Source organism: Lactuca saligna, chromosome 1 (genome assembly GCF_052625555.1).
Source record: "Lactuca saligna cultivar CGN05327 chromosome 1, ASM5262555v1, whole genome shotgun sequence".
Taxonomy (NCBI): domain Eukaryota; kingdom Viridiplantae; phylum Streptophyta; class Magnoliopsida; order Asterales; family Asteraceae; genus Lactuca; species Lactuca saligna.
In genome coordinates, this window is record NC_136417.1 from 68,493,647 (window position 1) to 68,565,735 (window position 72,089).

General features: G+C 35.8%; 3 protein-coding genes and 1 non-coding gene across 5 annotated transcripts; all 4 read right to left on the reverse strand.

Annotated features, from left to right (window-relative positions):
- Positions 1-13,691: 13,691 nt before the first annotated feature.
- On the reverse strand, positions 13,692-17,134 carry LOC145039285 (Transducin/WD40 repeat-like superfamily protein). The gene is made up of 3 exons (XM_078987357.1): positions 15,282-17,134; positions 14,514-15,130; positions 13,692-14,428 (listed from the first exon to the last, which is right to left on the reverse strand). The coding sequence occupies exons 1-3, from the start codon at positions 16,959-16,961 to the stop codon at positions 13,873-13,875; spliced, it is 2,853 nt and encodes a 950-aa protein (XP_078843483.1). The 5' UTR covers positions 16,962-17,134; the 3' UTR covers positions 13,692-13,872.
- Positions 17,135-31,129: 13,995 nt separating this feature from the next.
- On the reverse strand, positions 31,130-31,236 carry LOC145027921 (small nucleolar RNA R71). Its single transcript, XR_013675683.1, has one exon. It is a non-coding gene; the product is annotated as a small nucleolar RNA R71 (small nucleolar RNA).
- A 13,663-nt stretch (positions 31,237-44,899) lies between these two features.
- Positions 44,900-46,319, reverse strand: LOC144999215 (uncharacterized). 2 transcript variants are annotated; one of them, XM_078958697.1, is made up of 4 exons: positions 46,030-46,319; positions 45,849-45,955; positions 45,673-45,721; positions 44,900-45,324 (listed from the first exon to the last, which is right to left on the reverse strand). In XM_078958697.1, the coding sequence occupies exons 1-4, from the start codon at positions 46,073-46,075 to the stop codon at positions 45,050-45,052; spliced, it is 477 nt and encodes a 158-aa protein (XP_078814823.1). In that variant the 5' UTR covers positions 46,076-46,319; the 3' UTR covers positions 44,900-45,049. The 2 variants fall into 2 exon arrangements, with proteins under 2 accessions (XP_078814823.1, XP_078814822.1); XM_078958696.1 differs by having other exon boundaries at positions 44,900-45,330.
- Positions 46,320-60,951: 14,632 nt separating this feature from the next.
- Positions 60,952-61,443, reverse strand: LOC145007964 (uncharacterized). Its single transcript, XM_078966577.1, has one exon. It carries the CDS (start codon positions 61,441-61,443, stop codon positions 60,952-60,954), a length of 492 nt encoding a protein of 163 aa, XP_078822703.1.
- Between the last annotated feature and the right edge of the window lie 10,646 nt (positions 61,444-72,089).

Sequence of the window (72,089 nt, forward strand, 5' to 3'; positions counted from 1 at the left end):
AGAACTGCTCCCAAGTAACAGCATCTCTCTGCTCATGAGTGTAAGCACCAGTCACCAATCCTTTGCCCCCAACCTGAGAAGGTTCAGGGTGCACTTGACCTTCTAGTCAGTAAGGCAAGAACAAGTGAAGAAAAAACCCTCCATATCAAATAGCCACTTTATCGCTACAATTGGTTCCCTGACCCCATCAAACTCTGGGGGCTTCGTATTATCGAAGTCCTGGTAGTAGAAAGCCATCTCCCCTCAAATCCCCACAGCAGCAGCCTCAGTAAGACCAGCATAGTGATTAGTGTTGCAAAACTCGGCCTACTTGGCCGAGTACTCGGAAACGGCCCTCCACCGAGGCGAGTTATGTGAACTCAGCAAAAAAACTTAGATTAAGTCAAACTTGGTCAAAAATCGATCAACCTCGGTCAAAATCTCTCTAACTCGGGCCTACTCATTCAACAAAGTCAAACTCTGCCTACTCGGTCAAACTTAGTCAAAGGGTCAAAATTGTCATAAAAATAGAAAAAAGTAAAGAATTTCAAGATTAATATGTATAATACAATTAATGATTTATTATTTAACACACATGTATCTAATTTTGTTATATATTTCAATCAAATTATGATTTTAACTTATGATTTTGACATATATAATTTTCCTAAAAATATTTCTACATGAATTACCGAATCCGAGTACTCCCCGAGTACTCGCTACTCGGCAGTCGGTCGAGCAGGCACCGAGTAGCGAGTTCTACAACCTTGTTAGTGATCGTGAAAAAAATCAATCATGGCGGTCTTGATAGACCTAAAAAAACTCCAGAATCAGCAGTAGCCATCTCAGCGGTAATCATCTCACGTATCTGATCATCCGTCAATCCTGGCCTATCCTAGCCACTAGCTCCAGCTCTGGAACCAGATCCTCTTGTAAGAGCCATACTTAAAATAAACCAGACTAACTCGGAATTTCCACAAGTCATACCATCATAACCATTCCAAATAGAAGAAACCCTCGGGGTTTGTGACTTCCTTGCTACGCGTATGGGTCATGTGCTTTCGGTAGTATAGGCCCATACTGCCTTCCACACCTATCCATATTTGTCTCAAAGGATCATCACAAACTACCCAAATAAATACAACAATTAGGATATGCATACATCCTATCCTCACTCTCTCGAAAGTGGCTAAACATTCTTCATCTGATTGGCTGCTCACACATATACTCATCCATGAAACTTATACCAACCCTGCATCACTCACGTATGCTAATCATACATAACATTGGATCATGTAGACAATCTAATACTTGATTCTACCCAAATCTGTAACGCCCGTAGATCCGGGCTAGTCAATTTAGAGACGATAGGCGTCAAAAATGAATTTTTGATGAAATATTAATTATAATGAATAATATTAACTAGGTTATAGTATATGTTACAAGGTTTCCGTACATATAAAGAACGCCGAAATCCGCATTATAACGAAGAAGTTATGACCTGTCGAAGTTTCGCGACAGAACCGGCACGACACAGCGCGACGTAAATAGTGAATTTACATTAGAGCAATATTTAGCCTTAGCGATCTAAACGGAAGTCGTAGATTTCGTTAAACCGTGAGCGTGCATAAAAAGAACGTCCAAATCTGACTTCGTATGAGGAAGTTATGATTTTTCTAAGTTTCAGTTTAGCAGTATGCAGCCCGAATACTCGATTTGAGATCGAGCGGTTTTTAGCCGAAACAATCTAAACGAGAATCGAAGATCTCATTAATAGTAGTGAAACGATAAAAAGATAGGCGAAAACGGACGTCGGATGAAGAAGTTATGAATTTATAACGGAGTTTTCCTGTCCCGACCTACTAAAAATAAATAATAAAAATAAATTTAAAATTAGCCAACGAAGTCTAAACAAAAGTTGTAGAGCGTAGTCTCACCTACGCGGGGATATAAAGAACGTCGAAAATGGAGTTCGTATGAGGAAGATATGAATTTTTTATATTTATTAAATATTTTCGATATTTAATTTACATATAAAATAACCGATATTATCCATGGGGGGAGTCAGCGAGCTGATCCACATTACGCCCAGCGTAATGCATTTTACGCCCAGTGTAAATCGGGTTTCAGCCCCCTATAAAAGGATGTCGATGGCAGCCGATTCTTTTGCTCATTTCTTCCCTTTCTCTCGCGTTTTTGCATCGTTTTTCGTGCAAGAAATATCCCAAAGCCCCGGTATCATTCCCGAGACCCGAAGTAAGTCCCGAAGCACCGAAGATCCTGAGAAGTGCGATTCCCAAGCCGAAGCTTTGCCCACGAGAAGCCAATATTTTGTGAAGATCTTCCAGATCTACCGAAGAATACTACTTCTACAAGTCGTAGTGCTGTCCGATCATCTTCTAATCAAGGGAGTGTGTGGTCACTTTCTTCTAACACATAAATATTAAGTATTCGCTATGAAATACGTGCTACGTGTAAAATATTTTGTTGTTTATTTGAGATGATTGTGGAATGGATGAATTATATAAGTTTTAATGAGTTAAACTATATACGTAATTTGAATCTAAAAATATGTTGGGTAGAACATGAGTAGATGAGGTTGTTGGTAGGTGATAAAAAGTGGGTTGGACCAGGAGATAAAAGGATAAAGAGATAAACTTGTTTTAGATCTGGATGTGTGGATCAGGTCAGGAGGTTAGTTTTAGATCTGAGAGTATGGGTTAGTTTTAGATCCAGGAATATGGATTAGGTAAGGAGGTAAATTTTAGATCCGGGAGTACGGATTATGTATTTTTGAATTATGTGTTCATACGATAAGGTATCATGCGTATAGTCCCTTTTAGGAACGTGATTTTTATACGTGTATTGATTAAAGTATGAAATATACATATGTATGTAAAGTATTTGTTATTGTCCGAAATACGAGTTAGATATATTTGATGATATACAACGTGCAAATCAGTTATGCTTCAATATGTGTTAAGACGTGAATATATGATATTATTATCTAAAACTTTGTGTTAAGTATACACTAGTTAGCATTGCCTAAACGGAGTTAATATCGAAAATTGATTATAAGCATTGTAGGCTTGCCTAGTGATGGGTTAAGGCTTAAATAGGGATGTTTAGTTCAATTAAGTTTGGACATTGGGTAGCCTCTTATTAAGAGTACGTGTGTTGTGAGATTAATGATCGGTGGAGTACATCCTATGTACAGAAGTACATTTTATGTACGAAGTCTTTTTCAAAGCTTTGTGTCTTGGGTGCTGCTTGTACCAGGGTACTATTATGTTCTCAGGTACGATTCTTTCGCATACTAGAGTACTATAATGTGCCAGAAGTACTATCATGTACAAAGTCTTTTTGACAATTTTGTGTGTCGGTTACGGGAGCGTACGGGAGTACTCTAGTAGTATTTCCCCATACTTTTATTTTGAGAGAGCTTTGGAGTCAGCGTTTCTTTTATGAGGTGATTAACCGAGCTTCATATGTCAGCGTTTTCTTTCACGAAGTAATTAAGGGAACTTCGTAGACTGCCTAATAAAGTGTGTCGGTAATAGACCACTAATAGGTATGTCTGGTGTTATATTGCTGGATAGGGTGCGTCTGGGGGTGAAATACCTCATGTATTCAAGCCACTGCTAGGCAAAGTTCGATGCTGGGATAGGTAGAGTCTGGGGAGAATATCTCATGATAGTCGGACCACACCAAGGCATTGTTATCTAGATAACTACCCCTGACTTAAAATGTCTTGTGGTTCTTTCTTTTACGAAAGAAGGTTCGTGGTGAAACTTATTCCATTCCCCTCATTTGATGTCTTTATTGATCCTTGTTTGCTTCCAGGGAATTTCCGAAGCAACTTCGTCAGTTTGTGGTTCATATCGATTCCTTAGGCTAGATCTCGTGAGATCATTGTATAGGGTCAGTATGTGGGGATCGACGGATGGGATATATTGTTTTAGAAATATAATTTATATGTGTTTATAACATTAGTGGTTTCGCAGGATCGAGATATACTTTATTATCACGTTGTTTGAACTAAGAGCTTTCATACTCTGTGTTCCTTAGGTGATTAGGTTCACCAGAGATATTCGAACTAAGTGTTCATTAGATATTTGAACTTAGTGTTCATCAGGGATAATTGAACTAAGTGGTCATTAAGTGTTTGTGAACTAGGTCTTCATTGGGTAATATTGGAACTAAGTGTTCATTAGGTGTTCTTGAACTAGGTGTTCATTAATTATTGTGAATTGCGGGTTTACCAGAGGTAATCTAAGAACCTTGGCAGCACTAGACTTTGTGCCAGTTCCTTAGGGCAATCCTTAGGAATGAATGGGAGAAGGGTAATAGGTTCTTAGGATAATTATTTAAGAAATAAATGGAGATAATGGGGGTGGGTATTTGAATTGATTGTTTGATAATTAAATATAATAATTATATTATTGTGGGTTGAAAACCCTATATGCTCGCCAGGCTCCCAAGCCTGACCCACTCTGTTTTCTTTGCATTACAGGTAATAACACAAGAGTATAAGTTGGTGGACTTGACGAGAGATTTTGGATTATAGGTCAGTATTTATGAATAACTGTTGTAAGGTCTATTTCTGTTTATGCTTTTGGTCTGTATTGATAAGAAATGCTTTAAAAGATTAGTCTGATTTTTAAAAGCAAGCATAAACAAATCGGTCTTTTTTTTGCCGTGAAATTAGGGATGTCACAAAATCCCACAACCATACAAGGAACAGGAAATAAGGATAAACCAAATATTCTCATGCTATAAAATCTAGTTATGTACAACTATGATGCATACACTAAGCAATTATAGTACTGATGTCAATTTCATACAAGAAGTAACCCTAGGCCATCAGACAGTTCTATCATGCAGTTCCTAAAGATCCCTAGCTTATAAATAGCATATTGTTCTATCATAACATCTTATCAAATAACAGTGGGGTAACTTGCAGTATACTTTCTTGCTCCGGCTGATCGTACACATCGCATCCTTCCTTATCTACTTTTGAAAACCATTTTTAAAACTTTTTATAGTTCCCTAGTTTCTTGATTCCATGAATGCCCATCCAATTCTCTCAAACCAAGGCTCTGATACCAACTTGTAACATCCCAAAAATCATAGAAATTTAAAATTTTCAAAAACAACCCATTTTAACCATAAAGTGTTTACAAAACCATTATTTCAAAAGTATAATCCTAATCAAAGTTTTCCCAAGATCCAATATCATAAAATCGGGAAGATGTGCATGATCACGCCTTCACTTTCCTACAATCAACTGAAGTACCTGACACAATAAACTGAAATTGTAAGCCAAAGCTTAGTAAGTTCCCCTAAAGTACCACCACACAACATAAAATAAATAACATTGCATGTTGGGTCCATTCAGTCATCAGACTAGAATACCCCTAGCCCAATCAGTCATCGGACTGGAATGCCAATATACAACGGGTCCACTCAGTCATCAAACTGGAATACCCTTGGATCCACTCAGTCATCGGACTGGAATACCCATGTTATATTGGCTCACGCACAAAGCAGTAAAGCCTCAACCCCAAAACCATAACGTATCGACATATACATAACAGATAAACACATAGCCACTCAACACTCACGCAGGCAGATCTACATATCACTATAACATATCATCATCCTTTATACTAGGATACAAAATCCAGTGGGTCGGCATTGGTGTCCTCGACCCACAAGTACAATGAGGAAAACTCATTGATCATTCTAAAAAAGATCTCTGAACAAGACATGGCTCTGAATGTCAGCTCAACCCGTCACCTATTCATAAAATAATGAACAATCTCAAATATCACTCAAAATACCCAAAATACCCTTAGGCCATGCTTGGTTAAACCCTGGTCAAAGTCAAAATTAATCCATACTTGAAAGTCCCACAATCCACTAGTCACGTCGTGACCTAATGAGTCCAAAAAAGTCGAGGAACCCCATCCTCACGCCGCGATACTCCTTGTGCTCACATCATGAGAACGCTCTGATCAGAAGTTCTTAATGAAACTCTTAGTCTCTTTTTGGGCAAGCAACCAAATCCCCCATAGTGTCTTATTTACTCTAGAACATCATAAAAATCATGGCTTTTTTGACATGCATGTCTAATACATGTCCTAGACACTAACTAGGGCACAAAAGAAGGAAATGACACCAAATCATGCAAGAGTCGTAAAACTCAATCATATTCCAGATCTAGCAACAATACTACTCAAGGGACACATGAGATCCACAAAGTTGGCAACTTTATGGATTCCAACCACTACATCATCTTGTATATGAAATATTAAGCATAAAAACCATGGCTTTTTTGACATGCATGTCTAATACATGTCCTAGACACTAACTAGGGCACAAAAGAAGGAAATGACACCAAATCATGCAAGAGTCGTAAAACTCAATCATATTCCAGATCTAGCAACAATACTACTCAAGGGACACATGAGATCCACAAAGTTGGCAACTTTATGGATTCCAACCACTACATCATCTTGTATATGAAATATTAAGCATAAAAACCTAGATCTAAGCTGTGACAACCGTCAAAATTTGAGACAGTTCTAGATTTGAATAAACTTAGTTGCACATATAGGCATGACACATACTAGACATTGTAACTAGATGCTAAGTTATAACCTACTAGAAACTTGGAAACAAGTAGAATCGAAGGATAGTGTACTTAGATTTCAACATTGATATGTGAATTCTACAACTACTTAACTGTAGTGACTATCCATATACGGATCATTCTTCGACTCGAACACCTTTACATGAATCATGTAGACACTTCATGCACGTTACCTAGAAGTAGAAATTAGGTCCAAGTCTCATAGGAACTTAAGTCAAAGTTGAAAATAGGGCTAGTATATTTGATTCTTCAATTTCACTTGAATCACAAAACTGCTACATAGAATGCCAATAATCCGACAAAAATGAATTACAAACATTATTTCTAACTTGAATAAGAGTTAGGAAACACAAAAATAGTTTGAAGTCTCAAAGATTCAATTTATTTTGATATTCAAAGCTAAGTAAAATCCGAAAAACCCTAAATACCTAATTTTATAAACTTTAACCACAAAAATTATATGAAAATAATTATGAACCTTAAAATCTCAATTTAAAATAATTAAGATCAAGGAAATATAATCAAGGAAAATAAAAATTTAAGTCATTAACATTTACCCTTAATTTATAAGTCAAAAATCAAGGTTTTATGAATAAAAACTAGATTAAGGTGTATATTTTATAAAAATTGATATTTACATAAATATTTGAATTTTATAAAATTGGAAGAGAGAGGGAGCCCCTCTCACCTTCAAAAATTTGGCCACCCTCTCTCCTCCTTCAAAATTTGTCTTCCCAAAACATTTAATCACTTTTACATAAACATACACTCTTCACTTTTCTTTCACTCTTTCTCTCTCACACTCCACCACTCCATTTCTCCCTTCCTCTCTCTCTCTCTCTCTCTCTCAAACCCACGAAATTTTCTAGAAAATAAGTCCAAGAACACACTTTAAAGTCGAAATCTTCATCATCTTGTGGTGTTCTTGAAGGTAAAATCGATTTCTACTTCACTATCCCTTTAAGTTTTACTATTTTCTTATATTTTCTCCTTCTTCTACTCCATTCTAATTAAAGATCATGAACACATAAACATACACACACACCCCTACGGTTTTGATGATAATGGTGTTAGGACTTCACCGAAAAAACATCATGCATGGCAAGATGGTGAAGTCTTATGACCTAAACCTAAGTCAAAATCAAGGAAATGCATTTTTCTACAAGTTTTGGTGGAAAATCACCACATACACGTTAAGTTTTCTTCAAAAACAACTTTTTAACACTTCTAACACCATGCATGGTCCTTAAACCTACATGCATGTGATGATCTTCAAGCCTAGGTGTTAGATGTTCAATGATCATTGCTAAAAGCTTTCAAATGTGCTCATCAAGGATTTTATTTACATAAAAATAACCAGAACTCATTTTCTTCCCAAATCCAATTTTTCCCAGAATCCAACCACCAAAATGAGAGGTTCTAGAAATTTTCAGAAAATAATTCATTTTTCTTGAATTATGATAATTATTACAAGAAAATATATCAATAAGTCATATAAAATACTTTCTGATGTCCATAAATCAAGGATAAATTTGTGGATAATACATCAAGTTATTAAAGGCTCTTATTAAGCTTAATCGATTTTTGTTACCGTTTGGTATGACTTTTAAATTTTATATTGTTTAGTATCAATAAATCATAAAACCACTATAGAGAATTTGAAAAGCCAATATATGATTTTTCTCAGCTTCTATGCCATGTGGACTATTCATAAAAATATTTTGAGGATATTTCATAATGTATTTATATTTTTTCCATGATTTTTGGGTATATATGGGACTAAAATCGGGAAAAATATTTTTACTCACCCAAAATTAATGAAAATTTACCAGAACATCTTATATTATATTAGGATACTATATAAAAAGTTGGATGATATTTCTCATCTGTATGCTATTTTGTTCTATTTTCCTAAAATTAAATACACATAAATTATGAAAATCAGACTCCTATATATGAAAATTACCTTTGGCATTTTTCTCAGATTATATATGTTTAATAAAAGTGAAACAACAGGTTTAGAAAAATTTTACATATTGTTTTCTAATTATCTTTATTTTTGTTAAAATAAACACTCAAAATCGTAAAATCGAGTTACACTATTTGAAAATCAATTTTAGTATTTTTTTTTTTTTCATCTTATGTACACTGTATATTAGTTTTACAAAAAGTTTGTAATTTTCATTTACTGATTAATAATTATTAACGAATTGATGCTTATTTAAGTGAATAAAACAAAGAAAAATATTTAAACTATCTGGAAACCAACTTTTATATTTTTCTCAGCTTTTATATGCCTAATAACACTAGTAAAAAAAGTTTGGGTAATTTTGAAACTATTTTCTATTTATCTCTATTTGGATATAACAAATACACATAAATCAGAAAAAGCATGTTAAACTATTTTAAAATCCATTTTTATATTTTTCGTAGATTATATATGTTGCATATCAATGTTTGGGGAATTTTCGTAACTGATTGCCATTTTTCATGAATTTGTATCGATTTAGCTAATTAAATATAGGAAAAATGTCTATACATATCTAAAATGCATGCAACATTTTCTGGAAATGTTTTAATGCAATTGGAACATAAATAAAAAGTTGTGTGATTTTTAGTTACTATTTTATATTTAGTTAGAGTTCCTTGATGTAAAACACAATTAAATTTTAAAAAAAAAAAGTTTTATTATTCAAAAGTAGCATTTAATAATTTTTCTAGTTTAGGGATGGTGTGAAACCGTCACTCAAAAAGTCTAAGAATTTTTCATGATCATTTACTATTTTTCCATGATTTTATGATTATTCAAGAAATTAAAATGGTGAAAAATAGTTAGACAAATAAAAAATGCAAGAAAACTTATCTTAAGATCTTTGACTTCAGTTAAACTGAAATGGAATGTTTGGGAAATTTTGGTACCAAATTGACTTATTTTTTAAATATTTAATCATTGGAACACCTCCTAAAATGTTAAATTTTAACATTTCAATAATGTGAAATTCCACTTGAATTTGTTATATAACAAATTGATTTATAGAAATCTTAATTTCACAGAAAAATACTTGTAACTTATCAATATCATAATTTTAACACAATATTGGCTTAATTATATTGTAATAGTAAGTATACTAGTATTAGATTTCGATTAGAAACTCATAGTGTGTAACATTGTGTTGGAAAGGATAACGGTACAAGTGGAACGTAGTTCAAGGTATCATTTGCATCATCTCAATGCATTGTGAGTATTCACGCCTCCCCTATTTTCGGTTTTATGTTTTTGGGTGGAAAAGCATGTCCGGGAAAAAAAATATTTTTTGTTCGTTGTATTTAAATTGATTTGTATCAAACTTGATTGGTATATTTTTATGCAACTTGAAACATGAGGCCTTTTCATCTTAAGTCTCTTCCACTTTACTCTAACCATTAACTCTTTGAGCTAATGGTCATTATGGATAACGTTATTAGGAATTGACAACTCCTCGCTCGCGTGATTGTTTGACTGCATGATATCATATTCATCTATGGAACGATAAGCATAGATCTTGATAGGGCATCAGTCATAGGCTTGGTTGTGAACTTATAGTTTGGTCATATGCATACAAACTAGCTTACTTATTATAGCAACGAACTTTTATTATTGGAAACTTATTTACTTGTCTTATCAATGAGTTTGTTTGCTCCTTGTATCAACGAACTTGTTTGCTCATTATAGCAATGAAACTTGTTTACTTGGTTTAGCAACGAACTTTATTTCCCATTAGAATATGAATGTTGCATCTCACTTAGGCAATGTACTTTATTTCTCATTATGACAACGAACTTTGTTTATGTAAACTTATTTACTCATTTTAGCAATGTACTTTTATTTATGGAAACTTCTATCAAAACTTTTATTATGATTCATGAAACCAATATTCTTTTTAACCTGTGAACTCACCAACTATTTTTATAGTTGATTCTCGTTTTACATTCTTTTTCTGGAATCACCTAGTAAGAGGCACGTAGAGACACAACACTTGTAGAAGCATTTGCGCGTGTTGTTCTATTTTAATACGTTGTAATTACTTTTTAAAGTTGTTCAAACTTATTGTAATTTGTAAAGTTATTAATACTATGGTGGGTGTTGTCTTTTAACTTTTGTTATCAGACCCTTTGTACTGTCACACCCCGTGTTTCTACTTTAGTGGGGTGTGACATAATCTTATGGACATATAAAGCAATGAACTTGATACTCATAAAAGATCCCGAAGGTATGTAAATGCTTGATGGTGAGACTTGAATGCAGAAATGATGGACTAGATGCTCTTCCTCTTCTTCTCATTGGCTAAAATCACCATAAATGAGCTTCAAGATCAAATATGGATGTTAGGGTTTCAAAGTGGAGTGCAAGGAGGTGATGAAGGTTGAGGCTAGGCTAACCCTAGCCCTCACTTACTTTAAATATGGAAAGAAAATCCCCAAAATTAGGGTTTCCTCACAGGCAGGCCTCACGTGTGAGCCATTATATTCTTACGTCGTGAGACCAAAGGTGATACGTATTCACGTTAATCTTCTCACGACGTGACATATACACCTCACTTCATGAGTAGGGTTAAATCCTTTGAAATTTTAAACTTGACAATTGATCACCTAAACTGAATGTTACATACCCCCCCCCCCTTCCCCCTGATCCCAAACTTTCCCAACCTTTACCAATGATTCATAATGACTTTAAAACATCTTAATAATAATAATAATTTCTTTTTAAAGTCATATATTACCTACTTCTTAATGATTAAGTCATTTGGATATCATAAAAGTCAAAGGATGGGTTATGTAGACATCTAACAACTTCATTACTCAATAAGCTCTTAATAGCCTCTAAGTTCATTACCAAACTTTTCATTCCCTTAATAAAATTTATTAAACTTTTAGTAAACTCTTAATAACCTCTTAAATCTCTTATTAAACCTTGGAGTGCCCAATTACATTGGGTTCATGTATTGGAATTGATGATTCTTGAGTTTATGTCTCATTTAGCTATTTTATTAAAACTCTTTAATCTAATTAATATATTTTAGAGTAGCTTCAACAGTAAAGAAACACACAAATACTAAATCTTCATTAAAGTTACAATGATGGTGTGGCAGTGGCATGGTGGTTATAATGGTGGTGGAGCTAGTGTGGTGGTGGTGATTAATGATGATGGTGGTGATTGGTGATGTTGATAGTTATGGTGTTGATAGTGATTGGCGGTGGTGGAGTTGATGGTGGCAGGTGGGCGGGGTATTGGTGGGCAAGTAGTGGTGGAAGCAATGGTAGATGGATTTTTCATCTTTTTAAAATGTTTAACAACCCTCCGTTAGGATTGTTAGAAGGAAGGACCTCTGGTGTTATCTAAACCCTTAATAAGGACCATTGGTGTTACTTTACCAAAAGTTGGACCAAAGTGTTATTTGATATAAACCACAAATACCAAGGGTGTAATTTACTCTATATTTTATCAAATTATACAACTTGGATTATAATCATTTAAAATATTAAACTATTTTTTAACCATAAAATATGTTATTTTATATTTTTTAGCCAACTAATTTTTAACCATTATTTTTATCAGCTAGTTTATCAGTAATCAAATATTTCATAGCTATCAACTAGCTTTTTCAATTAGTATGTGAAACATAATGTTATATATTTACAGAAAAAAAAAACATGTAAAAAATGTTATTTCATGTTTACATAATTAAACATTTTTACAAAAAAAAAACAAAAAAAAAAAAAAAAAAAAAAAAAAAAAAAAAAAAAAATCAATTCATCATTGTTTTATGTCTTAAAAGATGTATAATAATTGGTAATATGGATGGCAAAAAGCCCCATATCCAATGGGAAACCCGAAACCCACACCTGTTTTGACTGGGTAATCCTCAGGTTGACCGGGGATGGGGACGGGATGGGGAATACCCGAATAAAAAAAGTGGGGATGGGGATCGAGATACCTTAATCCTCGACCCTGGACCTACCCCCGACATATATTAATATATAAAAATAATACATAACATATATTTATAGTATAGTTTATAATACATAAAATTTGATCTAAGTAACCTAACTTGTTAGTAATTACTTGGTTGAAATTATACTTTTTGCTTTTTCTTTTATCTAATTTAAACTCATATATATATATATATATATATATATATATATATATATATATATATATATATATATATATATATATATATATATATTCTCTTTGGTTGATCTATTTTACCTTAAATATCAATCTGATATTTTTTTTCTACTTAATTTTTCATATATGCATTTAAATTTGGTAGAAAATTTATTTATATTTTTTATGAAATTTATGGGCACTTATATATTTTATAAAATCTTTAAACTTATGCTGGTAAAATTGAAATATATAGTTTTTTCTTATGTAAAAGTTTGTATGTTAAAAGAGATAAAGAAATCTCCGTTTCCCCGTTGGGGGTGGGGATGGGGGTTTATTTATATTCCCCGATGGACATGGGGATGGGGATTGAATGAGGATTCGGGGATGGGGAGGGAGATTGGGGTCCCCTGTCTTCCCCACCCCATTGTCATCTGTAATTGGTAGTGAGTAAAATCTGATTTAGTTAAAACCTTATTAAATCAAACTCAACTTCTTTCGTATCCAATAAAAAAAATACCAAAGGCTATAAGACTAAATAAAACCCTTCTAAATGTAGTATTAAACGACCTAAATCTAAAAAAAAATATCAAAGACTATAAGACTAAATGAAACCCTACTAATTGTAGTATTAAACGACCTAAATCTAAATGAGTTAGATCTATCCTCTTACCAAACTTAATAAAATACATATCAAACAATCCATGTTTATAATAGAAAACCCAAGGGATTGAATTCACATGCCATTGATCTTCTAATGTAACTTAAGTTCCTCTTTCAAACGTAGCATTAAGACATATTTTGAAAGAGTTGAACACAACTATTCTTTGGGATGATACAACTAAAGCAATTCATTTACATAAATAATCATGGAGTTCTACTTATATCCAACATTTGGGAAAGACATGCTTAAGAAGATCAACATAACATAACAAAGATCCATAGTATTAATAACATCGAACAAGCGAACTCGATGATACATACTTATAAATTAAAAACATACCATAATTTCCCACATTACAACAAAAAAAATCATAAAAACACATATAACACAAACTCAAAAACCATAAATCATATTCATAAATCATATCTAAGCCAAATACCTCCAAAACGCAGGCCTATCTCTAGATATAACCAAAGCACGTGACCCCAAATAATCAAACGAAGGACAATATAAATTATCCGGCCCAACACTCTCTCTCACCTTCACACCACCACCATAATCACCGCCGCCACCACTCATTAATGGCCGCATTCCATCCTCTTTCAAAGCATCAAATACAAACAACCCTAAACCAGAAACAGCCATGGTGAGACTGGAGTCACCCCAGACTTGTGTTATGGCTTTGTGATGGTGGTGGGCGGTGGAATTGGATTCCGGGAGGTGGTAGGTGGTGAAGAGTTTCTGTTTGCGTATAGAAAAGTGTTGGATTTGGGCGGTGGATGGTGGTTTTCTGGCGGTTGGTGGTGTGGCGGTGGATCCACCGAGGTAGATCGAGTCTCCGCGAGAGAAGATGGAGTGGACGGTGGTTGTGGGTTTTGGAATTTTGATTCCGATTCCAGAAGGGTTGCGAAAGTCTAGGACGTTGATGGAATCGGAAGTGCAGAATACTCCGTCGTTTCCTTCTGCTTCCGATGAACTTACTCTGTATTTCAAAACAATCGTTAGATTTGTGAATTGCAAATTTGCAATGGAGTAATGATGGAATTGGATTTCAGATAAAACATTACCTTTGGCGAACACCTCCACCAAGTTCTGCATCGGTATTATTCACATGAAGTCCCAAAATCTTCTTCCCGTTCAAATTCACAGATACCAAAGGTTCAGCTGTAAGCGACGCCACATCCCACAACCCAACACCACCGACCTCCGCCACCACCACTTTCCCCCTGTTCCGCCATTGCAAAGGACTCGAATTCTCCATTCCAACAACCAAACTCCCCAATTCCCACTTCATAACATCTTCTCCATCACGAATATCAAAAACCCTAACACCTCTCTGATTACTAGCGGTTGAAATCATGAGCGGGCCACACGGCTTATACCACCACTGTCGATTCTCCGGGGGTAAATTGGTCATTTCATGTCGTCGGTTTAGGACGTTGTTGGGTAATGGAGCGAGTGCTGTTCTTGTGGTGGTGGTGGTGTTTCCGTCTTCGAGGTGGAGGGATTTGACTTCTTTGGTGTAGAAATCCCATGAACAGAAACCGGATTCAGGGCTGTTTCCGGCGGATGCAGCCACCACGTATCTCCCGGAACAACCGTCTGCACCTGGTGCGCGAAGTATCCAACAATCTCTCCATAAATTCGGTGAAACTTCAGCTGGTGCCTTGTACACGGATTTTTCCTGAATAACACAAATAATATAAACCAAATCAAGCCAAATATCAAAGAAATCATATGAATTTCACAGCTTTTATAACACTTATCTAACAAATTTGAACCTAATCGAATCAATAACGTGTAGATTAATTCAAAAAGAAAGAGAAGATTAGTACCTCAGAATTGGCAACATCATAGAAGGTGCAAGAACCATCATCATGAGCAAGAAGAACAGATTCTCCTTCAGACACAAACCATCCACCTGTACAAGTCTTGTGCCCAATTTCATTTAACTCATTGTTGAAACTATCATCAACATCATCTTCATATATCATGAGCCCCTTGTTTTCTTGATCATCAGATTCTTCAAATGTTTCATCAGCTGTAAGCATGGACTCAACATTACCCTTTCCACTGTAAAAAGATTCACGTGATTTTTGATTTACAGAGCTGTCTGTTTCTTGAACTTCACATATCTCCAAATTACCCCTAATTGTGACTTTAGATTCACTATTACTTAAAGAATCTGATAACTCGTGTTTAGTTTCACTAATAGCTAAAGCAACCTCGGATTTTAGGGTTTCATGGTTTTTTGTTGTCCTGTCTCTAAGTAACTTATGGTGAGGAAAGAATCTTGCTTCTAGTTCATCAGGATTCAATCCCTTGGATGAACTTTTTGCATCAGTTAACTCCTTGATTGGACTAGTTTTTGTCACAATAACTTGTAGATTATTATCATCACCTTTTTTCTCTGTTTCAACATTAACAACATCACCCATTGCCTTTTCGATACCTGCAACTGTTTCTTGAATGTCAGAAAGCATCACTTTTGATGCATCAGGGTTGTTTAAATCCAGCATTTCCTTTGTTCTTTTGATATCTGAAGCTATCCTCTTCACCTTTTCTTCCAAAAATGCGAGCTTTCCATGGAGTTTACTTGGGTACTTGGCATTTGATCGAGCAGTTAGAGTGTCTTCACTTGTTCCCTTCTCTTTTGAAGCATCTGAAGTACTACCTCTGCTTGATAACTTCCCACCAGAGTCTCTGAAACTTGAACGAACACTGATCTCCTCGTTTTCAGTTGAATTGCTGGACTTTAAACCTACACTGGATTTTGATTTGAACTTCTCAAATAGTTTAACGCTTTCAGAGACTTTCACAAACGAATCTGAGCTAGATTGGGTGTTTGAAATCTCTGGATGTGATGTATTGTTGTCTCTTTGTTTACCACTTTTGGGGGAAACCGCAAAAACCCTAGCATATTGGGGTTTCACTGTAGGTTTCGGGTTTGATTCTTTGCAAATTTCACTGCTTTTCTCCAAACTCGCTATAGAAACTTTTGAAGCCGGAACTCCATTAGCAGAAGTAGATTTAGAATTAGTCTTTTTCGAAGAACCTTTGTTTTGTAGACCAACCCTATCCGAAACCCTAGCAGACCTATCAACGCTAACACTTCTCTCATTTCGATCCACTGAAACCCTAGAAACCCTAGTTTTACGCACATCATTTGTAACCCTAACAAATTCAGATGGACTTTGGCTCCTACCTCTTGGTCGCACAGACGAACTTGTCGACCACCTGGCACGCTGTTCCACGCTATCCTTATCGGCACGAACAATCGGCGGAACAAGCGGTTTCTGGGGCTTCGCTGTAGTCCGGATCCTGGAAGTGGGTCTGCCACTGTTGGCGTTTTCCTTGCCGGTGGTCATATTTACTGAATCTCCACCCCGACAGATGATTCTTTCCGATAACGGAGTTGTGCTTCTGGATGTTTTTGATGGTGGGACAGTGGTGACCTTAGCTCCACCGCCGCCGCCGCTGCTTTCTTTCACCCGGCGCACCGCAGACGATGACATCGAAGATTGAAATCAATTAATCGCAAGTTTTGTTAAGAATTTGAGTGGTTGAGGTATTGACTATTGATAGATCTTGGATTTTGGTTTTGATTAAGGTTTGAGGTTAGGCGGGAAATGAAATTTTTGGGTTTGGGGTTTTGAATTTTTTGAATCAGTCCATTAGCCCATACATATCATTTCCACCAAGACACACAGTTTCGTGTACGTGTGATAATTTTTAATATTTAAATCTTATACATTTCATATTTTATTACACAAAAATCTAGGGTGTTCGGATTAGCATTTTACTCATTTTACAAGATAATTTGATTATCTCGATTTGATATAAAATATAACTAGATTATAATATAAATTAAATAAACATCATATTAATCATATTAATAGATTGGTATTGTTTTAGGTGAAATTTTAATAAAAAAATGTTAGTCAGATTTATTTTGAGTTTTTGATCCTAACTTATTAAATTAAAATATTTATATTAGAGCAATTTGGTGTTTTAATACAATAGTTTTTAACATAAATGATCCACGTGATATTTGTTTTATCATAACTTGATGCGACACATTGATTAAAACATGTTGTGTTTGTGTAGTAGTTTTATGAATTTACTTTGTTCAGTATACAAACCCTCATGTAGGCTCATATGGCATTTTTCATATTAGTCATGTAAAACCAAAATCAACAATAAATTGTTATATGTATCAGCAACGTTAAATTCTGTAAAGAAGTTTGATAAACATTATATATACTATTAATTGTTAAAAACTTGGTGAACAGGAACCTTTGACAATTTGCATTTGTGCCACACTTTTTCCTTCATTTACAACTTTTGCCACACCGCTTAGGAACCTTTGACAATTTATATTTGTGCCACACTTTTTCCTTCTTTTACGACTTTATCCTCTTATCACTTCCTCCCCGCTGCCTTTGACTTCGCCTCTTTCTTCTTATCTCAATTTCCTCCCAGTTTCATTCGGAAAGGCTTCCATGTCTCTTGTGATTTTCGGCGCTACCCTCTTCTACTTCATCTGCTTCGAATCAACCCACCGCCCTTATCTTACTTCTACATCTTCTCTACCTCCGATCGGTGGCTTCCAAGGACGTTGCGAGATAGGTTGAAGCCTCCTCTCCCTTTTTTGCGACATCCAAAGATCGAGTGATAGAGGGGCGAAAAACAGACAACAATGAAACACCACGACCAGTTCACCGTTGAGGTTCTCTCCCCTCTGTTTCTCTATATCAAAAGACAAATCCTTGACGTAGGAGGTGTCGTCGTCATTGGTTTGGAAAATAATAATAAAAAATGAGAAGGGAAGGTATGAGATTTGTCTCCCCTCCCCTCACCTCCCCCTATCATTTTTCTGTTTCGATATAGGTATGGATTTTTTTTTATTCTACAACCTCTTTCGTGTTTAATCAACCCGTAGAATCCAATCGACCCAGGAGGTGGTGAGGTCGGCGGCAATGGTGCTTCTACCAGTCATGTCGTCGTCATCACATGAAGCACTTCGATTAGGGTTTAATTCCCCCCAATTTCACCTCACTTTATCTGTATTTTATCTTTGCTTAATTTCGCTTTTTAGTAAATTACTTTTTCCAATTCAGAAAAGTCAACATACGATGGGCATTATGCGAAATTAAGAAGATTTGAGGGGTTACAGAAGGTAAAAGGTTGATGCTTCAACATGTCTCGATTTCCATCCCCCGTTTTCATTACACTTTGATTTTAGAATAGTTTTGATAAGGTTTGTTCATTGACTTAGTTATCAAACAATTTATTAGTAGAATATGTTTTTGGTTTCTTAATTTTTGGTTGGCAGTTCACAAAATAGTCATGTATTCTACTAATTTTGCTAGCAATAACATCAGTTAAAATTTTGTATTCTGGTTTTAAAACTGACAGAGTAGTTGCTTAAGTTGGTTAATGTGTTGTTATGTTGTTTGTAGCAGAGCTAAATGGCTAATAGGGACTATAAGACGTCCTTTTTACAATAATAAATGACTTTGACATTGCAGTAGCTTTATAATTGCAATAATGAAGGTTATTTTCAAGTAAAACTTTATTCATTGGCCTCTTATGATTAAAATTGAGATATTGAAAACCCATATTGACATATTGTAATGACAACATTCATATAATGAGTGAGGTCTAATGCAAACTTTTGTTATGAATTTAAACAAATAATGTTCTTTCCTCTCTATCGTAATCAATAATCAATTGGAATATCTTTGTGCATAACAAGATGAAGGTTTAGAGAGAGTGCATGATATATGTAATAGTGCTTCCAATCAGATGATCGAACTTATCAACCGACGACCAGATCTGTAAGTAGTTTTATTAGTTTTATTTGACTTTACAGTGTCGGTAGCATCAGTCGTAATCATCGTGACCACAACTCATCGGCAAGGTCACTAATTCATCACCTTCTTGTGATTTTTTTTTTTTTCTTTCAGTTGAGGTCGAATCATGTTTCTTATAGGATATAAAGTTTCATAGTCATTATTTCACTTTGTTTTATGACTCTCTAACATTCAGGCTCTGGAGGCTTTTGCGTCTTGGCTTTGGCTATTTTTTTCTTTTTTATAGGATACTTGTGACTGTGCTTGCTACACATCTATTAGTGTCAACAGCTCTCTCTAGCCTAACTTGTGATGTGCTTGCAGAACATACACCACCTCGTTCCACTTTTTGGTGTTTTGCTATGATTGTTATGATGTTTGATACATTATTTTGTATGACTTGTATCGATGATGTTTTGGTAATACTGGTTTTATTAAATTAAAAATGAAATTTTCGGGACTTATTTTTGGGACCTTGCAAGCAGCCTGAAAGTTTGTCTTTGATTTAGATTTATATCCAGGTGGATAACCATGAAGTTTGTAAAACTTATTAATGGTGTGTCCCTGTAATTTGCAATGACAATAGAAAGTCCTTTCTCTATTTCCATTTTTGTTGTTATTAGTAAATTTACGATGTTGATTTTGATTAGCCTTGGCAAGAAAAGCAACAATTTGTTGAGAATCATTAGAAATAGATTTCTGTTTTTCTTCTTAAGTAAGCAATAAGAAAACACGACTAACATAAGGTAAAAGGTCCATTAGAAGAATTTGACCTCTGATTTGAGAAAATGACTCATTTAATCCCATCAAAAAGTTCATTATGTGCTCGGTTTGAAAGTACTTCTTTATTTCCTGAACTCCATTGCAAGTGCATTTGTTGCAGGTGCGATGAGGACGAAAATTAATGAGTTCTTCAGATAATGACTTTAATTTTGTGAAATAAACTCCAACAGAGTCTTGATTCTAAGATAGATTGAAAAGTTCTCTCCGAATTTGAAAGAAGTGTAGCCATAGCTTTGTTGAAATCGATCTTGCAAATCCTTATAAATGTCAATATCAGTCATTGTGAACATCATACTAATAGATATCTCCTTTGAAACAGAATTCAATATCCATAATGGTATTTTGGGAGTTCTCACGAGGTGCAGTTTCTGGGGCACCTTGTCAACCAGAATGGTATTCTGGTCGATCCGACCAAGGTTGAGGCTGTGATGCAGTGGGAGGTTCCGAGGTCTACATCTGAGATTCAGAGTTTTTTATGTTTGGCGGGTTATTATCAGAGATTCATCCAGGATTTCTCCAATATAGTTGTTCCTTTGACCCAACTGACAAAGAAGACAATTACATTTTGTTGGGGGCCTAAGCAGCAGACAACTTTTGAGACTTTGAGGTAGCGGTTGTGTGAGGCATCGATTATGACCTTGTCAGAGGGTGTTGATGATTTAGTGGTTTATTGTGATGCATCGATCACAGGTTTGGGGGTGGTGTTGATTAAGAGGGATCGCGTAATCGTCTATGCTTCAAGGCAGTTGAAGCCTCATGAGGCGAATTATCCGACACATGATTTGGAGTTGGGGCCCATGATTTTTGCCCTCAAGAATTGGTGGCATTACTTGTATGAGGTACATTGTACTTTTTACACGAATCACAATAGTCTGAGATACTTGATGGATCATTTAAATTTGAATATGAGGCATCATCGATGGTTGGATGTGGTGAAGGATTATGATTACGAGATCCTTTATCACCCGGGGAAGGCCAATGTAGTGGCCGATGGTCTCAGTTACAAGGCGGTCATGGCTTCGATCAGAGATATATGTTTGAGGATGACCATGACTGCTCCATTGTTTGAGCAGATTCGTGAGGCTCGGACTGGGACTATGAAGGAAGAGCATCGGAAGAGCGTATGTATTGTGGTTCGGGTGGCTTCCTTCGATTATGATAGTCGTGGATTGTTGAATTTACACCGACGATTTTGGGTTCCGTATTGGGGAGGTGTATGCTAGATTCTGATGGAGGAGGCCCACAATTCTAGGTTCTTCATTCATCCCGGGGGGGGGGGGGGGATGAAGATGTATAGGGATCTTCATCCTGATTATTGGTAGCCCTACATGAAGCGGGATGTGACATGGTACGTGGAGCGGGGCTTGACTTGCAGGAAAGTCAAGGCTGAGCATCAGCGTCCTCATACAAAGATGCAACTGTTGGAGATTCCCGTATGGAAATGGGAGGATATCACTATGGATTCTATCATGAAGCTACCCAGGATTGCGCACAGAGTGGATTTGATCTGAGTCACCATGGATCGTTTGACCAGGAGTGTGCATTTCATTCCGATTCAGGAGAGTATTTCCACAGCGAAGTTGGCTGAGATTTATATCCAGAAGATTGTGGCACATCATGGGGTGTCGGTATCAATGGTTTCTGATAGAGATGCCCGGTTTACTTCTAGGTTTTGGAAGAGGTTCCATGATGATTTGGGAACTCGAATCCATTTTAGTGAAACTTTTCATCTGTAGAACGATGGTCAGTGTAAGCGAACTATTCAGACTCTCGGGGATATGTTGCGGGCGTGTGTTCTGGATTTCGGTGGGAATTGGGATACGTATTTTCCATTAGCGGAATTTCGTATAACAAAAGTTATCACGTGAGTATCAATCGACCTCTTTTCGAGATGCTCTCTAGGAGGAAGTGCATGACCCCGATTTGTTGGGACGAGGTCGGTTAGCGGGTTATAAGGAGTATTAAGGCGGTACTCAAGACTACCGAGTTGATTAAGTAGGTTTAGAGCAAGATCTTGACAGCTTAGAGCCGACAGAAGATTTATGCCGACAGTCGCCGATTAGACTTAGAGTTCCAGGTGGAAGATATGGTCCTCCTGAAGGTGTCATCCGGTTCAGGAAGCGAGGAAAGCTAGGCCCCAGGTATATTGGTCCCTTTAGGGTTTTGACTCGGGTGGGCCAGGTTGCATATCGCTTAGATCTTCCAGCTGAGCTCAGTCAGATTCATAGCACGTTCCATGTCTCTCAGCTGCGGAAATGCTTAGTGGATGATTCCGCAGTTGTACCTTTGAAGGATATTCAACTGTATGATTGCCTGATTATATTGAGAGACCGGTGGCGATTCTATATCGGAAGAAGTAAACCTTGAGGAATAAGGTTATCGAGTTGGTGGAGGTGCAATGGCAGCACCGCAACGGTTCAGAGTGGCCTTGGGAGCTCAAGGATGAGATGAGGAAGCATTATCCAGAGTTATTCGGGGCATCTAACTTCAAGGACGAAGTCTAATTCAAATGGGGGAGAATTGTAACACTTGAATCCTGGTATATTTCTTTTTTTCCCTTGTTATTAAAAGATTTGCATTTTTGGTCCTTGGGCACTATGTGGGGCGTACCACTTGGTATGCTTAGCGTATAAGTTGTAAAATGAGTATGCGGGGCGTACCACTTGTTATGCTTAGCGTACTAATGCGAGGTTGGGTCGGGACTCTGGACATGTACACGGGGGGTACGTAAGAGATATTGAAACCCTAATTTAGGGTGTTGTACCCTATATAAAGGCCTTAAGTCCTCGTGGTTGGCCTCTTTACCAGCCTCCATTGCCATATAAACTCTAAAATCAACCGTAAACCCTCTTTGGGGTGTTCTTGAGCTATTAAGAAGACTTTGATGCCATTTTTGCTTTTGTGAAGGAAGTAGAGAAGCTTGAAGTTACTTTGCTTGGTGAGAAGGCGTTGGATCCAGAATCATTTTGCATCTTGGCTTGTATATGTTTAAGATCTTTTCATAGTTGTTTTTGTTTGCTTTTGGTCCTTTTTTGGGTTGATGGAAGAGTTAAGTCGTTTTAAGGGCTTGTTCTTTTAGATCTGAGTTTGTATTGAACTCCTTAAGCATAAAGGTGTAAGCTTTATGGGATTTTTGGTTACATGCATGTAATAAGTCACTTATTAAGTCCCTTTTAAGCCTAAGAGTTCCATTTAGCCATGCATGAACGTAAAGTTAGCAACTTTACATGATATTCCAGCTCAAGGAAGTCAACTCTATGTTTTGGGGCTATGTCTTAAAGGATTAAGGACTAAAATCAAATTTTGGCTTAATGGGTGAGTACCTTGGGCATACAAGCAGGTACGATTAGCATACAAGCCCTCAAGTGATTACGTTACACGTACGTATTGGTTACACCCACGTACTTAGTCTGGTGGACTTCAAATGATTGGGCTTTGGTTTTGGGCTATTCTTTGGGCTTGGTGGCTCAGGGCCTTGTTGGGCCACCTGGATGTAAGAGTTTGTAGTAGGAAAAAAAATAGTGAGCCTTAGGGTAAGTCTCATGTAGGGATTTGGGCCCAATTTGGAAAATTGGTCCATATGTGGGCCTTAGATGGTTAATTGGTTTTTGGGATTTTTAGATCGAAAGTTTGGGCCTTAGTCTTGGACCAAATTAGGTAAGGGGTAAAATGGTATTTTTACCCTATGTATGGATTGAAGGATATAGATTTGACTCCAATTGTTAAATGGGTGTTATTTGATATTGGTAGCTCGGGGATTTTTCGGACCAACAACCAGGGATTATCAATGCGATTCAGAAGTGCGAGGTGAGTTCCCTCACCATGTTTAGCGGGTTGAAGGCACCAATGCCTACTCATAATCTGTTATGTTAGAATAGTCATTGTCTGTGTGACACCAGTATGTGTATGTGTTTGTATGCTTACTGGGCAGGGCCCGATGATTATTCTGTATGCTATTACTTGTTATGTAGTATGAATTATATGTGGGTAGGGCCCGTTATGCGAGTTAGGGCGGGGCCCGTTATACTCATTGGATGGGGGCCATTATGCAAGTTAGGGTGGGGCCCGTTATGCTAATTAGTATGGGGCCCTTTATACTCTTTATGTGAGGCCCGTTATTATTTATATGTTTGGTATGCGGTATCTTGGTGAACTCACTAAGCTTTGTGCTTATGGTTTTAAGTTTATGTTTAAGGTACTTCCAGTTCCAAGGGGAAGGGCTCGAGATGATTACAGAGCATACACTACCTTGTTCCACTTTTTGGTGTTTTGCTCTTATTGTTATGATGCTTGATACATTATTTTGTTTGGCTTGTATCAATGATGTGAAATAAAATCCAATAGAGTCGTATTTGAATAAATATTATTACTCGTCAGAAATGGCAAGAAATATTATTTCCCTTCATAGTTTGTACACGCAAGGATTCACATTTTCATTTGATAATAAAATCGGTGCTATTGATGCTTTTTATAATGATGTGTTTTATTTTAAAGCATTACCTTGTGATGGTGTATATAAAATTTTGTCGATTGTAGACAACTTAGGAAATAATGTATTTCATATTGATTCTTCGATTACCTTGGATAAAGCATCCTTGTGGCATTGTTGTCTTGGACATGTCAACAAGAAGCGCATAGGCCAACTCCAAAAGGCTGGAGTTTTGGAATCCTTTGACCTAAAATCATATGATAGTTGCGAGTCTTGTTTTCTTGGAAAAATGATAAAGTCACCCTTCACTGGTACTTGTGAAAGGGGTGAAGGTTTGTTGGACCTCATACACACAGATGTGTGTGGACCCTTTAAAACTGCCACAAGGGATGCTAATCGCTATTATGTGACTTTTACTGATGATTATTGTAGATATGGATATCTACTTAGTCAAACATAAGTCAGAAACCTTTGAAAAGTTCAAAGAGTTTAAGCAGGAAGTGGAGAATCAACTGGGCATGAACATCAAGATGCTCTGATCCGATCGGGGAGGAGAGTATCTTAGTATTGAGTTCCTTGACTATCTTAAGGAATGTTGGATTGTCTCACAATTGACACCTCCTAGGACACCACAGCTGAATGGTGTAGCTGAAAGGCACAATCGAACCTTGTTAGACATGGTTCGTTCCATGATGAGTCGAGCTTCGTTACCAATCTCATTCTGGGGGTATGACTTAGAGACTTCCACCTATATCCTTAATCTAGTCCCTACCAAAAAGGTTACCAAAATACCTCACGAGATGTGGATTGGGAAAGTTTCAAATCTAGACCACATCAAGATTTAGGGTTGCGAGGCTTTCTTGAGGTGTGAGCCTCACGACAAGCTCGAACCTCAAAGTGAAAGGTGTATTTTCATTGGCTACCCACATAAATCCTTTGGTTACCTCTTCTAAAGACCCAGTGAGAATGTGCTCTTTGTGGCAAGGATAGGAGTATTTCGTGAGAGAGAATTTATAAGCCAAGGAGACAGTGGGAGGCAAATTGACCTTGAAGAACTTCAAGAGTTAAGCGGTGAAGGAACCTCAAATACTAGCGACCAACCTGAGGAGGAAACTCCTGTTGAGCCGATAGATGAGTCCGTACCTCCGAGGCATTCCATTAGAGTTAAGAACACACCTGATTTTTATTATGGTTATCACATCACTACTGAAGGTGATAAATTTATCAGTGACAGTACACTGATAGATTTGGATGAACCTAATAATTACAGGGAAGCCATGAGAAGTCCCGAGTCTGCTAAATGGCAGGAGGCTATGGACAGTGAGATTCAGTCCATGTATGGCAATCAAGTTTGGGAATTGGTTGACAATGTACCAGGTCGTAAGACAGTTGGGTGCAAATGGATCTTCAAGAAGAAGACCAACATGGATGGGAAGGTGCACACTTACAAAGCGCGACTGGTGGCGAAGGGCTTTACTCAAACTATGGGAGTTGACTATGATGATACCTTCTCACCAGTAGCAAAGATCAAGTCTATTAGAGTTGTGCTAGCCGTAGCTGCATTTCATGATTATGAAATATGGCACATGGATGTTAAAACCGCTTTCCTTAATGGAAATTTGGCCGAGGTTGTTTACATGAATCAGCAGAGGGTTTTATCGATGCAAAGTACCCTAATAGAGTGTGTAAGCTTGAGAAATCCATATATGGATTGAAATAAGCATCTCGCATATGGAATCTTTGCTTCGATGAGAAAGTCAAAAAGTTTGGTTTTTCGAGGAGCGAGGATGAGTCCGGTGAATATGTTAGGGCTAGTGGGAATATAGTTATTTTTTTGGTACTGTATGTGGATGACATACTACTCATAGGAAATGACATCCCTGTTTTGCACGAGGTTAAGTCCTGTCTTGGGAAGTGTTTCGCTATGAAGGACCTTGGAGAAGCTGCCTATATCCTATGGATAAGGATATTGAAAGACAGGAGTAGAAGACTAATTGGACTTAGTCAGAGTACCTACTTGGATAAAGTGTTGAAGAAGTTTAACTTGGAGAATTCCAAGAAAGGGGAGTTACCGATCTAGCACAATGCCAGACTGAGTAAAACTCAGAGTCCGAGTACAGAGGCTGAGATAGCTGAGATGATTCGATTACCATATGCTTCCGCTGTTGGCTCGATCATGTATGCTATGACTTGTATTCGCTATGATGTGGCCTTTGCTTTGAGCATGGTCAGAAGATATCAGGGAAACCCTGGCAAGGCTCATTGGACTGCGGTAATTTCTGCTCTTAGTCAGACTGGGTCTTTACCCTGAATAGAGGAGCAATTACTTGGAAAAGTTCCAAGCAGGAGACAATAGCTTGTGAATCAGAGTACATAACAGCAAGTGAAGCGGCAAAGGAGGCAATATGGCTGAAGAACTTCATTGGAGACCTTGGAGTTGTACCAGCTATACAGAAGCCTATGGAGATTTTCTGTGACAGAAATAGTGTGGTTGCCTTAGCCAAGGAACCAAGAGATCATGGTAGATCTAGACACATTGACAGAAAATATCACTTCATAAGACACAAGAAAGAAGAATGACTCCTCGTGGCAAAGAGGGTATCGTCAGAAGAGAACCCTGCAGATCCCCTCATGAAGGGACTGACTAGGGTTAGGCATTTGCAACATGCGGGGAGCATCGGGCTGAGAGACAATATTAGTTTGAATAATTAGATAGCTATTTTGAAACTTGTAAATGTAATTGACATTTGATGATTAAATAAAAGTTGTTGTTTATTTATAAGTGAGGTGTTACTATCTTATGTTAATCATTTACTATTGTTTCAATTTTGCATGTTTTGACTTCCAGAATAATTATTTTATTCAAAACTCTCCACAGTCGGTCATACGTTGAAAGTAGGTATTGAATGAAGACTGTCATGAATTTGGCTTGTAAGATTTGTCTAAGGTGCATTAGACATTACAACAGTTGCTGCAACATTCATGAGTGCTCATAAGGTCTGAGTATTGGATTAAACCCAAGCTCACTTGTATCACTCCATGGAATTTATCTCGAGTGATCGTGAGACGGTAATATTATATATATCTTCAAATCTAGAGATGTGAGTTGTTGACTGTGAGTTGGTTATCCATTGATTGTACGAAAATGCATCAGTAACTTGATGTCATAAAACGTGCTTTTGTGCATAACTCAACAAGTAGTTAGTACAAGCATATGAGTCTAAGTTTATCTGTTCCTTCTAGCAATAGAAGCGATATCTAGGCCCCTCGATGATTTGGTTTTGACTTATGTGTCGGGCCCAATCAGAACCTAATTGATGTGTTCAATTTAGTTCTATGTCAAACAAATCAGAGATCGAGAAACAACTGTTGGACAATAAGTACGACATTGTTCCATGTATTTGTCCGACTGATATCTTGAGATCAGATGATTATATGATCACTTATCTAAAATGGTGTTTCATAGTTCAACAGAGTTTTAAAGAGCTACGATTGCTGGTTGGTTCCTGAAGTTATACTTGCAACTATAGTTATCAGACTTAGACTGTTGGATAAGGTGTCTAAGTCTGTAACAATATTTGGTATGAACTTGACCCAACCCGACATGGTCCATTTGGGTTGCACTTCACCTAACAATTTGTATGGATATACCTTTGAGAGTAAGATGTTTATGATCTATTAATATATTATAAGTTATAATATATTAATATGAAATCATATTATTTAATTAGTGTTGATCAAGAACCGATTTTGGAATTAATTTATTGATCAAAAGATGGAATCTTACATATATATGGATTGGGCTAAGATTTATTTAGGATGGGTTAAGAGTATATGGAATTCCATGGATAGTCCATGGAGCTTTTAACCCATGGATCCTAGGTAAATGAAGAGTCATGGGTATTAGGGTTTAACCCTAATCCTCCATACTATATAAAGAGGTCCTTAGTTCTAGAATTGGCACTAGTGTGTGTGAGAAACAAGAGTGGACCGATTTTAGTGGGCATCATATTCTCTCAAGTATTTCCAAATTGTTTTGGGTGATTTGTGACACCACTTGAGGCATCCACACTATTGGTGCTAGGCTCTAAAACTCCAAGCAATCAACTACAAAAGAAAGTTATGTTATTCTACTTAAAGTTTTGTATTACAAGTACCCCATAACGTGCTATCTAGGTTGTAAACCTTGGAAAACAAATTTGCATGTATTTTAGAGAAAAAATAGATCCAAGGTTCCTAAGGTTGCATGTTGATATGTGCATGTTTAGCCCTATATTTAGTATAAATTTTTATCATTTATTAGCTAATTAATTGCATACTATGGACAAAAGGTACTTAATTATGTTTGTATATTTTCAGTCCTAAAGAAGTGCTCGAAAGCAAAAGGAACCAGGAGTAGCTATCGGGAAACTTTGGAATGAACAAAAGAAGAAACGATCAAAAAACACAAAGGACTCGGCGAGTAGGGACGTCTACTCGACGAGTTCCCACGAAGATTCGCGAAGCAAAAGAGTCCTTGACTTGCCGTACACGGGAATTTAATAAGGGACTCGACGAGTCAAGTTGAATCTATAAAAGAAACCCTTCAGATCGATAGACAAGACTTCTAAGAACCCTAGGAAGAGGAGCTGCAATTCAAAGCAAAAAAGGCATCTGGAAGAATGAAGATTCAATCCAATTCAAGTTTTGAAGGATAACTAAGGCATACTTTGATTTCTCTTAGCTAGATTTAGTACTTAAACCATGTTTATGTTATTGAATTTCGTTTTTGAGTTTTCTACTGCTTTAATCATGAGCTAAACTTGCTAGCTTCTGTTTGGGTAAGACAATTTTGAGACTATGGTTTGATTAATGGTAAGATTAAATTTTAATTGGTGATTTTGTTGAATTAAGCTTGTTAAAGATCCTTATGCATTAACCATAACTATTTTATGTTAATAGGAAGACAATTAGGCAGCATGAACATCTCTTAATTGTTTACCTCATGTGATTTATGTGAACACTTTATTATGTACCTAGGATTAGTGAATATGAAACTAGGATTAATTATATAATGGGTAAGTTAATGTGTGAGCTTGTTTGATAAACCAACAACAAGAAGCTAATTGAATTGACAAATTGATTAACCATTACAAGTCTTATTTAACCCAAATAAATAACCTAGAGAATTAATTAATTAAGACAATTGTCCACTACTTGAATTAGTTTATTTTCTAAGGATTAGCATAGCAAATGTGAATCTAATCACCTGAATCGGTAGCCAATAAAAGTTTAATCCATTGCACTATTACCATTAAATCAACCATAGGATCAAGTGAGTCAAACCTGCACAGAAGTCCCTTTAGATATTGAATTTAGTTGGTCTTTACTTGCTTAGTTGTTAGTTAGTTATTTAGTTTAATTGTTAGTAAGTTTCTAGTCTTGTAAAACTAGAGAAAACCCCTCTTTTATTATTTGCTATTTTGTTTTTACATAATTTTAGTAATTAGTTTAATTGTTGTTCCCTAAGTTCGATACCCTGCTTACTAGATCTACACCACCAATTGATAGGTCCACTGTCTTTTGTGTGATTAATTTATAATTTAGAAGTAGGAATAAAACTAGTTGGTTAAACACATATCAAGTTTTTGGCGCCGTTGTTGGGGAACGATTCTAAATTGAAATTGATTAGTATTGTTATTGATACTTTGTGTGAGATTTCTCTTGCACAAAGTTACTGCTTTTAGTAGATTTAGGATTAGAATTTAATTTCAGTCTTTAGCTTTTAGGAAGTTTGTTTAAAAATTTTTGTTGTTTTTGTATTGAACTATCCGAGTCCCATCGGCAAGACTTGATGAGTCCATCGCTGAACAACTATTTCGTTGTAGTTCTTTTATTTTTATTCCTTTTATGCGTTTTTCTTGTTTTGTTCGCAGGCATTACATGACCATAAGATCCGACACACCCCTGGTTCCTCCATTTGAAGACTTAGAATCCGGTTTAAGGAAAAACAAAGACAAGGATGTTGAAAGCTCTAATACACCGACGAATTCACCCTTCAAGAGCTTGAAAACGGTTTTTGGGAAGAAAAAGAACAAGAAGTCAGGAGAGACCAGCAGTCAAAAGAGCAAAGAAAGCAAGTTAGAGAATATTGAAGACAATCCAAAAGAGGCCGAATTCGATTACGTCTCCGAATCCGAAACCGAAGAAGAGAGCGAATTTGAAGGTGAACTAGCTAACCCCATGGATAACATCGATGAAGTTCCCATGGGGGAATGGAAGAAGAGAATACATGACGATACCAGCCGGGGACTTGTGCAATCCACAATTCCTGCAACTGCCACCTTTGAGCTTAAAGGTCTCATACTTGCTCAACTAAAGGAGATTCCCTTCTACGAAAAGATCACGAAGATGCCTATAAACACTTGGATGAGGTCAATGATGTAGCTGATTATTTTAATGTTCCAAATGTGCCTCGCGAGACCCAGCTGCTTCGTATGATTCTAGTTACATTCAAAGGTGTTGCAAAGGATTGGCTCAAATCATTACCTACAGGATCTATCACTACATGGTCTAAAATGAAGGAAGAGTTCATTGATCAATTCCCCCCCCCCCCCCCACCCCCTCAAAGATAGCCAAATTGAAGAAACCCATTGCCAATTTTGAACAACAAGCTGGGGAATCCTTATACGAGGCATAGGAGAGATACAAGGGCTTACTAAGGAATTGCCCACATCACGATCTTAATAGCCAACAAGAAGTATCTATTTTTTATGATGGGGTAAATTTGACTACAAGGCAGCTTCTTGACTCGCAAGGACCGCTCACAAAGAAGCCACCCCTGGTGATCAAGGAATTATTTGAGGAATTCTCTAAACACTCTAGAGAATATCATAACCCACAAAATGAAGTAAGTAGGGGGTGGTGAACATTGTTAACGATAGCATGGATAGGAGTGTTGGAATGCTCAAAACCTAACAATATTTACTTTATTGATTAAAATTACCCCTTATTGTTTTTTGTAGTATGTAAAAGAGTATATAAACATTAAAACGTCTTCTGTTAGTATATAATGCAATTAATATCAATCATAATATAATATATGTTATTTATTTAGGTTTTGATATAATTTTAGAAGAATTCTATAACTTTTATTTAGGTTTTGATATATGTGACATCCCCAAAATCACGGCCAGAAAAGACCGATTTTGTTTATGCTTTATAAAAATCAGAGTACTTCATTTTATAAAAAGGTTGCGGAATTTGTTCCCAGAAAAACACGATAAATACGTTATTAAAACATTTTCGAAGAAACGTATTTTTATTCATCTTAAAACGTTTGAGATGTCATCGTTAATACAGAAACATAAGCATAAACAGAACTTACAATTATTTACACTAGTGATCTACATCTCTTTAAATCTCTCAATGTAGTGTCACTTCATATCGCCACCTGTGATGTAAATAAACTGAATGGGTCAAGTTGGGAAACCTGGTGAGTACATAGGGTTTTCAACCCACAATAATATAATTGTTATGTTCAATCATCAAACAATTAACCCAATTACCCATCCCCGTTATCTTCTTTACTCCTAAGAGTCATCTATTCTGCATTCGTTATTCCAAATTCCCTTACTTCCAGGGTTATAGGACTGGCACTAAATCCATAGCTGCCGATATTCGTTCGTAAAGCACTAATTCCATAGCTGCTATAGTCTATTCATCGGGTACTAAATCCATAGCTACCAGTGCTCAACAGGTACTAAGTCCATAGCTACCAATTCCTACAGGTACTAAATCCATAGTTACCAGTGTCTAACTAATAGGTACTAAGTCCATAGTTACCAATTCCCAACAGGTACTAAATCCATAGCTACCAACGTTTAACAGGTACTAAGTCCATAGCTACCGGTGTTTGTCCCATAGGCACTAAGTCTATAGCTGCCAATGTATACTCACGTCATCTTCTATCTCTCATCATTCATCTACCCATCATCATACCCAACATATTCGTGTATATAAAATACGTATACAGCTTAAATCCTTTAAAACATGTATAAAACGTTCATCCAGCATAGACAACAAGTATTCAGATAATATGCACACATAGCACGTAGTTTATATAAAATACTTCATATCTATGTGTAAGATGAAAGGGACTATGCACTCACCTGAGAAGGTGGTGACTCGGTACTCGGACAGCGCTTCGTTTACTTTAAAATAATTTCCTTCGACGAAACCTAGTATTAACACCAATAGATTTTAGTCTATTATTTGCCGAGACTAATTAATAGTCTAACTATTATTACTATTATATAAGCATTAAAAAAAATACTTATATAACCCATAATAATAGCCCAAGTATTTATTATATGTTCTTAATAACGTTAATATAATTAAATAAAAACTATATTAAAAATAGCGTAGGCGTAGCTCACTTACAGCGGGTTTTATAGAAAACCAGGCTTTGCTTGGAGCAGCGTTTCCGAGCCGAAAAGATCTTCTTCTCGGAGCCGTCGAGCACTCCGGGGCTTCCGCCTCGTGCTAGGGAGGTTCCCTAGGCTTTTCGGGGGATTTCGGGGCTAGAGAGAGGTTCTAGAGAGAGAGTAAAGAGAAGAAAGAATGGGAAAGGTGTGAAGAAAATGAGGGTGGGAGAGGTGGTATTTATAGGGTGAAAATGGCTGAACTTGGTGCCACATGTCACCATCTAGTGGCAAGACTTGGGGAGAAAGCAATGGCCAAGATTGTGCCACATCACCCATTTTCGCACAACACACTTCCGACTTCTAAAATCCGTAACTTTCACATACGACCTCCGTTTTTGACGTTATTTATATCCACGCGTAGGTAAAAATAATATCTACAACTTTCATTTTGACTCCGTCGGCTAATTCTCAACCGATCTTAAATTTAACAGTACGAGGCGTTTAGACTGTTAAATGACCGCGAAGAATTCGTAACTCCTTCATACGGACTCCGTTTTCGTCTGTCTTTTTACCGTTGAGTTCCTATTAATGAGATCTTCAACTCTCATTTATTTCACGTAAGCCAAAACCCGCTCGAACTAAAATTCGAGTTTCGGGCTGTACACTGCTAAGCCAAATCTTAGAAAAATCATAACTTCCTCATACGAAGTCAGATTTGGGCGTTCTTTTTATCGACGCTCTTAGTTTAACATATTCTACGACTTTTGTTTAGATTGATAAGGCTAAAAAGTCTTCTATCGTAAATTCACTATTTACGTCTTCCGGTGCCGTGCCGGTTTTGCCGTAAAACTTCGGCGGGCCATAACTTCTTCGTTATAACTCGGATTTCGGCGTTCTTTATATGTACGGAAACCTTGTGACATATTATAAAACTTGGTTAAGACTATTCATTCTAAATAATCTTTTGTCGAAAAGTCATTTTTGACCCCTATTGCCTCTAAATTGACTAGCCCGGATCTGCGGGCGTTACAATATAATTTTAAAAGAATTCTATAATGACATTAACCCTAAAGAAAAAAGGGGTATTTAATGGGAGAGGATTTGGATTACAAAATGTTTGTGGCTTAAAAAAATAAAATGTGTTTAATATTTGTGCATAAAAAATGTTTGTATATTAAAATAAAGTAATTTAATTAAATTAGAAAAAGAAAAAAATGGAGTGCTAGGAGTTTTACCACTCATTACCAAATGTTAAGATTAGGTGTTAAATTGTCAAAAATGAGGCGACACTCAAAACTCTGATGTGGCAAGATGTTAGGAGTGTTACAACTTCTTTTAGCCTGAACGAAGTTCAATAGAATGTTCATTAAGAAAAATTTGGGGATGCAAAAATCATGTATACTTTAGGGAGTTTTAAATGGTAATCTTGAAAGATTGGATAAGCATCTTGGAGAATCAAATAGTCATCTTGGATAAATTCAGTGATCATCGTGGAGATTAAATGACGAACCTTGTCCCTATATAAGTACCATAACACTCTTTTTTTTAATTAAGAAAATTTATAAAAACTAGCTAGTAGAGAAAAATTACAAAGAGTCATGGATCATTGGGTTTTGTAACCACAATGTCCAAGTAATATTACTTCTACTAAATCTAAGTCTATTTGTAAACCAATCAAAAGAAAGAATTACAATGCTTTCAAAAATATTACTCCTCTTCATACTTAGTGTCTGGAAGACAACATTGTTCCTATATTACCAAAATCATCCAAATCGTGGTCAAAACTATGGTCTCCAAAGCTTTCTTCTTATTTCTTCCCAAAGAAGCAGAAGCTACCAATGCAAAAATCTATTCACTATTGGAGAAAAGAGGGAAAGGAAGATCGATCCATTTAATGACCTTCTCCCATATTTTATCAGCCACATCACAACTAACAAAAACATGATTATACTCTTCCACATGTAACGAACACGAGGGAATAACACTGTGGGCAAATCAATACCTTTATCTACCAAGTTTACTCTAGTAGGAAGTCTATTCAAAAGAGTTCACTAAATAAAAACATTTAGCTTTATTGGAACTAGATTGCACCATTTAGTACCAATAACCCCTTCTTGAAGTATAAAACTATCAATATGGCGCCTAGTACCACAAACTGAGAAAGAACCATTCGGGTCTAACTCCCACTCCTAAGTATCAAAACTGACATTTGATCAACTGTAATACCACCACTTCTAATCTCTTTGAACCAACTCCAGATCCAAGTATCGTCTCTCTATTTATCAATAACTAAGCACTCTTTATGAACCTCCAAAGCATAAAGCCTCAGGAACCTATCCATAAGAATTTCATCTCCCAACCAAACATCTTTCAAAAATCAAGTATCACTCCTATTTCCAACTTTTTAACATAAAAAAGAATGAGAAACAATTTGTTTTTCATACATTTTATCAAAGAGTTTAATCATTTTCGACTACACACCACACCCCTTTGGTTTATGAACAAGGAAACCCACGCCCCCGCTTACCACATGAATGCTTCTAATCTCCTTAACCCAAAGGTAATTTATGTCCGTAACAAACCTCCAACGCCATTTTTGTAATAACGCCAAGTTAAGCGCCTTTAAACTTCCTACCCCAACCCACCTTTATCTTTAGAATTCAAAACAATCTCCCACTTAATCCAAGATATCTTCCTTTGTATATCATCTCCAACCCAAAATAAAGTAGCACTTAAGGCTTCTAAAAGCTTAACAATCGTCTCTGGAATCTTGAACATCGACATGTAATATATACCCAGACTACCAAGAATAAAACGAATCAAAGTCAACCTACCTTCAATTGAAAGAAGCTTAACTTTCCAATTTGCTAACCGTTTCTTGAATCTCTGAACCACCTCCTTCCAATTGTCCACCTTCCCCATATTCAAGCCTACTGGAAAACCAAGATAAAAAAAATGGGTTATTGGCAGCCGAGTAACCTGTAACCCATAACCACAACCATCTCTTCAACCTCTTTCATAGTCGTACCAACACCATACAAGTTAGATTTTTGTAAATTTATTCTTAACCCATAAACTAAATAAAAAAAATTTAGAATTATGATAAGATTTTCAAGGTTCCTAGCATCCCATTCTCCTATAAACAAGGCATCATCTGCATAGAAAAGATGAGTCAAAGAATAACCTTCCTTTCCAACACGAGCACCGCAGAAGAAACCTTGTTCAACAACATCCTCCATCCCAACATGTAGACCCTCCATAGTCCATAGAAATACTAAATAAAAATAAAGATAAAGGATCCCCTCGACGAAGGCTCGTTGCATACTGAACTCCTAAGTAGGGATCCCATTTACGAGAATAAAAGCACATGAAAAATCAGGCAAGCATTAATCCATCTTATCTATTTTCTAATCAAAACCCATGATCCAGTAAATATAATCCCAGCTCAATGAATCATACACCTTATCAAAATCAACTTTTAAGATGTCACACCCTAAAACCGGAACGGCGGAAACGTTATGTGGTGGAGGACGTCATGTTTAGTATCACAAGACATGCATCATAGTAATCATAGTAATAAACAACCATTTCATTAGAAAGAACGTGTTTACAAAGTATGTGTTCAAAAAACATAGAATACATAAGCAAATAACAAAACAAGACTCGAAGCTATACAACTCCATCTTCTGAATTCCCAACGCGAGTACCTGTCTACTAGTTTCCTGAGAATACAAGTTATTTTGAAAGAGTTGATCAACAATTAAGCTGATGAGTTCATAAGATTTTAGTGATGTAAGTAAGTTGTAGAAAGCATATTATGTTGTAGTAAATTGTAAGTTTTGTTTAGAAAAGTTTGCCTATTCCTCCAGAAAATCCTATATTTCTTGCTTTGATGAAAGATAAGTAAAACTGACTCTACAATCCTTTCTATGAGTGCTAAATGGATACAAGTTATATAAAACTCAGAGTAACCAAACAATCGATTATGTGTATCTGCCCTAAGCCCACAACCAAACAAGGAACAGGGAATGAGGCGGATGACACACATCCCATTGGTTGTTAGATCCTTATTGTATGTACCCCTGATGTATTCCCTTGGTACTCACGAAGTTAACTGTAATAGTTCCTTTTTATTTGATGAAAAGATTCTTTAAGAAAACCCTTATTTCTTATAATAAAATAGTAACCACGATGATTCCTTCTATAATCACTTAGTTTATACTAACTATATGTAATCTAATATCGAACAGATAGTTAATTGTGTGAATCTGCCCTAAGCCCACAACCAAACAAGGAAGAGGAAGTAAGGCGGAAAACACACATCCAACTACCTATCGGGTATTAATTATATACAACCCTGATGTATAAACTAAGGTATTATAGTATTAATCACCCAATGTCCTTTAAGTTATACTGGTTTAATAAAATGGATTAAACCCTTTACTGGTATGTTTCAAGTTTAGTCTACTTCGTGTTCTTTCTGAAAATTATGTTCTTGTACTAGAAAACAATGTAATTGAGTTAGTTTACTATGAATTGACTTATACCTGGTACTCCTTGTGATTACCTGGTGTATACGGAATACATATATAAGTAACTAAGTAAGGTCGGATGGATAGTAGACTGGGTGCATCTGCCCTAAACCACAACCAAACAAGGAACATGAAGTAAGACGGAAAGCACACGTCCTACTATCTCCTATACCTGATATATATATATATATATATATATATATATATATATATATATATATATATATATATATATATATATATATATATCCTTGATGTATACACTAAAGAATCATAAAGTTAGCATTATAGGTCCCTTTCCACTTAATGTTCATGTTACGAATAAGTTATGTAAATCTGTATAAATAATTTCGATTTAATATATTGATATCACCTCGTGCCTGCTAACCCTAGTATGTGTAATTGTACTAGTGTTAACGCAAACCCAGAAAGATATATTATTATATTTTATCACCTCGCGCCTGCTAACCCAAGTACGTGCAATTGTACTAGTGTTAACGCAAACCCGGAAAGATATATTATTATATTTTAACACCTCGTGCCTGCTAACCCAAGTATGTGTAATCGTACTAGTGTTAACGCAAACCCGGAAAGATATATTATTATATTTTATCACCTCATGCCTGCTAACCCAAGTACGTGTAATCGTACTAGTGTTAATGCAAACCCGAAAATATATATTATTATATTTTATCACCTCATGCCTGCTAACCCAAGTACGTGTAATCGTACTAGTGTTAACGCAACCCTGAAAATATATATTATTATTTTATCACCTCGTGCCTGCTAATCCAAGTACGTGTAATCGTACTAGTGTTAACGCAAACCCGGAAATATATATTAATACCCTAATTTGTTACAAACAATGAGTTAAGGATACAATGTCTTCCTAGAGTACTAAGATATTGTATAAGTGTGTAATACTTTATTCGTTTGTCTGTTATTATATAGTATATTCCTCTCTGTACTTGTTATAGTATGTTCCTCCCTATACTTGTTGTAGTATGTTCCTCTTTGTACTAGTTATTGTATGAACTGAACCCCTAAACTATACCCATTATAGTTTACTAGTATGTTTAATTGAACTGACACTAACTTGAAGAAAAGACTCATTTTATCTACTAAGTTATGATTGTACTTTAAAAACAAAGTTTTGTATACTATAAAGTAACATAACTTTAAAAGTGTTTTTGAAATGTTTTGATCACTCAATAATACATAAGTAATCCTTTAAAAGATGTTTATGACAAAACATTTACACAATTAACATTATGTTCAACTTGTATCCCCCCCTTAAAAGCATTTAAAACAGTTAAAAGATTCATTACGGGGTATGAACTCACCTGATGTGGGTGATCCAAACGAATATGCGCGTAATGATGAGAAGTTCTTCGAATGAAGTCTTGAGACTTAACGAGTTCTAAATGACATATAACGGCATATATTGACATAAATATAGTGTTTAGAAGAAACCAAATGCAAGGAAACACCTCACGGGATTAGGAAACACTTTGACCAAGTGTTGGAATCACATGTGATTCACTAAAAGGGAGTGTACGACAAATTTGAGGAGTGTGAGGCGATGGGTGTACGGCCAGGGAGTGTTCGGCCGCACACTCATGGTAATGAGTGCACAAAAGTGTTTTCTAATGGTAGGGAGGCTTGTGGGACGATCGTTCAACAAGTGGTGAAGCTAGAAAGGCACTTTGGAGGCCCTTAAGCACTAAACAAAGGGGTGTATGACCACATGGAGTGTGTGCGGACACACACTCCTTGATTAACATGGTTAGGACGTTTTCTAAGGCTCATATCTAGTAAGTAACAAGCTTAGGGAATGGTACTTACAATATGGAAGCCTTTAGGGGTGTTTTGATGGTGTTTTGAGGGGTGTACGGCCACACCTGTGTGTGCGGCCGCACACACCATATGATTATGAGTTCTGGGAATTTTCTAAGACTAAATCAAGTGTTCTAAGCAAGATTCAAGCAAAGGGAAAGAGTAATTACGATCTGGAGGCTCAAGAGGGCTTAAAATCACCAAGAACAAGTGTGTGTTCTTGGTGTTCGTGGTGAAATGGATGAAGATTTGAAGATCTAGCCAAAACATGATTTCAAATGGATGAAATCAAAGGATGTAACTAGTTTAAGAAGATTAATAACAAATCAAGGGAAGAACACTTACATTCTTGAAGATTTAGGCTGAAAATCGGATGCTAGTTGAGAGAGAAATTGAGTTCTAGACTTGGGAGGGTGAAAAGGGATGAAAATAGGTTGAGGTCTATACTTATACACGTGATTGTGTAGCCAGGAGAGGGGTATGCGGCCGCACACCCATGTGTGCGACCGTACACTCCTTATGTTGGAGTGTAAGGCTTGATTTTGGTGCTAGAAGTGTATGCGATCCATTCTTATGCTCGATGCTTGAATGTACGAAGCTCTGAGCCTTTAAACGGACTCTAAACAAGGCTAAACGATAACATAAATGAGTCTGACACTCATTTGAGTTGTCTGGTTGAGCTTTACAAGGCAAAAATTTAAAAGAAAATTTCGGGTTGTCACATAAGATTATCATTATCTTCTTTTTCTCTTGTACCAATCCATAACTTCATTTACCACCAACAGACCATCTAAAATTTGTCTGCCTTTAACGAAAGCAGACTATTCCGGATTGACAAGATAATCAATAACATTTGCCAACAGATTAGCTAAAAGTTTTGCAATAATTTTATATTGCACTCCAATTAGACCAATCGGCCTATATTCTACATGTGGGATTATTAATTTTTGGAAGAAGTGTAATGAAAGACGAAATGCACCCATTAGGAATCGAACCATTCTTAAAAAAATCATCAACAAAGTTGTAAATATCATCTTTCAACATCTCCCATAATTTTTTTTTATAAAACGAAACGAAAAACCATCCTGTCCCGAAGCCCGACCACTCCCACAAGACCAAATAGCACTACGATTTTCTTCAACAGTAAATCGAGAACTCAAACTCTTTGTGTGAACTGGAGCTAGCTTTTTCAAACGAGGACTTGGTTGAGAAAGCTTTGCACTTGAAATTTTTTTGAATTTTTCTTTATAAAACCGTAAGACATGATCTTTAACTTGATTTGGATTACACACCCACAACCCATCCACTATCAATTCGGAAATGGACAACTTTCTTCTTTTCCTTTTTAACCTAGAATGAAAGAATTTGGTATTTTCATCTCCTTCCACAACCCATTTAATTTTTATTTTTTTTAGAAGCATCTAATCCATCAATTTTTTCTAAATCAGCTAAAGCTTTAAGAGTATCAATCCTAGCCGAACCCAAGGTACAATCATGACTTCCACCATCAAGCACACAATCAATATCATCTAACTTTGCAAGCAAGTCTCTCTTAACTCCCAGATTTTGCAACACCACCAGCTTATGCCATATCTTTAACCTTTCTTTCACACTTTTTAATTTATTTTCGAAAAGAATGAAAGAATTTATATTTTCCTCATGCCTATAATTCACCCACGCATCCTTGACCGTGTCCTCAAAACCATCCAACATGAACCATAAGTGAAATAGTTTAAATGGAGTAGGACCATAACCAATCACATCATTTTTCAACACAACAAGACTATGATCCAACCATAAACTAGGAAGAACCAAACCAACCATATTATGCAATAAATCCACCACACGACTAGAAACAAGAAAGCGATCAAGATTGACCATTTTAAGAAATGATTGTCAACCCATGTAAAACGTCTCCCCCATATGCACATCCATAAGACCTATATAAACAATAAAGTTGTTAACATCATCCTCCGTCTGAGCAAAAAAATTCATTCGAATCCTTTCATAAACCGTCCGAACAACATTAAAATCTCCACATATAATCTATTCACCAACATTGTCTCATAAAAGAAGACATATAATCCTACATTTCTTTTTTACGATGTCTATCCTGTGATGCATAAACATTAATAAGGTAACATTTAACACAAGTTGCTAACACCTCTCCAACAATAAGACGATTATCAATAGACCAAACCTTGGTTTTTTTTATAACAATCAATAAACCAACTGATATTCCCTGTGCACCACTACTAACCACCTCGAACTGATAATTACCCCATATCGAACAAACTAAAAATAAATCAAACCTTACATTTTGGTCTCTTGAATACCCAACACACCAATACAATTATCCATACAAAGATTTTTTATCCACTTCCTTTTCCTGTGAAATTTAAGACCACACATATTTACCAACAAAATATTCATTCAAAACCATATTTCTCACCAATTATTTCAATCAGGTTGACAATATCATCTTTGTATCATGTAAAATCATATCTAAGTATTTTCCCATACTCCACATATCTTTCCATAACTTCAATCAAAGACCCAACAATAACATGTTTTTTCTTAAATTTTTTAACATTATTATTACTTGAAGAAACATGTGAGAATTGAGTTTTTCCAGAAGGTGCTGATCGAGATTGAACTGAAGAGTAAAAATGCATCCCATCAAAACTAGGTGGAAACACATCTGAATTAGATTTCCGGGAGCCTAGACTTGCCTCATCTCTATGCAAAACACCTCCACCGTCTTCTTTTATATTTATATGTACTTCATTTTTGTTACCATCCATGTTATAAGCAGCCTTGATATTGTTTCCAACATCATCATGACTCTCGTAGGCATCCTCCAATCCTCCAACTGCTTGATCAGTTTGTGGTAATGTCTCCTCTTCCACAAACCCTTCCTCAAACCCATCATATTTTCCAGTATCTTTATTCCCATTGTTTTCTAGAATAAACTGATCCAAATTCACCCCATCCTCATCAACCACACTGTAATCATCTTCTTCATATTCCGACTCTGTCTCATGTTGTTAAGACTTCCTATGCATATTATACTCAACTCTCTTAATGGTTGGACATTAAGATGCAATTTCATGAACTTGTACCATGTACTCCTTCCCTTCAATATAAACAATTGGACTGTCACATATAAAACCGGTAATGCTTGAACTTACACACACTTTACCGCTACTTAGTTGCTCCTCCAAGTCATCATCTGAAAAAAGTACAGTCCTATACAAACCAACAACCTTTTTGTAAGCTGCTAAAGACCAAACATATAATGGTAATCCTTGGATTTCAAGCCACACTCTCCTTTCTTTCACAAAAAATTCTTTGTCACTATTAGTCAAGGTACTAAAAAGCTCCCCATGGCACGTTATGGCTCCAAGGTTTGTACTTGTTGTTAAGTTTTGACAAAATACCGTCTTAAGTCACATATGTATATAAAAATGAATAATACTAGAATATATATATATATATATATATATATATATATATATATATATATATACAAAACTGTCGTCTTAAGTCACGCTTTACAAACGATGTGACTCGTCACAACTCAATAAAGTTTGAGGCTTGACATTGCTGCCAAGTCAGGCTTTACGCTATTTAGAACATTGCCGTTAGTAATTCCCTAAAATACAATTTTATCATTTCGTGTTGTTTGAATTGCACACATGTTTGCACTGACATGAACTCAAACCAAACCCACATTCCTCCAACATACTTTATCTCCGCTTCTGTAAATCCATCTGCCTGACAAACTTGATACAACTGTGGGATTAATGTTGCCTCCTTAACTTTTCCAAGAACAATCTTGTTATTGTCATCAAGCAAATGAAAATCACCTGCCCCAAGAAAAACATTATTACTTTTATTCACAATCTCGTGTTTCTTTTTCCTTTTCACAACATTTGCATATGACGCACCATTCATAGGCGCATTTCCATGCATAGTATTTCTATCATTTGGTCCCATATTCTCTTGATCCCTCAAACCACGACTTTGAAAATTTGTTTTATGATCTCTATTAAACCTTGCAATACAGGAAAATAAGTGATAATTTCCCACCCAAATGGATGCAAGATTATTCTCCAATCTTTTTTCATCTTTTACATTCAAGAATCTGATAAATACAAACTCCCTTCCAATTTTCGATAGTTTCTTTGCAATATACACATCTGCTAACTTTCCATACTATTCAAACAATTTCCACAATCCTTTCTCAGTCATGTCTTTTGGAAAATTCGTAACATAGAAAGTAACCGATAGCTTCTCCAATTCACGTTGAGTAGTTTTACTTCCATTCTGTTTCGATTTTTTATATCAATCTTCCATTCATAACCCCTGCGAATCGTCATGAAAACTCAATTCAACATTTATCAACAGGATAACGAAGATAATCAATAAGAAGAAAAAAAAATCCAATTCGGGCGTTTGATCCCGCCGGAAAAGCCGTTGCCACCGAGAAAGTCTTGATCGCCATAATAGGGTTTTTTCAGAATTAGCAAAACGATATTACAATAACATTGTATTTTGTTTTGATATTCTTAGAGACATATTTTGAATAAGAGTAGCATTGTCAATGGAGAGATTCACCGAGTTGTAAGGTGAGACTCTATATCTACACTCTTTATTTCAATTGCTTCATCCTTGCTGAGTGAACGTCTAAAATCACATCGATAGTGAAACCATGTAAATTCTTTGTGTTTAATTTACTTTGTTTATTTTGTTGAAGTTCTTTGAACCAATGGTTATTGCGTTACTTTGTTGGCGGTATCACTTTGTAATTACACTTGGGACTTAGTTGATACTTGATACCCCACCCCAAGAAACAATGAATGGGATTTATGTTTAAGCATAACAAATGACAAATTTAGAGTTATAAATAATATAGTTGAAGAGGAAGACATCATATATTATATATTATACATAAAAATTACACAAGTCGTTCATATGATGAAACTTAAACAACAAATATTATTGTTGGTGTTAAAAATTTGGACCATTACTATAAATTAAATGTGATTTTAAATTTACCCATATAATCAATATTTATATCTCTATATAAATATTTTTTTATATATAATATGAGTGATGATGTTATATGATTGGATATAAATACTAAAATATATAACAACCATAAAAAAATGTTTTTAATATGACCCTAAACTAGCTATTCTCTATTTTAATTCCAAAAAGAATATCCTTGAGTATTTAGACATTATCCGCGATGCAATTTGTAATTTACTTCAAACAAAATACTACAGTGTAAATGTTATTTATTTATTCTTTAAGTTTTAGTGGGTCAATCTTTATCAATTTATAATTTTTTGAAAGAAATATTACTATTACTATATACTTGAAATGCGTGAGATTCAAACATAAATTAGTTTGATTTTAGAATCTTTCATCTTATACAAAACGACATTCGCAGTATATGACTAATAATCACATCCTTTATTTCAGATAACATTATTAATTACTTTCTATTACTATTTTTTATGTGTTTGTCATGAGATCGGTTGGTAGAAACGCCAAAATATGGCACTTACCCTTTTGTCTAGAAAACATTTAAGAATAAACTGTCATCTCATTGTTGCATATGTGCAAAAAATACAAAACATGATAGGTACGTTCTACTAATTTATACATAAAAAAACAGTCATCAAATTCAGTATAACTTGTTACAAATTCACGTAAAGGAGTCGAAACCAAGGTATATTTTATGGTCAACCGAATTCATGAAACATTTTCTTTTAGACGCATCTCGTTGCCTTTTGGATCCTCATCATTGTTTGATGCTCTCTTTTTATTTCGGTCCTTTTTTGCTCGAGGGTCTTGTGCTGGTGACTCTGACCCCATACTCGAGTTTTTGGTCCGCCTAGCACGACTACTTTCATTATCACTAGCCGAGCTCTTGTTCTTCCTAGGCTTAGCTTCCCTATCCGGGGTACTTATTGAATTGCTAGAACCTTGCTTCTTTTTCTTTGACTTGCCACGACGATCTGATGACTCTGCACCTAACGCGAAATGACAAATGACCTTGAATTAGAAAAAAAAACTTAGATAGTGTACCTTAAGTAAAATAAGGTATATGCAACCTCATGCATAGGAGATAAATCACATGAGTCACATCCTTAATACTATGACACTTACGTACAAAAGAAGTATACACCAACTCGGGACATCCCTAAATAGTGTCCCAAAGGCAACATGGGGGAAGGTAGTTCAAAATGTCTCCAAAGCGTTGAAGGTGATGAATAGACATGATTCTAATGCCATACTTATGACTTCTCACTTTATTACCACTAGTCAACAAAACAAAAACGAAACCGATGTGAAAAGTGTAACCTTTGTCCCACCTTTTAAATCGGATGATCCTGCATCTGAAGAACCTTGAAACTCGTTCATCTGTTATAACAAAAAATAATCAAGAAAGATATCTTCCAAAAAACAATGATCACCAAAACGACGTTTTGCCTCAACATTCACAATCACATCAGACACACCAATACACTATAATGAAATTGGGGATTACCCAACTAGGTGCATTCGAAGAAGGACCATCACAACCAATATGGGCAACATGCTTAACATCCGTGGGTGCACCGATCTGTATTTCTGGTTCTTTTTCGTTATCTGCTTCTGTAATTTGAACCGATTCAATGAATGTCATAATGATTAAACATCTTGTTGCAATCAAACCAAGAAAAACATACCGAAAATTTCAGAAATGTAACGCAGGCCTTTTAATAGACCTTTCATTGCGAGCTCATGCTATTCTATCGGCAAAGCGTTAAACAAAACAAGAATCACGCCTGAAGCTTCTGTTGGTGTTTCTCTATCGTTATTTTGTTAGAAAATTGTGAAGAATTGTACGAAACGTTATGGGCTCATGGGAACCAATGCACCCAGATGATTGTTTACAACAAATCAACACGAAAATGGTGATAAAAATCGATGGATAATTGTGTTTCGGAAGTTTTGTGTTTGAAGATATAATTTTTATGAACATACGAAATAAAAAGTTTAAGTGGGTGGGAAGCAGGAAATATTTTGTTTAGGTTGTCAAAGAATATGAACCATAAACTACCCCCGAATTTAAGGGAGTTTCCAAAAAAAACGGGTATAAACCCATATTTTGTGTCCCAAAATGCACCTTAACTTTTATTTATTTTAAATAATTTCATGTGTCCCATCTCCATTTTTGTTGCAAAGTAAACCAAATATTGCCAGCTTTTGTTACTATTGTATAAGGTGATGTTTGGATGTCTATTAATATTTGATAGCGATAATCACTCAATAAATTATAATAAAATTGTGTTATAAAAGACTTGATTTTGTTGTGTGGAGTTAAAATAGATAAAATGATAAAGGGATTTTCTAATATGTGCCATAAGGATACATATAAGAAGTATTAATTAATCACAATTATTATCATAATTAAATGTTAAATACATTAATTATAAGAAATATTACCATAATTAAATATAAAACTCATTAATAATCTCTATAATTAATGCATTTCACATTTAATTATGATAATAATTGTGATTAATTAATACTTCTTATATGTGCTTTTAAGCACATATTAGAAAATTCCAATGATAAAATAATAATATTCTTAGGCAGTAGGGTCTAGGTATCCAGCCACCACACTGCCACATCACAGTTAAGTCGTCAACGCCTAGAGGGGTATGATGTTTGTCCATAAACCACACCGTCATAAGGCAAATAAAGAAGAAAAACAGTGTTGGCTTGCATCGAGCCCTCCATGCGATGCCACAAGTCGTTAGGCCGGAGCGATGTTCCATAAGCCTAACGCCACCAAGTCCACCTCAACCTCTCAACTGCATTGAGATTCCCATATCGACCATTCTTATATATTATTAAATGAGAATCTTTAATAAAGTCTTAATATTTTAGCCAAGTTTATGAAAAAATCTCAAATTTAATTCTTAGGATAATGACTTAAAAATTTAACCGATTTTTCGATTTGTACACATTTAGTCACGAAGTTTTTTGTCCATATTTTCTCATCGAACTTGTTTGAAGTGTTCAAAAAACATCATTATGACTGTCTATAGTAGGTTTAGTAGATTTTCAACATATTTGATAGCTCACTTGAGACTCTGGTCATCTTCTCCGACGTTTATGATTTTTCGATGAAAAATGATATTTTCAAGAGAAGATTTTTATGGGTAGGTTGTTGTTGAAGTTCATGTGTGTGTATGTGTGTTAGAGTTTTTCTGGAGCTAAGGTACGAGATAAGTGGTACTCCAAGGGTTGAGTGGCGCATCTCAACGTGGAGGCTCGGGTGTGGCAAGCGAGGGCGAGGGCACAGGAGGCGGAGGCGGCGACATTATAGTCAAAACTGCAACAGGGGAAGGTAAGGAGGTCGGGAAACAATTCATGTGTATGAACTCGAAATCTTGGTTTGTTTATGTGTGTTCATGTGTTCTTCAAAAGTGAGTTCTTCATAAAAAATCATGTTGACCAAAGAAGATGACTGAAATCTCATCGGAAAAAGCATTGGTGGCTGGAGACTCGCTAGAAAAGATGACCGGAGTCTCACCTGAGTTGTCAAATATGCCGGAAACCTACTATAGCAGGTCATAAAGATGTTTTTAAACAATTCAAACAAGTTCAATAAGAAAATATAGAAAAAAAAATCTCAGTGACTAAATATGTACAAATTAAAAAATAAGTTACCTTTTTAAGATATTATCCCTTAAATTTATTTACATAAAAACATAGAATATAGGCTAATTTATTCAGCTCCAAACCTTTTTAACATTTTCTTCTGGTAACTTGTTGAGTTGGCCTAATTAAATAATGAGAAATTAAGTAATTTAACAACTTTTTAATGTGTATTTGAAGAAAACAATCAATTTTTTTAGTAAAAATAACCACTTGGCTCCGAATGGAGATTCCAGACAAGAAAAAACACTTGTTTTTACTGATTCCGAAACGGAATTCTGGATTTAGGACCAACATTTTGGATTATGGATTAAAACTTCAGATTTCAGAAAAAAAAACTTTGAAATTTCAAGAACAAGTCTGAATTCCGATAAACAATTCCGAAATTGCGAGAAAAAAACAATTTGTTTTTACTTAAATTTAACAAAAAGTTAAACTAACATAGTAATGTGAACTATATACGATATTAGTGTATAGAATTAGACATTTTATTGAAAAACCGTGAAATTAAACATTTCGAAATGTAACATTCAAAATCCCAAAAAGAAACAAAATTATTTCTTTGATTTCTTTTTAAAACTCTGAAATATGAACAATACTTTGGAATAAGGGTATTCCGACGAAAATTATTATTTTTTAAAAAGATTGAAAAAATGGTTATTTTCTTTGAAAACGTAGTTATAATGATTAGATAACTTAATTTCCACTTAATCTTAACTAAATGACATGGAGAAACCATTTTTTTCTCATACATATAAAATATTTGACCATTTAATTTCATATATAGTATAAGGGTGTATTTTACACTTTTAAAATATTAGGTGGTCTAATTTAATAAAATTATACTTTTAATTTAATTAAATATAAACCATATCATTATGGATTTATTAACTCTCTTTTAATTATACATTTAATTAACTTAATAAAACCATAAGGGTCTAATTTGAACTTTTCTAAAAAAAACCTAGGGTTTTAGAATTTAATATTTCAAAATTAATACATTTTAATCAAAAATTTAAATTCCAAAACCTTGAGGGCAAGTTTTAAAACTTTTCAAAACAATTAGGGTTTAGAATTTAAACATTTCAAAATTAAACTTTTTTTTAATCAAAAATTTAAATTCCAAAACTTTGAGGGCAAGTTTTGAAACTTTTCAAAACAATTAGGGTTTAGAATTTAAACATTTCAAAATTAAACTTTTTTTAATTAAAAATTTAAATTCCAAAACTTGAGGGAAAGTTTTGAAACTTTTCAAAACAATTAGGTTTAACTATTTAAATTTCAAAAACTAAAACTATCAAGTTTAAATTTAAACTATAAAACTAAAGGGTGTAAATTGAAACTTTTCAATGTTACTAGGTTAAATATTTGATTTACAATAATCCTATATTATCCATATTTAAACAAATCCATCAATTTTGATGAAGATAACCATTCCAAACTTAAAAATTTGGATTTATGCAAGAAAATCGAGTTTTGGCAATTATCCTAAACAAAATCTGACCAGAAAGTTGAAAATCCCAGCAACAGAACAGTAAACTCATCGAGTTGGGCTCTGAACTCGTCAAGTTCACCTAACTCGCCGAGTTCATGCTCCAGACAACATTTTTTTTGATTTCTTGATCTTTGACAGTTCATTATTGCATCAATTCACTAGAAAACGACCTAGGCTCTGATACCACTGATGGGTTATGAGCACTACAGCAATCCTATGGTGTACATGCAAACCTTAAAGCTTTGGATCATGTTTGTCTAATGAACATGCAATAATCATCCAAATCCATAAACCCTAGATCTAGCATACAATAAACGATTTAACATATGAATTAGGGTTTAGATCTTACCTTTGATTGTTATGTAGCAATAACAATCTATTCCTTCTTGTAATTGACTTCTAAAAGCTTAGTGTCACAAGTGTCACACCTCTAATGGGTCACTAACACCAAGAGCAAGAGGATGACTTAGGAGAGGAGAAGGAGGCACCAAAACGTCCAAGAAACTCCAACGAATGCTTAGCCCTATTTTTGGGTCCCCTAGGGTTCCTTTTATACTCGTGTGGGCTGCTTAGGCCTTAAGCAACTCATGGAGTCCCTTTAGAAAGCCCCTGGACAAAATCCTTATGGGCTTCCCATAGATTTCGTCCAATCCTCTTTCCAATAGGAATCCACGGCCCACAATGCAATTATCTTATAATTACAATATTAGTCCCCCAAGTTTAATTAATCTCTTTTAGCCACAAAATTAATTCTTGACTAATATTAATTAAGCAATATAATTTCCCTTCTAATATATTATTCACATAATCTATTAATAAATCATAATTAAACTCTTTTCCATAAATCATGCTATCAAGTTGCTTTGGTGAAGGTAACCCAAAAGGACCATGCTTACAATCGGGTCAAGTACATACCAAAATAGTTATGGACTTAGACACTAATCCAATAAAGACAAGGTTTATGAAAAGCTAAAATCACATTAAGGTCTCCTTCATGGACTAAACTTCTCTATTCTTCATTTCTTGATTTCAGACAGCTCAAAACCGACCACTGCTTCCGTTCCTATTAGCAGCTCACCCGTATTGATCAGTGTACCTTCACTGGCTAACATACTCTGCTTTTGCAGTTAAATGAAAACAATAGATATCATAAGCATTGTCAACTTAATTGGAAGTGCACATAAATAAGAATGTGTCAATAAACACAACATGTTTTCAACCTCAGGTTGCGCGTTAGTGATAACTAAAAGGATCATTTCCGGTTGACTCTTGAAACTCTCAAGATCAATACGACTACCACTAACATCTTGATAAATAAGTTTTTCTCTCAAGAAACATTCCATGATGAGCTAAAACAAATATGCAAAAGTTTGTGCATATTTCTAACATGATAACACTCTTTAAAATTGGATTCAGTTCATCTTTTGTTTCTCGACTGCCAAAAAACGTCATAACTCCAATTCTTAATGTTCTTAAGCAAGAAAGCATTCTTAATATACATATTACGAGGTGTTATTGAAAGAACCTTAGATCTAACGATTTATCAAACAATGACTATTAATAAGAACAATGAAGTATCACAAAGAACTTTGACTAAGAATGATAATCTCACAAAGAGATTATTGTTCGCACAAAGCGGCTATTAGTGTTTGTGAAAGACAAACTCTTCACAAACTTGTACAAAAGACTATATAGAACTATTATAGACAATCCCTACAAATCAGGGATGTTCCAGCTAACTAATAAACGATAACTATGGAAACAAGATAAATACTAAATCTGTTACAATAAAAGATATACACTGAACAACTTGGATACTGACGCTGATGCTGACGCTGGATTATGTGCTGATGCTGAGTGATCAGTTTCAAACATCATCATATTATAAGGTTCGGCCTTACAATCTCCCCCAATATGATGATGTTCAAAACAACAGCTATACTAGAACACCTCTGGACACAAATTCTTCATACTCAGCTTCAGCTTCTACTTTCACAGGCCAGTAAGGACTATCCAGCAGCTCCTATCTTCTATTCAGTAACTCCATAGCAATCAGTATGTGAAACTCTCCAGAGAGATCTTGATGACTCATGCACATTTGTCTTAAACCAACAAGATGTGCTGTTGGAGCTCTTGGAATTTCTGTGGTGCGCTGAAAACACATTCTTCTATTTTTATCAAGATAAAACATTCCATGTTTAGGAACAGAGATGAACTTATGTTGAACCGGCTCAACACCGATAGGTAGAGAGTTGTTTATTCCTTCAGCACCAAAATTTAGAACCAATACATCTTCATTATCAACTTGAAATCTGGTTATTCTGATTCTTGGAACTGAGGAACTTTGGCCTTGTTGCTGAGGACGCTGTGTAGGAACAAGATCCAGACGCTGAACTTTCTTGATCAGTAAATGAAGAGCACAGGTCAGTTCTGAAGAGAGAGCCGAAGTTTTCTTGGATGCTAATTCGAGCAATTCCATCCATTCAGAGTATCCGTATCTGATCAGCTCATCCCTCTTGACAACTTCAGTGTATGGATGTTGAAGACCTTAACGAGTGATCAGCAAAGTAAGAATTTTCTCGTTACGAGGTTTTGAAGCTTTAACTTTGATGATCTTATCACTGCTCACTCTTCGTTTAAAAACATCTTGAAACCTCTTGCGATCAATCCTGTCGAGAACATTATCAGTCCTTGACTTACTGCTACTGGGAGTAGGCTGTGAAGATTTGGATTTGGACTGATATTCTAAAAACTTCTGCATCTGAGCTTCAAAGGATCCTTTGGCCTGAAGTTTATGCTGAATGAGAGATTCATCAGCTTGAGCAATATTCTTAAGAAGCTGAGCTTTATTGGCTTCATCAAGAATTTGCTTAACTTGATCAGGAGACATGTTCCATTCAGCTGGCAAATTGGATATGATGACGATGGACTTAGGTTTCTTGCTAGGAAGAGAAGTATCAGTATGAGAAACAACCAATTCAGTGTTTGCTGCCTTGCGCTTGCGAGATAGAGGTTGAAGATCCTCGCTAGCTACATCTGAGTCTTCTCCTTGAACTGGAACAATGGGATCAATGAAGTTCATATCTAGCATTTGACACTCATCATCATTTTCATCTTCATTATCATTTGAGGCTTCTCCTTGAACTGGCACAGTGGGATTAATGAAGTTCATGTCCAGCATCTGACATTCATCATCATGTTCATCCTCCTCATCATCATGCTCACTATCTTCAGCAAGCTTTTCAGTACCTGCTGGTGTATCAGACTCGTCAGTAGGCTTTTCAGTTTCTGCTATTTTATCAGACTCGTTGTCACACCCCAAAACCAAGAATGGCGGAAACATTCTAGGGCGGAGACGTCATGTAAAATATCGCAACACAGTAAATGTAAATAAGCAAACAACATCATCCATTGCATTAAATATAAAATTTTAATACAAGCGTGTTCCGTACAGTTTTAGACACCAAAAATATAATTTAAATCAAAATAGTATGATGAGTCTTGAATGCGCTCCATCTTCTCAAAAGCTAGCATCGGTACTTGACTACTGATGACCTGAGAATACAAGTTATTTTGAAAGAGTTTATCAGCATTAAGCTGGTGAATTCATAAATATTTTAGTGTCGAGGTTTGTTATCAAAACGTTTGAACCTGTCGCAAGTATGAGTTGTAAATGTATGTAAGTGTTTGTAAAAGTTTGAATCTCTCAGGAAAAACCTATATTTTCTGTTAAAGTAGCCCTCTACCAAGGCTTAACTGTTTTGTATGCTCGTTTGATGTAAAAGTGTGTAATTTCCCAAGTGTAACTATCATTTAACAAAATATAGTTTATACATTAAAGTTTAAGTGAGGTTATCACCAAAATGTAATGGGTAAATTATTGTAGTACGGTAGTTTTGTTTTATATGAACTACTGCTGTACTAACTACCTTAAACCGGGTTTATATTAAGGTATCGTGTGATAAATTGCACCAAACTATCGACTGGTAACATCGACAACGTATAGTCGAAAAATAAGGTATGATGTTTGGCACCCGCAGACCTGTCAGTCCCACTGTAGCTAGCAGCGAGGTGTAGGATAGTCAATCCAGTATAGATCTATACGCAAACTCACGCTCTCCCTCCAAGAGACTCTAGCTACAACTCGGTCATGACAATTAAGACATGCTCCCATACAGTGGATCACAATTGTTAACGTATTCGTGTATATGCAATATAATATTACTTGTTCTAGTATCGTTGTATATGTTCTCTTAGTAATAAGTATTGACTCCTGAATGAACTGACTCGTTGATCTAGAAATTGTAGTAGTATGATCCTATGTTACCCCGATGGTAACTTACTAATGATGTGCTGATAAGTATGAATATGGAAGTACTTTTATGTCTATACATGTATATATGAGATATAACTAATATTGTAACGACCCTCGGATGGTCACCCGAAATCCCACCAGACCACATCTCAGTGCGCGAAAAAGAAATAGGGCGGATGGCCTTCCTAAGCCCTTTAAACATTACTTATATATCTATACATATATGGGCATGCAATTTATAAGTAGTAAAACATAGTTTAAATAAAAGCATTTGATAAGTAAAAGAGTTTGTGAAACATTTTGAAGTAAAACAGTTTGAACAGTGATAAAAATCATTGCTTTCCTAGTTATTAATCACATGTGATTAATGCAATCACATGTGATCGAAGCAATAACTATAAGTGTTTAACTTGTATTCCCCCCCATAAAGTATTTAAAACATTTAAAAGCATTTCAAAGGTTGAATAAAGGGGTATGAACTCACTTGGAAGTTTTGAAGATAGTGAGATCGAAAACCGGGCAGAGTTTTGTCTCGGGAAACGGATTTTTATCGGGATTCTCGGGAATCTCGGGAATAAAATCGACCCTCGGGACTTGAGCAAAAAGACCAGAGCTTCGGGTTTGAACGGGCACGGAAATCGAGGCAAGATCGTGAGAGAAAGAGAGAAAATGAACAAATTTTTTGAAAAGGCTCGCATCCCTTTTATAGGGGTGCTGAACCGCCTCCGAACGCGGGGCGTACGCAGTGCGTACCCGTACGTCATCGCTTACGTATTTCGGATGGGGCGGGTCGGATGGGACGGCGGGTCGGGTAGCTTCGCATAGGGCGGCGTGGACGATTCGAGGTTGTGACCTCGAGTACGCGGGGCGTACGAGGGTACGCGGCGCGTACCTCGGCCCTAGGCTGACTCCTCTTCGGATAATACCGAATTTTTAATAAAAATTATATATAAATTATTTATCAAACTTCAAAAATTCATATCTCCTTCATACGAACTCCGTTTTCGACGTTCTTTATATCCCCGCGAAGGTGAGACTACGATCTACAACTTTCGTTTAGATTCCGTTGGCAAATTCCGAAATTATTTTTATTATTTATTTATTAAAATGACGTGATTAAGGAATCTCTTTAAAAATTCATAACTTCTTTATCTGACGTCGGTTTTTGCCAGACTTTTTACCGTTGAAATACCATTGTCGAGACCTTCGATTCTCGTTTAGGTCATTCCGGCCAAATGTCGCTCGATCTCCGTTTCGAGTTTTTAGCTGTCTGTTGCTAAGCTGAACTTGGAAAAATCATAATTTCACTATACGAAGTCGGATTTTGGCGTTCTTTTTATGTACGATCATGGTTTAATGATATTTAAACATAGAAGAATTTAAATAGAAACTTTTTGGACATTTTATTATCAAAGTTAATTTTATTAACTCAAAAATGTTTACAATACTTGACCTATTAGGCCATTACAAAGTGTTGAAATATCGGGTTGTCACACTCGTGCACAGGCTGTGGTGGCTCGGTCTGGTTTAAAATGTTATCTTCAGATCCAAGCTCAACAAATTCAGCTTCTCCCCCTTTTTGATCATCATCAGTTTCTCCCCCTTTTTGGTCATCATCATGTTGTGGGCCACGGGAAGGAGTTGGCAAAAGAACTCCCTTTAGTTGGTGGACATCAGCCTCAATTCGTAGAAGACGCTGACTCATGTCCCGAGTCAATGTAAGAAGCTCATTAAATGTTGAGGCCGGTATATGAATGAATTGAGTACCTGGAACTTCTTGTGAGCGATGTTGCTTCCTTGGAGAAGGTTGCTCCCCCTGGGATGGTTGCTCCCCCTGATATGGTTGCTCCCCCTGAGATGGTTGCTCCCCTTGAGCTGAGTGAACCCTCTCAATGACAGAAAGAGTATGATGAGAAAGTTGAGGGGAGAGATGACCATCGTCCTGTGTTTCAGCTTGTTGATCAGCATGATTTTCATTGTTACCATCACCTCCTTTATCAGTATCAGCGGTTAGTGAAGGAACAGTATATGGATTTGCGATCCATTCTCTCATTCGATCAGAGATACCGATGTCATTTTCCATTGGATCATCCTGATACATTCGCGCTGACATGTGTGGGCATTGGATGGGGTTTCCAGAGTGGGAGTAGTAGGCTTCAACGAAAAATTTATCTAGAACAAGAGCAATCCAGCGTGGAAAGGGGACATGATCAGCGCGTACATTGGCACGAAGAAGTTGGACAAGCTGATCAAAGAAGAAAGCCCCATAATCAAGATGTTTGTTGAGAAGAAAGGAACAGACAACTTGTTGCTCATAAGTACTCAGTTGATCACCACTGCGAGATTTGTGACCCATACATTTGCACAGTCCCCCGGTGAAGAACTTCCATCCTGGAGTCGTACATTAACGCAGAATGAGAGCTGATCGAGCACCAGCCTTCGAGTGATCATAGCCTAGTTGATCAAAGAGGCGTCGACAACGTTCAATTGTTGGAAGCTTAGAGAATGGTTCAAAAATTGGTAACCTGAGTGCAACGCTGAGGAGATCAGCGGTGATAAAAACTGAGCGTCGGCCACGCCCAATAGTTCCAGAGATAACGTTGTTTTCATCATTAACCGTTGCAGTGTAGTAGAACTCACATACTTGTTTGGGAAAGAACTCTGATGGAACCTCACTAATGGCGTATCGAAGTCGGCAGGAGACTAAGAAATTGACAAAATCATCAAGTCCGAGGCCGCGATGAACATCTGGTATATCAGGGTTGAACACGACATTTGTGGCTTTGATGTATATGGGAAGAGGAGGAGAGTTTGGAGCTTGGACGACTCTTCTTGAAGTGGAGGAGAAAGTGAACAGTGATGCCGCCGTTGAAGAAATTTAGGATTCAAGGGTTTTTCCTTTTTTATTTTTTATTTTTTATAAGAGAGAGAGAAGTTTGGAGGAAGGTGAAAAGGTTTGGGGAAGAGGTGAAAAGGTTTAAATAGGGGATGAAACGGTTAAAAAAGTAATGATTATCTTTATCGAAAATAACTGCGTATCTTGACAGACTGTCAAATAAAAAAAATAGCCGTTGGGTAAAAAGAGCCGTTGTACTGAAGAGGAAACTTCAATCAGTGTCTGCGGAAGCGCTGATATCATTGTCACAAAAAGTTACATGCTGAGAGAGTTTGTCGTCAATTCAAGGTACAACTTGCTTGTTTAGGGTTAGCAAGGTGATTGGTGCGTGTGATAGATATTGGTTTAATTATCTAACCATCGGCACAGAGTGTCGAGTCTTTATCAGTGAGTGGTATTTCTTACTGAATCATTAGACACTGAGTGAGAAGAAGGTGAAGAGAGGTTTGTTTCGTGTGATAGACCTTGGTGTTTTGGTCTAACCATCGGCAAAGACTGTTAGATTCTCATCAGCATTTGTTTTGTCACACTAAATCACAGAATCAGTGTAAGATTGGTAAGAGAGGATAGTTGCGTGTGATAGAACTTGGTGTTTTGTCTAACCATTGGCAAAGAGTTTCAAGTTGTTATCAGTGTATGGTTTAATACAGTGAATCATTCAACTTTAGTTTAGAAAATTTGTAGAAGAGAGAGAGATAAGAAATAATACAATGTACTCAGCATGCTAAACATCATCAGCGTATCATCATCAACAAAAAAAACATTAGTTTACAAGACAATAGCAAACATTAGTAAAACATTTTTCAATCGAGAGTGATCATTCCAAGTTCGCCAATAATGTGAGCATTAGTTTGAGTATCCAGGGCCTTGGTGAAAATATCAGCTAGTTGATCGGAAGTCTTGACATGTGTTAAAACAACCTTGCCCTTCTCAACATTGTCTCTGATGAAGTGATGTCTGATCTCTATATGCTTTGTCTTTGAGTGCTGAACAGGATTCTGTGTGATCTGAATGGCACTGGTGTTATCACAGTATATAGGAGTCTTTGTGAATTTAAGCCCATAGTCTAAAAGTTTCTTTTGAATCCATAAGATTTGAGCACAACATCTCCCAGCTGCAACATACTCAGCTACTGTAGTGGAGATAGCTACTGAGGTTTGTTTCTTGCTGGACCAACTGATTAGTCGATTTCCAAGGAAATGACATACACCTGACGTGCTCTTCTTGTCTAAGTTGCATCTTGCATAGTCGGAATCAGTTTATCCAAAGAGTTCAAGCGCTGAGTCACGAGGGTACCATAGTGCCAAGTTCTTAGTGGCCTTTAAGTATCGAAAGATGCGTTTGACTGCAATAAGATGAGACTCCTTGGGATTAGCTTGGAATCTAGCACAGAGAATGGTTCCAAACATGATATCAGGGCGGCTTGCAGTGAGGTAGAGAAGAGATCCAATCATTCATCGATAAAGAAAGTGATTAATATCAGTGCCAGTGGGATCAACGTGTAGCTTATCAGTCTTAGACACCGGAGTAGAAGCTGGGTTGCAGTCGTCGAGAGAGTACTTAACTAGCATGTCTGAAATATCTTTACTTTGACAAATTGAAATACCTGATTTTTGTTGCTGAACCTCAAGACCTAAGAGTTGAATTCCGGAACTCAATGCCATGATCACTCCTTAGCTGCTTAACTTTGAGACCAGTCAGTGTCTCGTTTTGATGAATCAGTGAGATGATTTCCTGTGCAGCATGACTTTTTTTCTTCAAGAAAACCACCCATGTAAATCGAGTAAACTCATCCACAACCACCAGAGTATACTTGTTTCCTCCTTGGGAACGAACAAGAATAGGTCCAAACAAGTCCATGTGTAGTAAATGAAGAGGAACATATATGCTAGAACATGACTTGGGTTTGAATGACGACTTGGTTTGTTTTCCTTGTTCACATGCTGAGCACATCTTGTTTTTGACAAAGTTGAGTTTTGGGAGACCTCTAACTAGATCTTGATTGGATATTTTAGATAGATTCTTGAAGTTCAAATGAGAGAACCTTTTGTGCCAGATCCAGCTGAGATTGGTTTGAGACTTGGTAAAGAAGCATTGCATCAGCGCCTTGTCACTTGAGAACATGTCAAGAACATATATATATATATATATATATATCATCTTTTCTACTTGCTGAGAGTACAATGTTCTTGTCAGTGTTGATGACTCTTCCTTCCTTCTTTGTAAAATGAACTTCATAATGAGCATCACACAATTGGATGATTGAGATGAGATTGTGTTTGAGACCCTTTACATATGAAACATTATGAAACACCACATTATTATACTTGATGTTCCCATATCCTTTAGTAAACCCCTTTCCATTATCTCCGTATGTTACTGCAGGACCAGTTTTCTTGACATAGTCTTCCAGGAGAGACTTGTATCCTGTCATATATCTTGAGCAACCGCTATCTAAGTACCAAAGATGCTCCTGACTCTGCAGTGCTGAGAAACTAGTTAGAACACACTGACCCATTGTAAGATGGGTCATTCACAAAGTTATTTGTCAATATATTATAACACTCTTTAGGAAGACAGTTTAAAGAATTTGATTTGAGAGTCCATCTTTCATTTCTAACTTTGATGTTATCAGCTCTTAATGATGTTTTATCAAACTTGCATTCACTGATTTTGTGAGTCGTGTCACCACATCTGTAGCAAATTCTAGTACCAAAGTTTTTCTTGGTAAGCACATTTCTAGATTTAACACATTTATATTTGAAAGATTCACCAAGTGAACTTTGAGTCCTTTTATTTGACATTGAATTATTAAAGAATTCAGTGTCAGAAGAACTAAAATTAGTGATGGATGAAGAACTGACATCAGTATCAGATTTAGACTTATGTACCGAAACACTGCAATCAGGATATTGTTTAAGTTGTTCATGAACAACATGAAACACTCCGTTTGAGATAGGAAATGCGATAATATTTTCAGTGAGAGGAGTTGGTCTCTCAAGATGTGCAGGGTAAGAAGTAGGATCAATTCCGGTAATTTCAATATTACACTCAGTAACACCATTAGAATCAGTAACACAGTGTTCATCAATGAGACTCTGATTAATAAAGGTGTTGCTGATAAATTTGTTTTTGAAACTATCTTTTAATTCATTCATGGAATAAAATTTAGCTTCAACAAAATTTCCCCCAAGGATTTTCTCACATGAATGAGGTATTTGAGCAGAAATAACATAATTAGCATTTTTGTGAGATTTAGCCCAAAGCTTTAAAATAGTTTGTTCTTTGTTCAAGAGGTCTTTAACTTTATCAATTTCAGCAGATAATGAGGAATTTGATAAACAAGTAACTCTTAGATTTTCCTGAGTAGTGTCAATAATGTTATTTTTTAAGAATAGTTCAGTTTTAAGAAGATCAATTTGATTCTGCATATCTCTTATGATTTGATTCTTCTTAGAATTAAGAACACCTAAATACTCAAACATTTTGATTTTTTCATTCATTGAATATGAAACAAAGTTTTGAACCTGATACATTGAAGGAGAGTCAGTGTTGTGCTTCCTGGAGTTTTCAACTGCATCAGACATATCAGCATCAAACGAACTGTTGCTGACTTTACATTCATCAGTGTCTTCTATCTTGACCATCAGACATTTAACTTCATCATCTAATGACTCCTCATCAGTCTTCCATTTTTCTTCTTCAGCGACAAGAACTTTATGTTCCAAGTTCTCTGCTTTCAATTTCTCAACCAACTTGTTGTACTTCTGCTTCCAGTATTCATCTGAGCTTTGGGTTCTTTTCTTGCATTCTTTTGCAAAATGATCAGTGCTACCACAGTTAAAGCACTGAACTTTCCCTTTCCTTTCAGTACCATGTTTCTTGTCAACATATGATCTTTTTGAAGATTTCCCACTCATCTTCTTCTGAAATTTTGAGAAATTTCGGCCTGATTTCTCAAAAGTCTTCACAATCAAGGCCGCACTAGCAACAACCTTTTCGAGATCATCAATCTCACTTTTAGAAGAATCAGTGTCTGAATGGTTTTCAGTGTCTGACTCTGACACTTGCTTTTTGTTTGAGAATAATGCTATTGATGACTCACGCTGAGAATCCTTCATCAGCTCCTTTATCTGAAGCTTGGATTCCTCATAGTATCGAAGGTTTCCATAGAGACTTTGTAAGTCCATAGTGCTGATCTTCTCACTATTTTTCAGCATATCAACATGATTCTCCTAACCTGCACCCAAAGAATCCAAAAACTTCTGCACTAGAACAGTTCGATGCTTCAACTGATTTAGTCTCCGCATATCATTAACAAGAGTATTAAACCTATTAAAGGTTTGAGTCAGGGTTTCACCAACCAGCCCAAAAAAATGTTCATACCTTCTGTTTAGATCATTTATTTGAGTAGCCTTGACTTCTTTAGTGCCTTCAAAAGATACAGTCAGCGTGTCAATCATCTCTTTTGCTGAGATGCAATTCTGAACCAGCCCAAAGATATTGTATGGCAAAGCATAGCTGATTGCAGCCCGAGCACGAACATTTAGACCATTCTTTCTTTTGTCATCTGCTGTCCAGTTTTCTCTAGGTGTTTTCTTCATGGCACCATCAGGAACATTGTTTTTCAAGGGCTGATACATTGGAACATATGGACCTTTTTCGATGATGTCCAACATGTCTTCATCTACAGATTCTAATGCATAGAGAGCCTTTATTTTCCACATAGAAAAATTGGTTTCATCAAACGGAGGAATTTTAGCAGAAGGATGATTTGATGAGTTTGAAGAGGAAGAGGATGAAGCCATTTGTTTGATAAAAGAAACCCGCTCTGATACCAATTGAAAGAACCTTAGATCTAATGATTTATCAAACAATGACTATTAATAAGAACAATGAAGTATCACAAAGAACTTTCACTAAGAATGATAATCTCACAAAGAGATTATTGTTCGCACAAAGCGGCTATTAGGGTTTGTGAAAGACAACCTCTTCACAAACTTGTACAAAAGACTATATAGAACTATTATAGACAATCCCTACAAATCAGGGATGTTCCAGCTAACTAATAAACGATAACTATGGAAACAAGATAAATACTAAATCTGTTACAATAAAAGATATACACTGAACAACTTGGATACTGACGTTGATGGTGACGCTGGATTACGTGCTGATGCTGAGTGATCAGTTTCAAACATCATCATATTATAAGGTTCGACCTTACAGTTATCAACCTTCTTAGTTTGAAATGAATTTGAATATATGATTTAGAGTTACTAGAGCATAAGTCTAAAACTCGATTGGGAATGAAGTATGACTCATCTCTTGATCGTACCATTTCCAACAATATTCGATTCCTCTTTTTAGTCATGCAATTTCACTAAGATGTTCTATTCGAGGATCAATTGTGATATAATTCCAAAATCACTAAGCTAATTGTAAAATATTAAACTAATGTAATCTCATTTCCTTTTGGATTCGGGAATCTTTTATCTTTCTGACTAATAGATTCTTCTGTTCGTGCTGCTACTCTTTTAATCTTTTCAAAGTATTTGAATTATGCTTAATCTTATAAACACAACTACTTAAGCATCAGTAAATCATAAGATTTCATAAAAACATGTACAAGATCCATTAGTCCATCACTTGCCTCACATAAACATGTGAACAATGACTCTGTCATAATTTCTTTAAAACTCTTATGCATCATCCAATTCAAATTGTGTGACTCCAAGTTTCTATCATATTGAAACTTGGTGATGATATTTCCTTTCACTTTGTCAAATATGACAATAACACAAGCACATTTTAGAAGATTCAATATCCATTATTAATATTGCTATTATTAGAAATATAATTAACATACTTATTTATGCCATTGCAAAGAAATAAATATGAGGCAACTAAGCAATCCAAAACTTCACCCTTTTTTTTGAAATAAAACGAAAAATGGAACTTTTCCTTACAATGCATAAAATGAAAAACTATGTTTGAATAACAATCTATTAAATTATCCTTACTTATTAGTAGTATCTTAAAATTATGACCATCGAGCTATGTGACAAAAGTCCATCTCTCATGATCATATTCAACTTGCTCTCCTCAAGCTTCCTTATTTCTGTTAGATCTTGCAATACCACCAAAATGTGATCATCACATCATGTATTAAGAGTCTATGAATAGAAACTTATAAAATAATGCAGTCAAATAATGAATGTACCTAAAGTAGAGTCACATTACTTGACTTTACTATCTCTAAGATCTTTGAGGTATTTTGGAAGATTCATTACCAATGTCCCTTTAATTAACAATAAAATGGACTCATTGGGGTCAACACATGGAATGATCTCAGAATGAGCATTTCTCTTTACCATACGATCAAAATGTCTGACCTTGTCGATCCCTTTCTATGGGGAAGAGAAACCTTTTCTTGATTACCATTGTCAACATCTAATGAATTCATAGGATTAGATCCTTCAAGAATATCTGCTTTAGTTGTACTTTTAAGCATTTCTCCTTCTACATTTATCAACATCTCGTTCAGATAAGTTAGGGTCTCATCGAGATTCCTCATATGAAAGTTCTCAACAAATTGATCATATAATTTAGGAAGCGAGATAAGAACCAATTCAATGGCTTGCTCCTTCGAGAATGCGACACTCCTTCTTCCTAGTTTGTTAATGTATGATTTTATTTTCAGAACATGCAAACATATAAAATTTCCATCTTTGTGTTTACTTGCCAATATGGCTTGAGTAGTTTCATGTCTTTCAACTTGAGGAAAACACAATGTTGGGAGAGTCACAAGAGGAGGAGGTGGAAGAGTTGAAGAGAGATGATGTCCAGTTCCACCATTACCCAAGGAAGGGAAGACAATTTCACCTTTACTCTAACGTGGAAGACCATCTCAAGAAGATTGAGGAAAACTATTTCCATATGAACAAGGAACACCATTTTTATCTTTAGAAGATATCTAAAAGCGAGAAAAGAAAGAATTCAAGTTAGTTGATTTTAATCCTTAATTATTAACCCAACTTTTAAATTAAGGCTAGGGTCCATATTTTCGATTCTAACTTTGAAGAGGATGCCTTAATCAAATTGTGAATCTATTTTAGGCAGGTAAGGCTTTTACCAATTCCAATATTATGAAACTCCTAAATATTTTTTTAGATTCATTGAATCTTATCAATGGCATGTTTACTCTCCGATTACACTCTCACTTTTGTAACTGTGATGTTGAGTATCACAAATGAGGTGTGAATACCCATGCAAACATGCTTGACAACCTCGAGGTCATTTATCATCTCACTTTGATGTGCTAGTTAACCGTACATGCTCCATCAAAAACAATAATTTTCGACTTGTACCAACATTTCAACTTTATTCCCATATTATTGTGTTAGTTAACCATAAATGCTCCACTAAAGACACATAAAGAAACGATGTGCATTTTCATGGATTAGAATACTTTTCACACTTATCCTAAAGTAACTAGAGTGAGATTTTAAAAGAAGGTTCTAGTACTTTATAGGTTATACTTTTAATCTGATTATGATCTATCGAATCTGTTCAACTAGCGACCCTCCATCACGCAAGATAGCGGTGGGTGAAAAGGACACTCATTCGACGTTCACTTTATAAGTCGTTTCCTTTTACCCTCTTTAGAGCATGGCTTCGTGAATGAGGCTTACTAGCGATTCGACTGATTTTATCATATACATATAGTAATTAACGTTTAATAAATACATATAAGATGTATTTTAAAACTTTTTCAAAATACTAGGTTTAAATATTAATTATATGAATTAAAATTTTAATTAATTAATATAAACCATTTATGATTTATCTTGATCCTTTAATTAAACAATTAATTAAATCATTTAGGAATTAAATAATTATATCTAATTAAACTGTTAATTAATTAATTCAAATTTAATCCCTGCCTTCTAATTTTCGAAATTAGGGTTAAGGGTTACCGAATTTTAATTATTAAAATTTTAAGGAAATTAAAATAATAATTAAGGAATCTAGAAACCCTAAGGAAACCCCAAGGCAATTTTTGAAAACAAGGGGAAGGAGCCTAGGGTTTCGAGAAACCCTAGAAAAGCCGAAAATTTCAAGGGTAGGGTTTATTTTCGATAAACTCTAATTTTTTGATCCATTTAATTGTGCATAATAAATAGAAAAAAATGGCTTTGATATCACTGATGGATTTTTTATAGGTTATCATAAAACATGTAAAGTAGAAAATCTTAACTCTTAAATTCACATGCAACCTATAAATGATCTATGTTTTCTCTAATTGATAGCAACATATTATGAACTTCAAGAACCCTAAAGGAACTCTATGAAAATCAAAATCTATGAATTATGATTTATAAACCTTTAGATGTATTATATAAAATAAATATTTGATATCTCTAATTGCTCACACTTAAAACCCTAGAATAAAGTGAAGAGAATTGAGAGTGATATAAATTTGTTCCTAAGCCTTATGGGAAGAGCATGAACGAAATTTGATGTCCAAGGGGTCCTATTAATAGTTTAGGTAACTTGCACGCAAAACTAAATTTGAATTAATTAAATAATGAAATTAATCTCAATTCAAATAATTTCCTTATCTGCATCTAGGAGGTTTCTAAAAACCTTAGAGAAGCCTGCAAAACCATCCACCCTTGGATGGTTCTAGAACTGCTTTCTCTTGAATGACTATTAAACAATTACAATTCACCATTTGCACATTTAATTAATTCCTATTAATCCCAAATTAAATTCAAATTAATTCTGATTAACAATTAATTAATTGCCATTGATTTCAAATTAATTTATCAATTAACAAATCATTTATTTAACTATTGATCTTCTGTTAATTTATTAATCACGTAACAAATAAAAGAATCAATTATCTATTTCTAATTAATATATTAATCACATAATATATTAACAAATCATTTCTCTCTCTCTCTCTCTCTCTCTTTCTCTCTCTTTCTCTCTCTCTCTCTCTCTCTCTATCTCTCTCTTAATATCATTTTTAGCTATTTCTGGTTATGAGGACAACTGAAAAATGACTTTGCTTCTATTTTCAAGTTTATAGTAATTTAGTTATGAGCTTAAAAACCTTAATCCAATAGTTACAAGTTGGTATCATAGCTTTGGTTTGAGGGATTGAGACATACTCTTCGGTGTGTCTAAAATCAAACCGAGGAATTAATAAATTCTTTTAAAAGAAAACAATTTCCTAAAAAGGTTAAATAAAGAAAAGGGGATGCGATGCATTTAATCATCTGGGTTTAAGTAAGTGATTCCCAAAATACTCATACATGTTGATATGTTATATGTGTTATAGTATGATCAAGGTTCTAAATAACGTAAGGCGTGACGTGGCGGCAAGGTCTAGCCTCAAACTTTTCCGAGCGTTGGCGAGTAATGGAATTTGTAAGGCGTGACTTAAGGCATCAATTTTCTATATAATTAATAATTTTGTATGTATTTTCAACTATTATTCATTTTCATATACATATATGAGTTAAGGCGGCGTTTTGGCAAAGCTTGATGGCAGGTGCAAGCCTTGGAACCGTGGCGTGCCATAGCGGAGCCATGGCGAGCTTTTTAGAACCTTGAGTATGATATACATACTAGAAGTTAGAATAAGGATGTGATCACGGTTGCATGCTAGAATGCCTGCTTAGGAGAGATGCATTTGTATGCCTAATTTGTGATCTAGGAGATATGCATGATAGTGAGTAGACTAAGGATCTTTAGGAATTGCGTGTGAGGATTAGGGATGCGAAAAACTTCTATGAGACCCCGCTCTTGGGGGACCCTGATTCCGTATGAGAATAATTTTCTAAAAAATTTGGGGGCGGGGGTGGGAGCAGGATTAAACCCCGTTTTATTTTTGGGACCAGAGACGGGAGTGGATATTTCCGTCCTGTACTCCCGTGGGGGCCCCATTTATATATTTATATAAAAAAAATATTTAATATAAAATTATATATAAACAATAACAATAGATTATCTAATTTTAGGTTTTCTTGACTTTCTACCACTTCATAACATACGACGATACGGTAGTGAATTAGTTATATATTTTTGGACATGTCATACTTTTTTTTGTAATGTTGGATTTGTCGTATTTTATTTTGTAAGTTTGTTGGATTTTTAATTTTTTTTGTTGATAAGGAACTAGATTTTAAGGTTTTAAAGTTATGAAAATAGCTTTTTAGCCCAATATATAACAAATTTTTTTAGCAAAACAAAAATCAATTTTAAGACTATAAAATGGGGGAACGGGGGCGGGATCGGGGGTGATGAAGGTATTCGGGTATGGGATCAGGGGAAATATAAACAGGGGATTCGGGTGGGTGGGTGGGTGGGGGGGGGGGGAAGCTATTTCCGCTCCCATTTGGTCTCGTTGATATCCCTGATGAGGATTACCTGATCTTTATGATGCCTTATTACCCGTCGGTTACGCTGCTCAAATTCTACTTTCTCTGTGTTATGTGAGATCTATATTGATGATAATTAACTATTAAGCGAATTTGTTTGGTTGCTTGCCACAAAGATTAAATAATTTTAGATTGCTTGATTCGACTCTACTATGCAACTCTTGTTTGAGTCCAACAGTTGTAGGGCATGATCTTTCATTCGTAAGTTTGTTTAATCTTTGTTGCATGTAATTATGTTCATAATATAGTTAATTGAAATTGGTATAACTTTCATGTGCTATTGAGAGCAAGGTGAAGTAGGGTTACAAGTGGATTAGTAATAATTTAGAACATGTATATATGGGATGTGGAATCCTAGGAGTGCCTAGGAAGTGCCTTTGTATGCTATTTAGCACAAGGATCTAAGAGAATGGCCATAGAAAAGTGACTTAGATGTAGAAGGTAGAATTGACCCATACTAATGGAAGCCAAAGATCTGTACTCGAATCGAGGAAAATCAAAGGGGTTCTAAGGGGATGGTTAAGGGTAGATAACATGGTTTGGCATCATGATTCGTTGTAGTTTTTTTCGGATTTAACTATCTTTCAGTTATCGTTGTCCGGGATGAACATGTGTCTAGTATTTGTTTCGGCCTTAGTGGCCATGGCAGTTGGATATGAAGGGTTAGATATGCACGAGTTAGTTGTTCAAAGTAGTGTCAGTTTGAGTCGTAGGACTGATATTGGAGGCGAATGTGATGATCGACTCGAGGGTTGCAACGTGAGGATGGGTGATTGGCCGATGGATTGGGACATCATTCTCTACGACGGGATTATGTTTTTTCAGCCTCCCATGCTAAGGGGGGAAGGGATCAGATGCATGTCATTCGATAGATATAAGAAAGGGAGGGTGTTCTCTACATCGGTTTCTTCCCTATGGGGGTATCGTTAGATTTATGGAGAAAGGTTTCCATTTTTTAGCAAGGGAATGTTCGAGGATCGATTGTTTTTTTGGTTCAGTGGCCTAGGTGAAGGCCATGTCGCGATTTGGATATGTGGCCCAATTTTGAGAAGATCGGATGTGTCCAAGGAGGATGGAGATGTTTTGATTCGGGAAAGAGAGTTCTATTGATATGGTGAGTTTTTTGAATCTATTATTTGAGCATTAACATGGGATTATTGAAGCTTTAGAGGAGGATAATGTTGTGGATAAATTCTTATAACACAAGTTTTGGTTGCAAAGTTCATTTTGTAAGGTACATCTTCAATCCAATGGTATTATGATCGATTTCGCTAATATTGAGGCGACGATGGTGGAAAAGTTTCCGTGGTCTCCATATGAGGTTCAGGGTTTCTTTATGATTATTTGGCAATTATCCAAAGGATTCGTCATATGATATGTTTCATTCCGAGAGTCAAGGTTGGTATGGATCTGGTTGAGCCGGTCTGAGGCTCTGATGTGGTACACATCAAACGATAATGGTTCAAATCCTAAGTGGGGGAGAACTAGGAATTCTGCTTGGAGGATCATCAGTCGATTTAATTTTATGGTTTAAGCTCAATGGGTCATAGGGATCTGAGGTGCAAGTATACTAGATTTTGGGACCGGGTTCATCGTGACATAAGAGAAGGAAGGTGGTCTTCCATGAAAGTGCTCATTGTTGGGGAGTTTCTGGTTGCATTCTCAAGGATTTGTCAGAATCCTTCATGGTTACAAAATAATTAAGGTTGGTCAGACCACGAGTACAGAGTTAGATGTCATCAGGTTCATGCCTTCAGGGACGTGTGTGTTGTCCTCACATCAAAAGTTGTTGGATGAAGATCTCGTTGTATTTAGTGGTTCCTTTTGGGAATGCCAATGATTAGGTCAAGATGCATTTGGGCCACTCTGGTTGGTACTGATTATTGAGAGATTGGTTAACTACAGTAGGAATCACTATCTATAGTCAAGGATGGGCAGTGTTTGATATGTTAATCAACTTTAGAGTTTGGTATGTGTATTTTTGCATTGACTTCATTTAGTAGTATGTGGGATCATTGAGATTAGTTGTCGATGCATCTTTGATCGTTGGTTATTTTATTTATCGTCAACAACTAGGGTTGATCAAGGTTTCGAGTTGTATCGGTTGGAAGTTCAATTGATACCTCAACCTTTTATCAAGTTATGTAAGGTATATATGTTGGTTCCTAAGTATGTGTACCCTTAATTTTTGGTTTTGGAATTATTATTCATAACGGGTTCAATGTTCAGTGGTTAGTGGAAGTTCGGATGTTCGGGCGACAATGTTCAGTTTTTCAGGTGTGATTTTGGATCCATGTAGAGTCCAGTTTTGGCAAGTTGTGTTAACATGATTGGTATTCAGGTTGATCTGATCAGGATTTTGACCGCATTTCTAGATAATTTTGGAATTTTCCTCTAAATGTAGAAGGTTTATCGGGTTAGTTGTGCATTAGTGGGATGTGTTCAGTCTCAATTAAGGTGTGGGATCTTATTTTGGTTGTTCATGAGAAGTTCCTGTTAGCAGTTGAGGTTCATCACCCCTTAGATCCGTCGGTACTTCACTTTTTGGGTAAAGTTGTAATAAAGAAGGAATGTTGTAGATCTAGGGTTGGTTATGTGTTCCCTTAAGGGTGTGTATTGTGGTAGTTCATCAAATATTGTCTTGAAGGGTACATGTGGACTGAGTAAGATAGCCTAAAAATACTTGGTCCGAATTTAAGGCATGGTTCTTGTTTAATTTATTGCTTTCGGGTTTGAACGAGAACTCAACTATCTATCTTATCCCTTGGTTGCATGCAATCATGTTTTTGATTGATGATGTGTCGGTGGCAACCTAGATGGTGGAAGGGTTGCATGTTATATAATTGTATATCTCATGTAGTTTTGGTAAGAGTGAAAGGGATATTGTGCTGGATTCCTGCAAGTCGGTGGGATGATGGTTGAGTACCTTTAGGTCTTGTGGTGTTGGTTGTGAGTCCTCAAGCCAGTGATGAAATGATGGCAATATCAGTTTTGTACCGTGAGCTTATCGTTATAGTATTTAGGTGGTGTTACGGTGTATCTTGAACTAGTGCTTATATGACTCATATGTGTGGGACCCGATAGTCATTTGATTGAGACTCTTATGTCTCATATTGTTAGTCTTATTGGCATGGATGGTTGTGAGAACATTTTAGAGAGTCAGGAGGCTCAGCGACCAACTAGTTTGGGTCATGTGAATAGTAAAAGTTTGTTTGTTGGAAGTATTAGTTGTGCATTAAAAGTTGCTTGCTGAATGCTTGCCTCTATGGACAACGTTTTCTTGTGAGATGTTTAGAAGTAATTTGTTTACTAGTGTTGGGTATTAGATTTGAAAATTCGGGTCATGAAGTTTGCTATAATGTCTCGAATGATTTTTCTGAAGGTTGTACACTTGAGATGACATGGGAGTTTGGATGCAACGCAAGATTTTTCGATTGACTGTTATTATGCTCGTGGGAGTAGTGGGTTAGTGATGATATGTCTGGAAGTAAAATGCGTATTTCATGTTTCTGGGCACAATTTCCAGATTTAGGATTCGTTGGAATTCACAACCGGGATGTTTTGAGTATTCATTCTGCATGGTTTGGTAGTGTTCCTAGTCAGGGACTAGGAGTAGGTTCGACAAATGGATGATCATCAGTCTTAAAGTATGGTTTCTAAAGTTTAGACTGATGGGTTCCCAATTTTGTGGAGTATATTGATGGAGTTCGTTTGTAGTTGTAGTTTTGAGAGTTCCTGGTTTAAATGGTTTTCACTGTGAATTATGTCTTACATTTAGGGAGAGCAAGAGGTAGTTTTTGCAGTTGAGTGTTTTCAGGTGTTGGGTAGTTTGTTGGCATCAGTAGGGTTCCGAGTGGTCTTTTGGGTTTTCTTTATGGATACTTTAATTTTATAAATAGGTTGGAGGGAACATATGGATTCTGTCAGTGTTGTTTTCAAAGATACAAACTGAGACGAATTTCAAGGACAAAATTTAGTTTAAGTGGGGGAGAGTTGTAACATTCAGTTCATGATGTTTCTAATTTCAGGACCATGGACCGTAATTCAATCATGTAAAGGATTTGGGTTTCAAGGAAATAAATTTTACACCTTATTGAATGTTGATAATATTGGTTATGAGATCTAAGCCCTTGATTTGTGTATTGAGACCAAAGGGTAAAATGAAAAAAGTAATATTTCGGGCTCCTTACATAGATTATGGTTTTATTTCAACATGTATAAATTCAAAATTAATTATATAGGGCTGTGGGTCTTGTCAATACCTTCGTGTGCATATAAAGATAACTGAAACAAAAAGTTAAATCAAAGAAGTTATGTTTGTTTAAAGTTGGAATGGATTTGGGTGAAAACTCGTCGTCATGAGTTGACAAGGATGTTGTCAACAGGTGAGAGCCATCATGACGTGACAAGAATATTATCACGACGTGAGAGCTATCACGAGGTGACAAGCAGGTTGTTACGAGGTTACCGCTGTGCAGCCCAAACCCATGAATTTGAGGGGTTTTGACGTATTCAAAGGCAAGAATTAATGTTTTAGGGTATTTTCTTAGCTCTATCACATCTAGAAATCCTTGGGAGAAAGCATAGCATCCCTCTTCAATATATGAGCTCCTCTCCTATCATATTTCTATTTTTGGATGCTTTTGGTGATATTTTAATGAAGTTTGAAGATCAAGAAGGTTCTTTTGGTTGCAATGAATGTTGTTTATGTTGGATTTCGTGTCTAAGCCCATAACTATAAGTGGTATATACATGAATTAATAGTAGCACAGTCCTTTTGGGCTACCTTCACTCTAGCAACTTGACAACATGATTTTTGGAGAGAGATGTTGAATTTATTATTTGGAGTAATAAATTGATATAAATTATCTATTAATGTATTATGAGAATAATCTATCAATTAGAAATCATGTTATTTAATT

Bases quoted from the DNA above. Each gene is read 5' to 3' on its own strand.
- LOC145039285 (XM_078987357.1), bottom strand. From the start codon at position 16,961: ATGTCATCGTCTGCGGTGCGCCGGGTGAAAGAAAGCAGCGGCGGCGGC. The intron at 15,131-15,281 runs GTACTAATCTTC...TGTGTTATTCAG, and splicing joins ATGATGTTGCCAATTCTGAG to GAAAAATCCGTGTACAAGGC. The intron at 14,429-14,513 runs GTAATGTTTTAT...TTTGAAATACAG, and splicing joins GGTGGAGGTGTTCGCCAAAG to AGTAAGTTCATCGGAAGCAG.
- LOC144999215 (XM_078958696.1), bottom strand. From the start codon at position 46,075: ATGAAAGGTCTATTAAAAGGCCTGCGTTACATTTCTGAAATTTTCG. The intron at 45,956-46,029 runs GTATGTTTTTCT...TTCAAATTACAG, and splicing joins TTACATTTCTGAAATTTTCG to AAGCAGATAACGAAAAAGAA. The intron at 45,331-45,672 runs GTGGGACAAAGG...ATTTCGCGTTAG, and splicing joins AGGATCATCCGATTTAAAAG to GTGCAGAGTCATCAGATCGT.
- LOC145007964 (XM_078966577.1), bottom strand. From the start codon at position 61,443: ATGTGGAAAATAAAGGCTCTCTATGCATTAGAATCTGTAGATGAAGAC.